The 72,089-nt window shown below is 39.4% G+C and overlaps 1 protein-coding gene across 1 annotated transcript; it reads right to left on the bottom strand.

Moving 5' to 3' along the window:
• Positions 1-26,042: 26,042 nt before the first annotated feature.
• Acbd3 (acyl-CoA binding domain containing 3) lies at positions 26,043-62,331 on the bottom strand. Its single transcript, XM_015483583.2, has 8 exons — positions 61,975-62,331; positions 45,470-45,611; positions 44,735-44,875; positions 42,029-42,187; positions 40,026-40,200; positions 34,834-35,017; positions 32,300-32,584; positions 26,043-28,119 (listed from the first exon to the last, which is right to left on the bottom strand). Exons 1-8 carry the CDS (start codon positions 62,258-62,260, stop codon positions 27,908-27,910), a joined length of 1,584 nt encoding a protein of 527 aa, XP_015339069.1. The 5' UTR covers positions 62,261-62,331; the 3' UTR covers positions 26,043-27,907.
• Between the last annotated feature and the right edge of the window lie 9,758 nt (positions 62,332-72,089).

Here is a 72,089-nt window from a genome sequence, read left to right as displayed (position 1 = left end):
CAGAGGGAGGATTCGCGCAGGCGCACAGCTAGGGCCTTGCTCAGCAGTCCAAACAGCAACTCTAGCGGGCAGCCGCAGGAGGTAGCTATAAAGGGTGCTGAGCAAATGCTCCTGGGAGACCTCACAGGTAGGGGAGCTGGCCCTGGCACTGGGGAGCCCTTAGCAGGGCCTGCACTCTCCAGAAGCTGGCACACGTAGGTACTCAGAAAATATCTTAAGTATCTTCTTGCGTGATGGAGTGGGACTTGACTGTGTAGGTGCTGGTGGGGCAGAGAGAATGAAAAACATCCGACGGGATGGTTTGAGCCTGCAGGAGCTCAGGGGGTTACAGGGCAAGAGAACCTGCTGCAGGATCAGGGGCTCTGGATTTTCTGGTTGGAAAGCAAGTTGGCCGAATGGAGATGAAATTGAGGAGGACTTAAGGGCTGGCAGAGGGGCTGTCTTTGTTTGTGCTGTTGTAACAAAATGGGTAATTTATAAACAACAGAAATTTATTTTCACGGTTTTGGAGGCTGGTAAATCCAACATTTAGATACTGCGGGTTTAGTGTCTGGGAGGACCCATTTCCCACTTCCAAGATGGCACTTTGTTGCTGCATGCAGAAGGGAGGAGTGCTGTGTCCTCGGGCTGGGGGTGTGGCCCAGGAGTAGAGCACTTGGGCCCTGGGTTTCATCCCCAGCAATGCAAATAAATAAATAAATAAATAAACAATTGTATCCTACAATATTGAAAGAAAAGAAGGAAAGAAACTTCCCCTTTCAACCTAGAGCTCTTTTTATGAAGTTGCTAATCCGTTCATTAGGACTCTCAAAAGCCTCACCTCTTAACCATTGCATTGGGGATTAAGTTTCCACATGAATTTTGGAGGAGACACCATCATTCAAAGCATAGCAGGGTCCCAGAAAGTGTAAGGGCACCTGTAAAGTGGACCCTCTGAGGGTGAAGTAAAGAGAGGCTGGATGAAATAAGCACTGGTACTTACAGCTAAAAGTGACAGTGAACTAGGGGCCCATGGTTCACACCTGTAATCCCAGCAGCTCAGGAGGGTGAGGCAGGAGGATCAAGAGCTCAAAGTCTCAGCAAAAGCAAGCCACTAAGCAACTCAGTGAGACCCTGTCTCTAAATAAAATATAAAACAGGGCTGAGGATGTGACTTGGTGGTCCAGTGCCCCTGAGTCCAATCCCTGGTATCCCCCTGCCAAATAAATAAAAAATGAAAGGCCCACCTGGCTGGGATGATGATGTGGGGGAGAGGCTGCAGAGAGCTGAGAAGGACACCCAAGGATGAGAGGAGAGACAGCTTGGTGGGTGTGGGAGAAGACCAGGGTTGCTCATCCTTGAAGCATCTTTGAGAGCAACAGGGACTCAGATCTCAGATACTGGCAACAGAACTTGTTTATTTACCTTTGTCTTGATTAAAAAAGATATCATAAGGGCATGTGAAATGATAGGCCTCCTTCACCCCTCCCCAGTTCACCCCCTAAGGAGTAACCATTATTAATTTGCCATGTGTTCTGGCCAGTCCTATTTCCACTCAACCCCTGTGGTTCTGGGGATTGAACCCAGGGATTCATGCATGCGAGAGACAAGCACTCTAACCCTGAGGTGCACCCCCTACTCTACACTTTTTTTTTTTTTGTATCAAGGATTGAACACAGGGTGCTTTACCACTGAGTCACATCCCCAACCCTTTTTTAATTTTTTATTTTGAGACAGGCTCTCACTAAATTGCTTAGGATCTTGCTAAATTGCTGAGGCTGGCTTTAAACTTGCAATCCTCATGCCTTGGCCTCTGGAGTCGCTGGGATTACAGGTGTGCACCACCCTCAGCTGCACTGTTCTTTTTTTTTTTTTGGTATGAGGAATTGAACTCAGAGGCAGTGGACCACTGAGCCATATCCCTAGCCCTATTGTGTATTTTATTTAGAGACAGGGTCTCACTAAGTCACTTAGTGTCTCGCTGTTGCTTAGGCTGGCTTTGAACTCTCGATCCTCCTGCCTTAGCCTCCCTAGCCGCTGGAATTACAGCGCCATGGCACCCGGCTGCACTGTTCTTTAATGGATGTGTTGCAGGTCTCCAGTCTAGCACCTCCTTTCACCCGTAGCACAATATTCCACAGAATAGGTGCTCCCCATCTCCGTGGACTTCTGCTTTGTTTCTCTCTGCTCCATTATGACTGTCCACCTTTGCACATATATTTGAGTCCAGTGCTAGAATCTGAGGGGAAGTCTCAGTTTGAGGCCCTGTTGGCGTGAGCTTTAAGCTTGGTGACTTGGATGGGCAGGGAGCTGGCAGTGCACACTGAACAGGCGGGAAATGTGGGCTGGGGATTTGGGACTCAAAGTTCTAAAGGCACAAAGTGTTAAGTCCCTGGTTTTGTTTCTGAGCTATAGAAAAGGCTGAGATCATGTAGGCCCAGATGAGTCCACTAGATGGCGCCAAAACCAGTAATATGAGGCTCTGGCTACCCAGGCTCAGACTCACTGCCGAAAGGAATCCTGGGTGTGACCCTTGGCTCCTAGAAGGCTGGTAAAGCTTCTCTCCTAAGCCACCACTGATCGCCTGACCTGAATACTTGGGAGGTTGGGAGCGGAGAGTGGGTTAAACAGGTTATGCCCTGGGGCTGGAATTGAGGCTCTGGGATAGGCTGTGACAGCTCAGACAAGCTGCTTCTAATTTGCACAAGTTCATAAAGTTCTCCCAGTACAGATGGAGGTTAAAACATGGGGCCTGTACTGTGTATTGCTGGTACCTGCACAGGAGCCAGCAGCTGCAAATGGGGAGGGAGCTCCCTTTGCTGGAAGGTTTAATGATGATGCTAGGAGAGCCCGGGGCCCCCAGAGATGCTCCCTGTCACGGGGAGGAAACAGACACTGGACAACCACCCTTTGTGTTGTGGGGATTGCTCTAAACTCAATTTGGAATCAAATAGGGCGATGAGAGGGAAACAACTAAATCCCTCACCCAGGTAAGGAGAGTTGTGGTACTTGTCACCATTTATCCAGGAAAGCTTCAAAGTAGCAGCAGCAGAAACTCTCCCTTCTTCCCTCCTGTCACTTTCCTACCTGGTCCTTGAGTTCAGACACTCATAACAGCCACCAGACCTTTCTTCCAGAGCTGCAAGCTGCTTAGGCTCCCAGTGCTAGAGCTCAGACTTTTATTTATTTTTAACTGGGGATTGAACCCAGGAAATTTCCACTGAGATACACCCCATTCCTATCCCCCCACTTTTAAGTTTGAGATAGGGTCTCACTAAGTTGCTGAGGCTGGCCTCAAACTTGTGATCCTCCTGCCTCAGCCTCCCCAAGTTACTGGAATTATAAGTATGAACCACCACACCTGGCTTCAGATCTAAAAAATGGATGATTTAGAGGAGTATATTAACCCCTAGCCCCAGGTCTAGCACAATAACTCCATGGAATAAGAAGAAGAAAGGGAGGAGAAAGAATCATTTCTCATTGTGCTGGGGCAATAGCTAAGGTGTGGTTGAATGGATTTCCCAAAAATGGCACCACCATCTTGTAGTAAGCATCTCCCAACCACACATCCTTTTTGCAATGTGAGGTTAACAGTTGATCATGGACAGTGGGATCTGTTTCTTCTTTTGGGATCAGGATGCTGGTGACTGCTTTGGTAGTGATGTTCCATGATGGTAGAGCTTCCACCACCTGCCATTCTCTGTCTTGCAAATCCACCCAGCACCCATATTGGAGGTATTCCATAGAGCTTGAGATGCCAGAGACCAGTTTTTCTGTCTCCAGATGGTTGAGTCATCTTAGAACAGAAGCCAGATGTGAAACTAAGCAAACCTTCCAATGATTCCACACCCAGACTTGGAGCCACATGCAGTGGAGTAGAGATGAGCTAGTCCTGTCCAAATAACAGATTCAGGGGCAAAACAATATTTAGTTGCTACATTTTGACAGGTGGTGTTTTTTTTTCTCACAGTATTGAATAATGAAACACAAGACCTGAAGCTAGGGGTGGCCAGTCTCATCCCAGTTTGCTTTCAGGACACAAGACTGAACAAGTCTGGGGATGTGACTCCGTTGTGGAGTGCTTGCCTATCATGTATGATGACTCCTGCATCCCATCTCCAGCATCAGGAAAAAAACAACAACCACACAACTTTTGGTGCTAAAACTGACAGAGAGCTGGGTGCAGTGGCACCACCTATGATCCCAGCAACTTGGGACGCTGAGATAGGAGGATTGCAAGTTTAAGGCCAGCCTCAGCAATTTAGCAAGGCCCTAAGCAACTTACCCAGACTCTGTCTCAAAATAAAAATAAAAATGATTGGGGATGCTGGGATGTAACTCAGTGGTAAAGCACTTGCCTAGCCTGTGTGAGGTCCTGGACTCAATCCCAGTCCTGCACCAGAAACACCTGGGAACTTATTAAAATACAGATGGCTGGGCCCCACCCTGTTTCCAAGTTAGTTGGTCAAGGGTGGAGTCCAGTACTTTGCATTTCTAACTAGCTTCCTAATACTTCTGCTGTTGCTGCTAGTTAGAGCCCAAACTTCCAGAAGTATGGGTCTGAATGAAGAGTCAGGGCTGGGACCTGCAAATCTCAGTTTATTGCATGTCTCAGTATCTTCTTCTCCTGTGTCTGGTCTAGCCATATGGCAGGAAATAGAGGGGTCAAGGTCTTCTTGCTGTCAAGCAGAAGAAACCCTGGGCCTTCCTGGCAGAGTGGTGCTATGGCAACAAGGCTCAGCCCAGAAGTTTCCCAGAAGGAACCTGAGCCCCAGGGAGCAATGAAGTGAACAAACAAACCCAGAGGGTAGAGCTCAGCCTCTGGGGGTGGGGACAGACCCCACCCCTCAGAGGACAGCCCTGAACACCCTGAGGACCCAGCCTTCTGGGAAAGGAAATCAGTCATCTCCCAGGTCTTCAATTTTGTTTGTTTGCGATGCTAGGGATGAAGAAACCCAGGGCCTTCTGCCTGCTAGGCCAGGGCTCTACCCCTGAGCCACGCCCCCAGCCCCAACCTGCCTTCCTGCTGGGGAGGCAGCTGGCTGTGACAGGACTTGTCAACTTTACCTGTTGATAATGAGGTGCCCCCAAGGTTCCCTCTCCCAACCACCTTCCCCATACTCCTCCTTTCCATCTCAAACTCTGCTCCCCACCTCAGCCTGGGCTGCACACAGTGCTTTTCTCCCCATTCTTAACTCCACGTGGTTCCCTAAAGCTGTGAGCCCATGCTCCCCTCCCTCAGCCATTTAGCATGTTCCCCTCATGAGCCCCTGTCATTTTGGATTTCTTGACCTACACCCACACTAGCCAACATGACCCACAGACCTTGACAGGAAAAAGGTGCTGTGGCTGTCACCTGACATCCTCACCAAGCACAGTCATACCCATAGTCAGGGCTAAAGTAGCTGATTCCTGGAACCCACAGCCAGAGAGTCTTCAGACTTGGAGGGTGGCACATTTTCAACAAAAGCCCAATGTGGCATTGCCTTCATGCTGAGAAAAGTCTCTCTAACATCATCTTGCACAGAAGGCCACCCAGGAAGAGGTGATGAGTGACAGAAACCCAAGTCAAGTGGGCATGGGAGGAAGGGGAAACGCATTGGTTTTAAACCTTAGACAATGGACAAGGAGAGCAAAGCTTCACTGGCCTTATGTACAATGGCAGCAGAGACAGGGAATGCCTTCTCCTGCATCTCCTGGCTGATCTCCCCATCCAGCTGGAAAAAAATCACCCACAGGCTACAACTGCCAACAGAGGAACATCTAAGATCCCAAATTTTAAAATCCCGGGGAAGGGATGACTTACGTCAGGGGCTTCTCCCAGGACCAATGAACTATGATCTGCAGAGTGGGGACAGGCCCTGGGTTAGTGCCACTCAGGGTCTATGGGAAAGAAAGTGTGATAGAGAAGGGGAAAGCCCTGGATGATTTTTTCTTTTTAACTGAAAAATAAAAATTGTTCATATTTATAGTGTACAAGGATGTTTTGACACGTGTACATTGTGGAATGGCTAAATCCAGCTAATTAACAAATCCATTTTATATCTCCATAATTTCTTTTTTTTATTAATTCTGTCAGTTTTTAAAAAAATATTTTTAGTTATTGATAGATTTTTATTTTATTTATTTATATGTGGTCCTGAGAATCGAACCCAGTGCCTCACACATGCCAGGCAAGTGCTCTACCGCTGAGCCCCAGCCCCAGTCCCTCCAGAATTTATTTCTAACTCAAGTTTTATATCTAACATCTCCCCAGTTCCCCCTATACCTTTACTGGATTCTTGATTCCAATGTGTGGCGGCTGCTCCCAGTCACTGAGTCTCTGGGCTAGAGTCTTGATGTGTAGTGGGCCTTCAAGATGGCCCCATGATGACTCCTGTTATGTGTACCCCTTCCACACTGGGCAGGGTTGAACTGTGTAACTAGTAGGACATTGCAGAAGTGACAGTGTATCTTCCAAGGCCACAAAACATATTCCAGCTTCTTCCTTGCTTTCTCTCAGATCAACTAGCTCTAGGGGATACCAACTGCCATATTGTGGGGACACCTAAGCAGCCTTTGAGGAGGGCTAGGATGACGCTGAGCAAAGCACTTACCTCACACCCAAATTTTTAGGGAAGCCAAGAAAATCAGTAATTGAACTAGATATTTTAAAAATAAAAAATGCAAATAAAATATCAAATTTTTAAATAAAGAATAACTCAGTCACAGTACCAGCCTGAGGCATATTGGAGCTTGAAGCAATAGGAAAAATCAGTAACATTGATTCTGAAATTGGATAGTTTCTGTTTGGGAGGTCACAATCCTAGGACTGAGGTGACTCTTGCTCACTCCCCTAACATGTGACCAAACAAGAAGAATCATTACCTGGCTCCAGTAAGGCAAATCCAGTCATGCTTTTGACTGAGGGCTCAGCCAATCAGGACAAGAAGAGTGTTGAACTGGGTGTCCACTAAGCCCAGCTTCCTTCCAGAAGAAACTCAGGAGGCCAGTTCCAGTCTACAGTCCATCATGATCATAAATAATAGCCTCAGTTCCAGAATGCTGATCACATGCCAGGCCCTCTGCCAAGCACCTGCTGGGTATTAACTCCTCACTCCTTAGAACAACTTTTAGAGTCCATTTTTTATTTTATTTAGTTGTAGTTGGACACAATACCTTTATTTTATTTATTATTATTATTATTTTTTATGTGGTGCTGAGGATCGAACCCAGTGTCTCGCACATGCCAGACAAGTGCTCTACTGCTGAGCCTCAGCCCCAGCCCACTCTTAGAACAACTTTTGAGATAGGTCCTGTTAGTATCACCATTTTACAAATACAGAGCCTCAAGTAACTTGTCCAGGTTTCCTCAGTGATTGACTGAGGCTGAATAAAGATGAAGGAACAAAGGCTGCTGATGGGATACTGGCTGGTAGGGTGAGGGAACCACCTCTGCCCCTTCCTTCCCCAGCATCCTGCCCAGATTCATATTAAGATAGCAGCTTTGTGGGCACAGGCTGAGGGCACTGACCCTGCATCACTGGAGGGCAGGCCATGGTGAGCGGGGAAGCTATTCCAGGTGGCTCATGCTCCTGACCCATTGTAGTCAGCCCCTTCAACCACTGCTACCTAACACACCTTCTCAAGAGTCTGTCAAGGATCAGATTTGTTGCTCTTCTCTCCTTGGCCGTTTGCCTCCTTTCTTGAGAAGGGAATGGTGTTCACTTCATTATGTATCCCCATCACTGCGGCAGCAACTGTATGAGATACAGATGAAGGCGGCATCCCTGCCCTCCGGGTCCTCTCTGTTCTTGGTGGAGGAGGGGCAGATAAGAATGACTGTGGTTCCAAAGTCAGGGTGACGGTGTGAGGCAGAGTGAGGACAGGGGCAGAAGAGGGGGTCCTGAAGCCGTTATGGAGGGAGGACAGAGTTCTGAAGGTCAAGAGGAGTTAGCCAGGGGAGAGAGGCATTCCCTTAAGGGAAGGCCCAGAGGGTTACTGATGAACTCTGGGGGTACATCCTGGAGGCCAGTGGGGAGCAGTAAGAGAGGAGGCAGGAAGGAGGTGGAGCTGGATGTCGCTGAACTTTGGAATTAGCTCTGTTTGCCTTTGTCTAAAAATCTCTGGGGACCCAAAAGCCTTTAAACTGAGAAGGGACATGATTAGGCCAACATATCGGGAAGTCTCTGGCTGTGCTGCAGCATGGATAGGGGCCCAGGCAGCACCACAGCAGAGACACAGTACCCGGTAACCAGTGGTGCTCTGCAGAGGGAGGGGCTCGTTTGAAGTCCCACAGGGCTGGCTTCAGACATCAGCACCAAGATGTGGGCGCAGATAAGGGAGAATCTAAAGAGGACAGAGGTCACCAACATGGGGGTTCAAGCTATTGTGGGGTAGTTCTGGACACACCAAATTGAGATGTCAGTGGAGCCTCCTCAACCACCAGCTCCACAGTGGAATCCAGGAGGAACCTGGACCTCTGAGTGTAACTGGAGCATCTGCCTTTACCTCTGTGAGCAAGAGTGGCAGTCCCCACCCCATTATTTTTAAGGACCTCACTTAACCTCCTTCCCACTAGTGTCAGCAGTCTTCTTCCATATGACCATGACTCCCAAACCTAGTCAGTGTAAACAGTGGGTGTTGTAAAGGGTGCAGTCATCACAGTCTCAAGCCCCAAAGGCCTTGCTAGCACAGCTCAGGCTCCCACATCAGTATGAATCGTGGCCCTGTAGTCCTGTTCATATTAGGACATCATGTCACCTGCCAGCTCTGTCTCCAGAATGTATCCTACATCAACTCCCTTGTCTTACCACACCACCCTGTCCAAGCTACCATTGAGCCTCCTCAACCACCAGCTCAGCCTCCTAACAGGGCTCCTTGCTCTACTCTTACGCCCCCACTACCAGTATGGCAACCAGAAAAATCTCTTCAAGATATAAACCAGATCACTTCTCTCCCCTGTGAGCCTCCACCGCACCTGCAGTGGAATGGCGACCCCTTTCCCTTGTCAACAGAGTACCCTGCCTTCCCTGATCTCATCCTTTCCATTCTCCCAATGCCTACCTCTGCCTGTGGCCTTTCTTTACTCACCCAATTGCTTTCCTATCGTATGGCCTTTGCACCAGCTGTTCTCTTCCTCAAAGGCTCTGACCTCCATCTGCTGACCTGGCACTCAACCTGACAAAATAGCCCCTTCTCAGAGAACCTGTCCTGAACTCCCAAGCTAAGGTGGGGACCCCTGTCTCAGTATTGCTTCACCTTTTACTCTCAACACTCATCATCTGACATCACTTTGACTTGATGGTCTCTGCGCAACAGGTATCAGTTATCTAACAGCAGGGGCCATGCTGGGCTCCCCCACATCCTGGTGTCTGGCACTGGGACAGCAGGTGCTCAAGTGGTATGTGTTCAGCAAACTGTTATTGAATGCAGCAGAGAACTTGGTCCACAATGCTTCTAAACCCTGGCATTTGGACAGCTTGGTGACATCCTTGTCCCTGAGGCAGCACTTAGTGGGTGAGGAGGGAGTTGGTTTCTGTTACACAGGCTGACTAGGATGCTGCAGCTCTGAGCACCCAGCTGACCTCCTCCCATGCAGCCCAATGCTAGGCCAGGCTACACTGTCACTGCCACCTCTGTGCCAGGCTTGGCCTTTTGCCACTGCCTTTCTCCTTACCCAGTGCCAAAGTCCATCCCACTTCCTGCTTTGGGGAAATGATTCTCTTTATAGGAGAACCACCCTCTCCTTACTCCTGTTTGAAGTTGGGCCTAGGAGCTGGTGGGAGTGGAGGAGGGGAGAAACCACAGAGAGTGTGCAGGCCAGCAACCTCTTTGTCTATAGTCCTTTGGGAACAGGTTGATCACTGAGAAAAAGCCCACATGTACACCCTGCATACAGGTTTCTAAGGGGGTCATGTACCCCACAACCCATCTATGGGGTCCAAAGGCCAAATGAGGTGCCCTCCTTCCCCCAGTCTCTAAACTGTTCCGACTGTTTATTGCTCCCTGGTGTTTTACGCACAAGACCTTAATCCTGTAAGGCTTTGTAGGATGAGCTCTTATTTCCTGAGCACAAAAGAGGAAGCCCATAGACCAGAGAACCACGAGACATAGTGGAGGGAGAAGAGGGCTGTGGCCAGAATCCCAGGACACTGGCCTTTCTAGAGACAGATGGAGAAGTCAGAACCAGGAAGAAGGTGGCTGAGAGCCCAGAGAAGCAGCAGGAAACCAAAAAGTTACTGGAAGCTAGTAGAGCAAAGACTTTCAAGGAGGAAGGAACAGCACCCAGAGTCAAATACTGCACAGGCCCAGGATGTGAAAGTATTCTTCCACAGAAACTGTTGGTGGTATTCGGGGAGCAGAAGCCAGCTTGAAGGACAGGCGAGAAGTCCAAGATTCCTTCCTGAGTAGCCTGCATTCTGTGATGGAAAGATGGGGCAAACGCTGGTGGGCACCAGGCTCCAGAAACATTAGCATTTTTTCCAAGATGAAATTGGAACATGCTTTTATGCTGAAGTCTGAAGGCAGCCATACTAGGAGCAGGACTTAGGGCAGGGAGGACTCTGAGGGGGCAGGGGATGGGACGTAGGGAAGCAAGGTAGGCCAAAAAAGCAAGAAGGCGTGGGGCAGGGTGGAGAGGAAGGCCTTCTCCCCTGTAGGTAGAGGCCAGCTTACTTGCTGGAGGGGCTGAAGGAGGTTACCAGGGAACCAGGGAGTGCAAGGCTGGTGAAGGGGACTGCAGAGCTCAACACAGCCCAGACCAACACCCCCTCACGCCCAAGAGAAAGTAGGAGACTTCCTCTAGAGCAGCCCTTGATAACCCAAGTGTCCAAAATGACTGCAGGGGTTTTCTCCTCCTAAAAATCCTCCTTTCTCAGAGGTAACAGCTGTTCTAACCTTACTTTTTTGTTAATGGGACAGCTCTAAGATCAACAAAACACACCGATGGTGGGCATGTGTTATAGACAGGAAAACTGTATCACAGAGCTAGCAAACAAAAAGGGGGGGGGTCACAGGCTATTATCTATAGAAAAAATAGTTTAATCCCATCAAGGCACCTATTAAGGTCCCACAAAATGACTGGGAAAAATAATTTAAAAAAAAGAAAAGTTTCTATGCAAGATGGCTTAAAATCTAGTAGTGCTGCAAATGATTACATGCTACCTATTAGGTAAATGTGGTAATTCATTTAAAAAAAATTTATTAAAGAGGATGAAAACAAATAACTGCAGACTTCCTGGGTGTGAGGCTTTGAGCTTGAGAAGTTTCTGTAAGTCAGCAACCACTGGAATGGCCATAGAGGCTCAGCCTGAAGAGTCTGACCTTGACCCCAATGGTGGAAGTGAGTGTTCCTGGGTATGGCTGCCAAATTCCGGGGATTGTGATTGTTGCTACAGTTGGCTTTAGCAAGACACTCTTACTTCAAATTTAACCTTGTCTCTGGAATTTGGGTCTGTTTTTGGCAAAGGTGGAGAATCTTCTTAGTAGGGGTACCAGAAGGAATGATGTCTTGCCCACCATGTGAGAATGGCCTAGAGGAACATACTGTCATAGACGCCTGAGAGATCAGTGCATCTGGTCACAGCAAAGAAACCCAAGTCTGGCCCAGAGGAGTGGCTTATCAGCCTCACAGTTGGTGTCAGTATGCGCCCTACACATTGAGGGTTGGGGCAGGGGGCTGTCTGTCCTAGGGGAATCTGAGAACAGAAGGAGGCAGCCTGTTCAGACACTAGCAATTGGTAGGTGATGCCTGAAAGTATTACAGGGACTCTGTGGCACAACCTTTTGGGGCCAGAAGAAACAAAAATCTCCACTTTCATTTCACATAATCTTTCAGGATTGGCTGTCAGTATGTATACTCAATGCTTCCTTATGAAATATAAAGATTTTCCCAAGACTCCAGATAGAGGTGCACAATCCCTTAGGCCATAAAGGGATATTAACAGATGGAATATAGAGACAGCATTTGCCACAGGACTTTTATTATTTTTAAAGGATTTAATTATACCAAAGAGCTAAATAATTCTCCTGCAGAAAAGATTCTATACTCCTCTCCCAGCCAGCTTACTGTGAAAGGTCTATGGAGATGGGAATCTGCCTCCAAAGACAACTAAGGCTTCCAGCTATTGCTGGCTGTCTTATATAGCACAGTATGAACCCAGAGGAGTTCCTGGCAATCACTGTTAGGGACAATGCAGAACTATATCCCCTATATTCCAAACAATTCCTTGGTCTCCTCATAGGTTTTAAGAAAAGGAGCGTTAAAGAAGAAAAGTATATGTGGGGGAGCATATAGAACCCCAGAAGAGTTAGGTAAATGGGGTCTCTGAGACCACCATGGAGACACTTCTGTGAATGCACACTTCAAGGTATAATAACCAACTGAATATGACAACACTTTGTCCTCACCAGACCCTGACTGTGAAGCAGATTCTCAGCATAATCCTGAAGCCCCAAGGGGTAAATATACAGAATATTATCCACCTTATTCTCTCTACCTCTAGCTCCTCCACATTTATTGTTTAACAAGCTCAGCAATCCTGCTCATGTTGCTAGGTAGAAAAGCAGCAGGCTTAAGAGGAAACAAAAACAGGGGCTGGGGATATAGCTCAGTTGGTACAGTGCTTGCCTTGCGTGCACAAGGCCCTGGGTTCAATCCCCAGCACCATATGCAAAAATAAAAGAAGAAACAAAAACAGGGCTGGGGATGTAGCTCAGGGATACAGCACTTGCCTAGCATGGTTCCATCTCCAGAACCGCAAAACAAAAACAACAATCTATTCAACCTGTAAGAATGGGAGAAAAGATTTGCAAGTCATATTTCTGTTCAGGAAGTAATATTCAACATATACTAAAAATGAATAGATGCTCAACATCATTAAGGAAATGGAAACCCAAACCACTGGAAACCCAAACCACAATACCACATCACACCCATTAGGATGGGACGCATGCACAGGGACACGCACAGAAGTGGAGGGATGTAGGGAGGTCTGAACACTTGTATACTCTTGAAGGAATGTAAAACCACAACACTGTGGAAAACAGTATGGGAGTTCCTTGAAAAATTAAAAATAGTACTATCGTATGATCCAGTAATCCCACTTCTAGGTATATCCAAAAAAACTTGGCTAGGGGTGAAGCTCAGTGGTAAAGTGCTTGCTTAGCTTATGCCAGGCCCTGGGTTCAATCCCCAGCAAAGTAAACATAGAAGACAAAAACAAACCCCTGCAGGGTATGCCTCTAATGTCAGTGACAAAAACAGAAAAACAAAACAAAACAAAAAACAACTGCAGGACACACCTGTAATCTCAGTAACTCAGAAAGCTGAGGCAAGAGGATCTCAAGTTCAAAGCCAGCCTCAGTAATTTGGTGAGGCCCTTGAGCAACTTATCGAGGGTCTATCTCAAAATAAAAAAATTTTAAAAAGAGCTGAGGATGTGGCTCAGTGGTTAAGCACCTCTGGGTTCAATATCTGATTTAAAAAAAAAAAATTGAAAAGCAACTTGTCATCAGATTGGTACAATTGATTTCACCATCATCATCACTAAATATTGCCAGGTCTCAATGCTAGTGTCAAAAGGTAAAATCCTTCCAGGATGGAATAATTTATTCTAAAATACCTAGGGGTAGAAGATCAACATGAAAAACAATTATCAACAAACTACAAGATAAGGTATTTCATCTAGATCACACTTCTGCTTAAGTTGTAGAAAAGTGCAAGAGAATGTTGCTTCTCGATTAATGAAGAAAAAAAAAGTACACTATTCAAAGTTATAACATTTCTTTGGCCCATCTGTGAGCTGTAGCAAAGCAACCAAACTTAATTCCAAAGGGTGAAAATTCCATCTGAACAGGGAAGGGATGCACTGAGCATACCTTGTTATGTTGGGCAAGGATGAAGAAGGATTGTGTTACTAGAGATATGGAAAAAAGGAGTGAAACTTTAATAAGTTCTTAAAGGCCAACTGTGTATTAGTGTGTCAGCTGAGAGGCCAGACAAGGTAAACTCATTCTCCCAAATTCTTTTCTAAAATGAACCTCCATAGGGAACAGGACAGGAGGCTGAAGAGATCCATACTTGGCAGCACAGGACTGTAGGAATCCCTGGGCACAGGCATAAAAACCCAACTATTGGGCTGGGGATGTGGCTCAAGCGGTGGCACGCTCGCCTGGCATGCGTGCGGCCAGGGTTCGATCCTCAGCACCACATACAAACAGGGATGTTGTGTCTGCCGATAACTAGAAAATAAATATTAAAAATTCTCTCTCTCTCTCTCTCTCTCTCTCTCTCTCTCTCTTTAAAAAAAAAAAAAAACCCTCTGGAATGCTTCTCTCCTATAAAACAGAAACCTAAGTTGCTGGAGAGGAGAAGCAAAACTTCTCACTTCCAAAGACTAGGTAAAAATATCTTTAGCCACTAGAGAGACAATGGAAAATATAGTGTTGTAATGTTTTCAAACTGTACATCAAATGGCATAATATATTTGAAAGTAGTCTACACTGATAGGACTGTACATTGTGAATCCCAACACAACCACTAAACAAACAAAACCCTGAAAATAAATAATAAGTCAATGGTAGAGATAAAACGGAATAAAAAATATTCAATTAAAAGAAAGGAGTAGGGCTGGGATTGTGGTCAGTGGTAGAGTACTTGCCTAGCACATGTGGTGAGGCACTGGGTTCGATTCTCAGCACCACATATAAATATATGAATAAAATAAAGGTCGATCAATGTCTAAAAAGTAAAGAAAATTTTTTAAAAAGGAGTAAAGGTGGGGCGGATATCCCAAAGAACAGATGGGTCAGAGAAAATAGGAAGCTGTATACTGAATCCAACCCTACTAAAAAGTCCAATAAATAAATGCAAACTGTGTAAACACACCAATAAAGAAAGAAATCCACTAATACATAGACATAAACGAGTCCTGAGCAGGGTGGCACATGCCTGTAAGCCTGCCATCATGGGAGGCTGAGGCAGGAGGTTTGCAGGAGAATCACAGGTTTGAAGCCAGCCTCAGCAATTTAATGAGGCCTCAAGAAACTTAAGCAAGAAAGTGTCTCAAATTTTTTAAAATTAAAAGGGATGGAGATGTAGCTCAGTGGTAAAGTATCCCTGGATTCAATCCCTGGTACCAAAGGAGGGGAGTAAGAGGGAGAAAGACACAAATGGGCTAAAGTAAAAAGAATGTGATATACCATGTAAACTTTAATAAAAAGAAAGCTGGGGGCTGAGGATACAGCTCAGTGGTAGAGCACTTGACTAGCAGGCACATGGCCCTGGGTTCCATCCCCAGTTTACCTCCCCTGACAAAAAAAGCTGAAGTGGTGATATTAATAACAAATGAAATAAGTCAGGCATGGTGGTACGTGCCTCTAAATGAATCCCAGCAATTCCAGTGGATTTCCTTTTTTTTTTTTTTTTCTTTTAAACAAAGGTTTGATTTATGAGAAAGCAGAGGCACATTCAAGAAAGAATGTGGGCTATCTTAAGAGTGAGAAGCTTTTGGTGGGTAAAACAAGAAATAAACAAGGGGCAGTAGAGGCCATCTCCAGAAAAAGAGAGCCAGAAGAGAGTAAACTTCTGATAGCAAAACCGAACTAAGGTATTACAGGAAAACAAAACTACATACTGATCTCTCTTATGAATGAACACGTAAAAATCCTTAATAAGATATTAACAAGCAAAATCTAGCATATGTAAAAAGGATCATTGTCAGGGATTTATCTGTGAAATGTGAAGCCAGTTCAACATCTGAAAACCAACTTATGTCATTCACCATATCACAAGCCAGAGCAGGGTGTGCTGGTGTTCCCAGCTTCTGAGGAGGTTGAGGCAGGACCACTGGAGTCCAGGAATTTAAGGTTAGCCTGGGCAACACAGTGAGACCCTGTTTCAAAAACTCAGCAAATTTAGAAGAGAATTTCCTCAAGCTGACAAAGGGCATTTATAAAAAACCTATACCTATTATTATCACTCTTAATAGATAATGTCTTTACATTCTTTTTAAGAAATAAAATACAAATGTCCTCTCTCTCCCTCTCTCTTTTGCATTGCTCAGGATCAAATTCAGACACACCCCCAGGCCTTGCTGATGTCCACTCTTACCACTCCTTTTAATACTGCACTAAAGGACCTACCCAGTGTGATAAGGCAACAAAGAGAAATGAAAAGCATACAAATTGGAAAAGAAAAAATTAATAGGGGTCTGGGGATGTGGCTCAAGCAGTAGCGCGCTCCCCTGGCATGCGCAGGGTGCTGGGTTCGATCCTCAGCATCACATAAAAAAAAAAAAGATGTTGTGTCCACCGAAAACTAAAAAATAAATATTAAAAAATTAAAAAAAAATTAACAGGACATGAGCTTCTACATAGATAGTCTTAAAGACTACAAAAAAGCCATTCCAAGTAACAAAAGTTTAGCACATTTTCAAGTACAAATTCCATATTTAAAAAAGTCAACCCAGCAACTGGAAATTGGGAGTTTTTAAAAAGTACCATTTATAATACAAAAAAACCCATAGTGCCTATGAATAAATCTAAAAAAAAATATGGATAAGATTTTACAGTGCAAACTATAAAACATGGCTGAGAAGAATTAGAGTTAAAAAATGGAAGTATATACTTTGTTCACACATTGGAAGACCCATTATTGTTAGTCAACTTTCCACAAATTCATCCATACATTCAATGCAATCCACATACTGGGATTATGGGTGCACACCCACAGCACTTGGCAATTTTATCTGTTTCTGCAGATAACAAGTAGTTTGCTGAGGAATGTAACGTCTTGTCAACTTAAGCCAGGGAGGGCTGCAGGAAAGATTTTTTTTTTTTTTTTTTTTTAAGAAAACACATAAGCGTCAGCACAGTAAACGGGTTTATAGAATTATTCCCTTAACCTCATGTTCCCACCATTCACATTTGTCTGCTCCCTATCATGGACTCCAATGGGACAAGAAAAAAGTTTCTTGCATGATGACATCTAGCAATACATCTAAAAAGGGTGCATTCACTGTATATAATTTATACCTCAATAAACCTGACACTTGAAAAGTAAAAATGGAGACAAGTGTGGTGGTGCACACCTGTAAACCCACTGACTCAGAAGGCTGAGGCAGGAGGATTGTTAACTACAAGGCCAGCCTCAGAAACCTAGTGAGACCCTGTCTTAAAATAAAAAGAACTGAGGATGGATGCAGCTCAGTAGTAAAGCACTCCTGGGTTTAATTCCCAGTGCCAAAAAAACAGGAGAAAAAAAAATTACATGGTGGCACACACATGTAATCTCAGCAATTTGGAGGTTGGGGAAGGATTGTAAGTTTGAAGCCAGCCTGGGCAACTCAGTAAGACCCTATCTCAAAAAAGTTTAAAATAAATACATACAAAATGTCTTAAAAAAAATCTTTAAAGCATAAAAATATCAGACTTAAAAGATATCCAATGTTATGAACCTACACTGAGATGTATATGCAAAATGATATAGGTACATAATCATTTGTCACAAATTCTAGCAGCAAAATATTGGAAACACCTATGTATTGTAAGCAGTAAAATCCACTGGTCCAAGAAAATGAGATTGAGGTAAAGAATAAACATCTATGATATATATATATATATATATATATGTTTTGTACCAAAAATTGAACCCAGGGGCATTTAACATTTAACCACTGAGCCACATCCCCAGTCCCTTTCTTATTTTGTGGCAGGATCTTGCTAAGTTACTGATGGTCTTGCTATACTGCTGAGGCTGGCATCAAACTTGATATCCTCCTACCTCAGCCTCTTGAGTTGCTGGGATTCCAGGCATGCACTATCATGTCCACCCTATTGGCTTGGCAAGGATGCCAAGACCATTCAATGCAGAACAGTCTCTTCAACAGTGTTGGGACAAATGGCTAACTATATACAAAAGAATGAAGTTGGATCCTTAGGAGGCTAGCCTGGGAGGAAGGAGATAGGGGAAAAAAAGAAGAAGAAAAAACTGGGAAGAATCTCATGAAAATAGGGAGACCAATGGAAGAAGGGATCAAGGGTGGGGGGAGGGCATGGGGAAGTACTGGGGAATGAAATTACCTGAAGTACCTTGTACAAATTTGCCACAATGAGTTCTATATGTATCTAATTATAACTAATTAAAATAACAATAGAAGAGATCAGAAGAACAGAGCAAGCAGAACTGGGAAGGAAAATAGGGAAAGGGAAAATACTGAGGAATGAGATTGTTCAAACTGTTATGTGCATGCACAAATATGACATAAGGAATCCCATTATTATGTGTAATTACAATGCACCAATAAAAAAGGAAAAAAAATTGAATACACTTAAAAATAAGGGAGACATTTGCACTAAAAAAAAAAAACAAGAAATGAAGTTGGATCCCTACCTCACTCCAAATACAATGTGAACTCAAAATGGATCAATTATATAAATACAAATGCTAAAATGGTAATACTATTAAAAATGAACATAACACCTTAGATTTGGCAGTGGATTCTGAGATTTAATAACAAAAGCACAAGGAACAAAAGTAAAGTGGACTTCGTACAAATAGGAAACCTGTGCAGCAACAGACATTAACAAGAATGTGAAAAGACTGCCTACCAAATAAAAGAAATAGATGCAAATCACATATCTAACAAGGATTTCATGTCCAGAATATAAAAAGAACTCTTAACAACTCAATAAAAAAGACAAACCAACTTAATTTAAAAATGAGCAATGAACTTGAATACATAATTCTCCAAAGAAAATACAAAAATGACCAATACATGGAAAGGTGTTCAAGATCACTGGGTATTAAGGAAATACAAATCAAAATCACAACAGTAAGGTGTGTATGTGAGGGTAGGGGAAGCATATGACTGTAATTCCAGCTACTTAGGAAGCTGAGGAAGGATTTCAAGTTGAAGGCTAGCCTGGGCAACTTAGTGAGAACTTCTCTCAAAATAAAAATTTAAAAAAAATTTAAAAAGGGCTGTGGCTGTGGCTCAGTGGTAGAACGCTCGCCTAGTGCATGTGAGGTGCTGGGTTTGATCATCAGCACCACATAAAAATAAATAAACAAAATAAAGGTATTGTGTCCAACTACAGCTAAAAATTAAAAAAAAAAAAATTAAAAGGACTGGGGATAGTGCTTGCCTAGCATGCACTAGGCTCTGAGTTCAATACCCTGCCCCCCCCCCATAAAATAAAACACAGAAATACTACCTCGCACTACTACAGTGGCCATTAAAAATAGGAACCTTCACACAATGCTGGTGAAAATGTAAATTGTATGAATGTAAAAATGTTCACAGGCACTGTGAACAAGTTTGATTTCCTCAAAAAGCTAAATGTATGATTACCATATCACCCAGCAATTCTATTCCCATTTATAGACCCAAAAGAATTGAAAAATGGGGATTCATGAACAGCCCTCAGCAGCACTTCTTACAACAGCCAGAGGGGGAACAATCTGAATGTGTATCAACAGATGAATAAATTGTGGTAGATACATACATTGGATTATGACACAGCCATAAAAAGCAATTCAGTACTGATTATACACTACAACTTGAATGAACCTTGAAAACATTAAGTGAAAGAAAGATGACACAAAATATTTTTGTATATGAAGTGTCTGGAATGGAAAAATCCAGAGACAGAAATCGGATTAGTAGTTGCCAAGGGAAAGTAAGAATGGGGAATGATCCCTACTCCCATGGATTGGTGTGTTCTGCTAGAGCTATGAAGTTTTTGAAAACTAGAGAGGTGGTGACTACACAGCTTTGTGAAAACACCAAATGCCACTGAATCGTACACTTTTAAAAGACTTGCCTGGGGCTGGGGCTGGGGCTCAGTGGCAGGGCACTCGCTTAGCACATAAGAGGCACTGGGTTCGATCCTCAGCACCACATAAAAAAATAAAGGTTTCGTGTCCATCTACAACTTAAAAAGTAATAATCCCAGCAACTCAGGAGGTGGCAGCAGGATTGATTAAGAGTTCAAAGCCAGACTCAGCAATTTAGCTAGACTCCCTCTCAAAATAAAACATAAAAAAGGGACTGGGGATATGGCTCAGTGGTTAAGTGAGGTTGAATTCCTGGTACCCCTCCCCACAAAAAAAAAGGAAAGAAAGAAAGGGAAAAATTCCATGGGCTGGAGGTATAGCTCAGTGGTAGAGTGCTTCCTTACCACTGGTGAGGCCCTGGGTTCCATTCCCAGCACCTCAAAAAAACAAACCAAAAATAAATAAATAAATAAATAGAATAAAGAAAGATAAAACTCATGATATTCTCAGGGTTGGGCAAAACACTTCAGAATCAAATAAAGATTCAGAAAGCACAAACTATGAAGACTTAATATATTTAAAATTTAGAAAACCAATAAGACATATCAGAGTAAAAAGACAATCTGAAGTGTGGAACCAGTTATTTATAATGCATATTGCCCCCTCCCCCACCAATAATTATAGTACTCAGAATAAAGTACAAATTTTAAAAATGCCCAATAGAACAATGAACAAAGGATATAAAACATGCAACAAAGGCAGTGACATATGAAAAGATGCTTATCCTTGCTGGTTAAGAAAATGCAAATTAAACCACAGATGCACTTGTTTTATAACCATCAAACTGGCAAAATTCCCAAATCTGACAACTGTTGACAAAGATGTAGTTCACAGGGATTCTTTGTTGTTTTCTGTAGTGCTAGAGATTGAACCCAGGGTGTTGTGCATGCTGAGCAGGTGCTCTACCACTGAGCTATGCCCCCAGCCCACACAGGGGCTCTTGTATACTGCTGTTGGGAATTTAAATTGGCACAATCTTCGAAGTGCCATTTTGCATTGATGTTCCATGTAGATTATGACTTAACACTTCTACTTCTTTAAAATTCTTGTACAGGAGTGTAAGTAGGCTCAAGTAAGTCGTTTATAAAGGTAGAAACTTGGAAAAAGACCCTAACTGTCTAACAGCAGAATGATTACACTGTGATATATGTATCCATATGGTAGCGAGTACCATTTTAAATGCAAAGCTATATGAATCTAATCATTAAAAACAATGTAGATAAGAACAAAAATCATACAACTGCATAAAACTTTATCTAAAATTTTAAAACATTCTGTAAAACCACACTGTCTACCTTTTCTGGCAACTTACATTTGTGATAAACACCATATAGGATGATAAGCATCAAAATCAGAAAAGTGATTATCTTTGGAAGAAATGGGACTAGTAATAGGAGAAAGTACACAGAGCTCAAACTCTTTCATTAATGTTTTACTTAGATAAGACCAGAAGCAAAATGGGCAAACTGCAAATGTGACCAATGTGGCTGGTACCTAAGCACTTACGTTATGCTCTATTCTTTTCTACATGCTCAAATTATGAGATATTTGAAAGTTAGGGGGGAAAAAACACCAGAAAGATTTCCAAAATAATAACTATTTCTTCTTACTTACAGGCTTATAATTTTATTTATTCTTATCACCTATGTGCATCGCATTTTTCTTTCTTTTGTCACCAGGGTGTAAACCCAGGGGCACTTAACCACTGCACCACATCCCCAGTCCTTTTTTATTTTTTTGTAACAGGGTCTCACTAAGTTGCTTAGGGCCTCACTAAATCGCTGAGGCTGGCCTCGAACTTGTGATCCTGCTGCCTCAGCCTCCTAACTTGCGAGGATTACAGGCATACACCACTATACCCAGCTCGTATACTGCTTTTATAGTGAGGGGGAAAAAAAAATCAATGTAAGTTATATATTTTAAAACTCACCTGATAAAGGCAGTCTGTCTGCTAACTGCACATTAGAGTCCACTTTTTCATATTTGACGCTTGCCTCTGAGTCAGTTGGAGTTGGACAAGGGACTAATTGCTTATTAAGAAGTACTGGAACTAATGCCATGTGATTAAATACTTGCTAATGGAAATGTGAACAGAAGTTAAGTTTTCGTTTTAAAACTGGGCAGGTACACCTGCACTCTTCATTCCCTGAAAGGTTTGAAATAGGAAATGTGATACTAGCAAGGCAGCTTCTAACCATGCATATGGAAACAACACTGTCCCTTAGGATGGAGAGCAACAATAGAAAAGCAATTTGAGGCTGTAAACCACTTCCTGAACCACCGGAGCCCACCAGTCCAGCAGCATTTGCTTCATCTGTCCTGTGTATGAAAGCAAACAATCTTATACAAGCTCCTTTTAGTCTCTATTGCCCCAAATTGTCTAATGTCTTAACTAAAAGAAAGACCTCTTAAGGGCAGTACCTTCCATCTCTTTCTGCTGAAGAAAACTAAAAGGCAATCTAAACTCACATTAAAAATCAGCTACTGAAGCCAGGCGTGGTGGCACACACCTGTAATCCCAGCGACTCAGGAGGCTAAAGGGAAAGGATTCCAAGTTCAAAGCCAGTCTCAGCAATTTAGCAAGGCCCTAATCAACTCAGTGACACCCTGTCTCTAAATAAAATACAAAACAGGGCTGGGGTTGTGGCTCAGTGGTAGAGTGCTTGCATGTGTGACATACTGGGTTCAATTCTCAGCATCACATAAAAAAATAAATAAAAAACAAATACACACAAATAAGACTAGCAGTAAACTGGGAGAAAATACAGAAATAGAATACAAACTATATATTCACACATCCCCACCTCTTTTATATAACGGTCTCAATGAGTTGCTTAGGGCCTTACAAAATTACTGAGGGTGGCTTTAAACTCGAGATTCTCCTGCCTCAGCCTCCCAAGTTGCTGGGATTACAGGCATATACCACTGCACCAAGCCCAAACTATATATTTTTTAAAGCCAATAAATCATATCAAAATTTACAAAGTTGGAAAATGGATAAAGGATTCAAACAGGCAATTTTTAGGAAAGGGAATCCAAATCCAAAAGTGATAACTAGTGGTCTTGTTACTTTTTATCAGGGAAAAACAGATTACAGTGAAACTTCATTTTCATCTAACAAGCTGACCGAAACTTGTCTTGATAACATCAAGTGCTAATATTTTATTTAGGGAACAGAAGTATTTTTACATACTACGGTGGGAGTGATTTTCAGCCATCCTGAGAGACAATTTAATGTTGTCTATTAAAATTAAAAATGAATAGAACTTATGATTTGGCCATCTACTTATCAGTATCTGCTTTTGAAAAACTCATGCAGATTTGTAGAGACATATAATTGAAATATCACTTGTAATAACACCAATCCCAGAGGTTACCTAAATGTTCAAAAAAAAAAAAAGACAAAGAATAACAGAATAACACACAGATTAACAGAATACAACAGACCAATACAGATTGAGCATTGTTAATCCAAAAAGACAAATGCTTTTTGAAAACAATATGAAACCAAAAGTGGAAAATTCTATGCCTGACCACATGTTGGACAGGTGTAATAAAATACTCAGACACACTAAAGATATTTTATACACATTTAGCCTATGTGTATAAAACAAATTTCATGCTTAGAGTCCCAATCCCAATATATTTTAATAAGTCTATGCAAATAATTTAAAATCCAAAAGAAAATCCTTAAAACTGGAAATGCTTTTGAGTCAAGCATTTAGGATATTGATACTCAACGTGTACTTATTAAGAAAAGTCCTCCAAAACAACCTAGAATACAAAAAGTTGCCAAATATAGACCTTATAAAAAAATATGTTCACATTTCTGCCAAAAAAAAATATCTCCAACTGGAGATATTTAAGTTAATGATTTGGGGAAAGGATAAAAATGAGTTTTATAGGGGCTGGGGACGTGGCTCAAGCGGTAGCGCGCTCGCCTGGCATGCGAGTGGCCCAGGTTCGATCCTCAGCACCACATACAAACAAAGATGTTGTGTCTGCCGAAAACTAAAAAATAAATATAAAAAAAAAAATTCTCTCTCTCTCTCTCTCTTTAAAAAAAATTTAAAAATGAGTATTATATAGATATATACTATTAAAGTTAAAAAAAAAATCAGCATTTGCAATCCAATGTGTCCTTGGCTCTTTCCAGAAATAAACTTGTGAATTATCAGTTCATCACACATTTAACTGAGCAATCACACAAATTTTTATTGTAGCTGAAAGAAATGAATTAACTGCTTCAATTTATATTTCTAACTCATCACCAATGTCAATTATAGAAAAATCAGCCACTAAGTTTCCTGGTACGAATTAAGTACCCAATATTACAAACCACAACTTGGAAATGACATGTTAACTAGTAAAATGGAGGTAGTGTGTCTGCCTTTCATTATAAAAGAAACCAAGTGCTGGGAGCCATTAGCCAAGTAGGTATGACAATTTCCTTGCCAGCGTACCCCATGTTGCTTAGTAGAAGGACTCGTGGAAATAGGACATTTTGCAGTGACATTGCATGTAGGTGACCTTGCTCAAGGACCAAGGCGGATCCAAGTTTAGGGCGTTCCCGGTTTAGGACTATCCGGGTTTAGGGTGGTTCCAGGTTTAAGATTATTCCTGCTGGGAATAGGGCGTATCCTGCTGCCTGAGTTCCCCTTGAGTTCTCACGGGATTCAGACAGTATTTTTTGGGAGACAGAAGCCCAGTGGGAGTGGATTTGGGCAGAGAACTTGGATTTCCCCAGAACGTGATTGTAGAGTACTGGTGTGAGTTCGGGAATAAAGAGTTGCTGTTTGAATCTACAAGCTGTGTGGTGGCTCGTGATTTTGTGCCCAGCCAGACTGCAGCAACCAAGTAAAAAAATAAGCATTTGAAATAATGAACTGAAAGTAATCCACTATATTTTTTTGGTACCAGGGATTGAACCCAGTGGAGTTCAATCAAGCCACATCCCCAGCCCTTTTTAATATTTTATTTAGAGACAAAGAGTCTCACTGAATTGCTTTAGGGCCTCACTAAGTTGCTAAAGGCTGGCTTTGAACTCACAATCCTCCTTCATCAGCCTCCTGAGCCACTGAGGTTATAGGCATGCACCACCCACACCTGGCTCCACTCAGTCTTTTTTTTCTTTTGGCCGTGCTGGGAATTGAACCCAGGGCCAGGCAAGCACTCTACCAACTGAGCTATATCCCCAGCCCTCCAGTCTTAAAAAAATGTCCAAAGAAAGTTGAATCCTAGGTAAATATATGAGATAAAAATTCAATACTTGATTCAAACCCATTTTGAAAAGTTAGTGAATGATAATGAAGATATACCCCAAGTAGATATACAGGCACACATATTTTAGGTTGCTGACATAGCTGATGAACTGAGAAAAAGCTTGGGAATGAAGCAACAATGCTTTAGATTGTTGTAGGCTGTTATGCTCTAAGCCCAGTGAATCATTAACATTTATTATTTTGAACTGATTGCTTCTCCTTTTCCATATGAAAGTTGGTGAAAACGCCACAGCATGATTCACAAGGGGTATTGACATCAACAGCTCTCCTTTAAAAAAAGTTTAAAACCAAAAATGTTGACATGAATATGTGACAGAAGAACTGCTATGTAAAGTAACATACACTGCTCCCAAGAACAAATAATACCTAGTTTCAGGCATTCCTTTGAACTAATAATGTTCTGTAATCATGCACCCTGAGCAAGGGCTATTCCTCAGTAGACAATTTAAAACAGACTGTCTCCATATATATCACAGAACACAGTCTGTTACTATAGGGAAACACTTTATAGCCTTACTTACTTACTTTCTTTTTGGTACTGGGGACTGAACCCAGTTGTGCTTAACCACTGAGCCACATCCCCAGCGCTTTTTATTTTTAGACATGGTCTAAGTTGCTTAGGGCAGTGCTAAGTTACCAAGGCTAGCTTTGAACTTGTGATCCTCCTGCCTCAGCCTCCTGAGCTGCTGGGATTATAGGCATGTGCCACCCACTCAGCTTAGTCCAGTTACTTTCACTAAGAAAAGTCGGTACTTCCCCTCTTTGCATCAAGTCTAGAAAATTTTAAATCTATTTTAACTCAGCAAGGTAACTCACAGCAAAAACTAATCAGCCAGAAAGTCTTTTTTTCCTCAACTTGATAAAGTGAAAAGATCATTTAAAACATTTATTCTTGTTCTACCCCAATGATGATATTGTACTAATGCTTCAAAGAGTAACTGTATTAATGAAACATCAACAAGTTACAGATAAACATTTTAATTGATTAAATATATTACTTTCAAGATCTTTTTGAAATCGCACTTGTACTGTACTAATCAACAGCCAAAGGCAATAAAAAAGTTTAAAACCAAAAATGTTGACATGAATATGTGACAGAAAAACTGCTATGTAAAGTAACATACACTGCTCCCAAGAACAAAATTTTTAGAAGATACTTCATCTTAATATGTGCAAGGACAAATCTGTAATCAAAGGCTGGAAGAAATATATATTAGTGCCTGCTTTTTAAAAGTTTATTTTACATTTTAAATACAGTATTTTTCTCATTTAAAAAAAAAAAAAAAAAAGCCAGGAAGTGCCTAACTCCATGGTTTTTATACCTATGTACATGAGAACTGTGGGACAGCCTAATAAATGCTCTGGATGTAACAGTATGGACACTGGGACTCTTGAATCAAACCTGGAAAACAAATTAAGCACTGCTTATGAGAAAATAATCCAGTTTCTGAACAAACAAAAGAGAACGAAGTTAGATACGTACAAAACTGGGTATTAAAAAACAAAGAAATGCAGTACAGAAAAACTCAAACAGCCTGTATGTAGTGAACTGTATTACTGCAGCTAATCAATGGAATCCCTCCTGTAAGAAGTGATTTATGACCTGAAACTTTAAAAATCTAACTCTTTCAGTAACAACATATAATAACAACATTAAGTGTCTATTGCCATCTTTGTCAGTTTTTGTCTATTCCACCATTCCTTATGAAAACAAGAATCTCTACATTTATCACTTACACAAATTTGAAGCAATTAATTCATATTTGTTTTCAGTAAGAAAAACAAAGATGTGTCTCTTCTCATCAATAAAGACATAATACAGATTAAAGTTAAAAAATTTAAGCATGGGCATTTCCAATTCCAATAAGTAATTTCAAATGGGAATCGTCTAGGATTTGTGCCTTAGTAACAAATGAAAAGAAAATGGACTGTATCTGGCAGTGACTTCCATATTAGTGCAATGGTACTCCCCAAATGCTGAATATTATTTAAATGACTTTACAGATTTTAATTCAGTAGGTTGCCAATTTGAGTTTACAAAATCCCTAACTGTATGTTTTGTGCAGAAAAGTTTTGAGATGCTCTATAAAGCCAAATCAAGAGAAAAACAAGTTTTGGCTTTGCTACTGATGTATGAATACCAAATGAAAAGAAAAAGCCTGAGAGTTTGCGGAGACTCACTAAGAAAGATGTTCTATCTATGTATCCTGATACTTCAATTATCTATTGGGTTTGAATATTCTAAATTTATGATTATCTCAGAAAATAATTCTCTGTAATATAACTCTGGAACTAAACAATCTGGGTAATTCAGAATAAGATCTAATGGACACAATTTCTTTTTTTACTAAAATCTGTGAGGTCTTGAGTTTTTAAATTTTAAAAAAAGCGACCTTCAATCAAAACCAGCTGCATTTGATGCAGACTATTAACATAAGCATTTCAAATCAGAGGGTACTGTTAAGTATGGGCTCCAAAAAAACACATGGAGTAGGCAGCAATGGACTAACCATCAGCCAGGTGGGGTCAACGGTGGGATGTTTTATTTTGAAGACTTTGAATATTTAACACGTAGCTCATGTAACTTCAGCATCCACTAGTGACTCTGCTGGTCAGCACCCAAGGGCTAGATGAGTCTGAGGAATCCCTTTTAACCCCAAAGTATTAAAGCTAAAGAGTCTCAAGGAAATCCCTTATTCCCAGCAAGAGTTCACAAATCATCAGACCAAAATCAACAGGGTAAACAATGACTCCAAAGCTCCACAAATGTCAAAAGAAATTCAATGCCATCTTCTGCCAACCCTAGATTCCAGACACTGTAACATTTTTATCTAGTATAATAGACTCTGTAGTAGACTGATTTTGACCTCCACAAAGAATAGGAGTTATCAAACTTGAGGAGATAGACTCCTCTCCCTGGATACTGGTGGCTGCCAGCATACACTTCCTCATGACAGTCCCGCCGGTACACAGGCACAATTTCATCCAGTAGAGGCTTATTGGAATTCTTTTTGGCTTTCTCTTCACAAGTGATGTTTTCTGTGAGAAAGAACAGGTAGGAACAAGTCAAAGAACAGATCCAGGAAAATCGTTTTTGCATCAAGCAATTAAATTCTATCCTTTCTTTGAGATATTGCTCGTTAGGAATACTCTTGCACGATTCTACAACTTATGTGCATGTGAGCATGTATTATTCATTCATTCATTCGTTCAAATACATGAGTAACCTGCTATGTACCAAGTACTGTTCTGGAACTTGGGAGCCCAGTGGTTGAACTTCGAGTAGCAATAACAACCTGCATACTATCCTTCTGTCTTACCACTGCTCCCATTTCTGGGCCCCATTTTTACCCTTCCATATCCATTCAATTCCAAATTCCTCCCCAATAGAAGGAACCCTGATCTTCTGAGTAAGACCAAAGAAATGTTGCTCTGATTTAATCCTTCCCCACAATATACGAGTCCTCCCCACTTTAAGGAGAAAGTAATTTATGAGGACTATTACTTTCTGTAAGTCCTAAATAGGAAGGGTAAAATTTCTAAAAACCATAATAAAGTGGTAGGCATTCTGAGATGCTCTACAAATTATTATTTTCAGTAGGCTTACTTAACCCAGAGATGATTCAAGTGGCAAAAAATGAGTTTTGATCATTGGTTTCTCCAGTGAAGTTCTCTGAACTGTAATGACATGAGGTTAGGAACCCACAGGAATGAGAAAATTATGCCAGCTCAAGTCTCAGTTGAGTATATTAAAATAAATGGCCTGAAGGAAAAGAGATGAAGGGAATATTCCTAATACAAGATTTTTATTTTTTTTAATGTAAATATATTCTATATTTATTTATTTATTTATTTATTTTTATAGAAGATTTTTAAAAAGTCTTTCAGGGTTATAACATGGCAGAGTGAGTTCTGGTGACATGAGTTAACTGGGTGATACTTGTCAATGTCCACCATCAGGAATTTAAAACAAGGAAAGTCTGAGAAACTTTCAGTCTAGAGAAATTTAAGGAAATAAAACTATAATGTGGCATCCTGGATTGGATCCTGGAACATTTAGGAAAGAACTAAAGATATCTGAATAAATATAGGCTTTAGATAATGGTAATATATCAATACTGAAATATAAAATAAATATACCATGGTCCAAGGTAAGATGTTAACAACGGGGGAAACTGGAAGCAGAATATACAGATGATATACAGCTGCTCTTTGTGCTACCTTTGCAAATTTTCTGTAAATGTAAAACTATTCTAAAATAAAAAGTTTTATTTAAAAAAACTAGATGGAACTCATATAAAAGTAGGTGCAAATCAAATTTGCTTTACCATAAAATACCTACAATCAAACATCTTTCAAGAGCAAAGGCGAAATACAAAATTCCTCAAAAAGGTGTTATACTATTGGCTATAAGGAGATTAAGGCAACAGATTGGTCCATTAATTCAAAATCCAATTTTGTTCAAATTCTGCAAAACTAAAGATTACTGGGATAGATGAACAATGTACCTTTCACCAAAACCTTGGGACCTAGAAACAGTATAAGAAAAAGGAGAATTGCCCAAAGGATGGGTAACTATCCATGCTTCCTCACAGAAAATAAATTATCTACCTTTAAGACCTAACCAAACCAACCAATCACCAAATAAAAACTGGGCTCATTTTCTACTGAAATCAAGCCAAAAGAACTCTAAATGAATGTTATGAACATGACACAGTGCAGCCTACAAACGCAGTTCATGAGCTGAATCTTCAAATGGGGTAGTTATGCCCATTCCTAGTGAACAATTCTTGGGAGCAATAAACTCTCAATGTTGTTCTTGTTAATATAGAGGTTCTGATGGGTGATATTAACTGTAAATTATTTTATGATTAAGAATGGCACAAGGGGGCTGGGGATGTGGCTCAAGCGGTAGCGTGCTTGCCTGGCATGCGTGTGGCCCGGGTTCGATCCTCAGCACCACATACAAACAAAGATGTTGTGTCTGCCGAAAACTAAAAAATAAACATTAAAAAAAATTCTCTCTCTCCCCCTCCCTCTCCTCTCTCTCTTAAAAAAAAAAAATTAAAAAAAAAGAATGGCACAAGGGTAGGTAATACCATCTCCCCTGGGAGGGACATATATTAAAGCTAGAGCTGAAGATATCAAAGTCCTCACCTTTGGAAGTGATCTCTTTTTAGAAGCTCCCTACAGGCAGGACAGGAGAAATGCATTACCTTAACCTTAAAACTTCTAAATAGAACTTTTTTTTTTTTTTCCCCCAGTGCTGGGAATTGAACCCATGTCCTCCCACATACAAAGCATGAGTTCTACTACTGAGCCACACCCTCCTCACCTCTTTTTTTTTTTTTTCACCTTTGTATATTTGTTCTTTTTGGCCAGTTGGCAGTATTTATAGGCAACATTTTACCTTGCTAGTGGTACTTAGGAATAAAGGCTGGTGAGAACAAAATGCCATGTAAGACAAAGCAGCACACGAGTCCACACTTATCAGCCCAAATATGGACCTGTGATGTAATAAAGGATTTCAAATCTGTTTCTAGGAAGAGAATCAATTTGGAAGATATACCCTAATTCTGGGGACACTAATGGTACATACAGACAATGGTACGAAATAAAAATTCTTTGGAGCTAAAATACTGATTACTATTAAATATTAACTGTGAAACTGAATGTTAAACCTAATTTCAAGAAATGCTATGGCATACATGCTGTGTGTTTCATGACCGTTACATGACTTCAGGGGCTCCAGAGTGCAGCATGGTGTGGCTATATGATTAAATAATCATCTACCGGGGCTGGGGACATGGCTCAAGCGGTAGCACACTCGCCTGGCATGCATGCGGCCCGGGTTCGATCCTCAGCACCACATACAAAAAAAAACAAAGATGTTGTGTCCGCCGAAAACTAAAAAATAAATATTAAAAAAAAAATTCTCTCTCTCTCTCTCTAAAAAATAAATAAATAAATAAATCATTATCATCATCTACCGCTAAAGCTGACTGAACTTCATGGTCACTCCATGTACTTCCAGGAATCTCTTTAAATTTATCCCAATATAATTCCTGTCAAACATTACCAACTCTCTTCAAGAACAAGCACTCTGTTTACAAGTCACCTAAGGTCATTTACTCCTAGAGAACTGAGACATGATGCTTTTCCATCCTGACAGTTTGAATACCCTTCTCGATCACTCCCAATCAAATCAATAAACAAATAAGCCTTTACTAGGTATATATAAAAGCCTCAAGCTCAAACTTTATTTTTTATTTTTTGTGGTACCTGGGATTGAACCCAGGGGTGCATAACCATTGAGCCACCTCCAGCCCTTTTCATGTTTTATTTTGAGACGGGTTCACTGAGTTGCTTAGAGCATTGCTAAACTGCTGAAGCTAGCTTTGAACTCATGATCCTCCTGCCTCAGCCTCCCAAACCACCAGGATTAGAAGTGTGAGCCTCTGTACCCAGCTCAAGCTCAAACTTTTCTAGGTAACAAAATTAAGAAGACCACCTTCTCAAAATACAATACACTGTATAATCTGCTTCCTACAGCAAGGTAGGTTAGATAGCCCTTAAAAACACCTGATTTTGTCTATATACTCAGTTATGCTCTAGTAAATTAGTGGTTTCCAAAGGGAAGAACAATTGAAAAAATTTTTTAGATAGGATGTTCTAGAGAATTTCTGAATTCTCATTAAAAAAATTTAGAATAATGACCTAAAAACCTATTAACAAAAATATAAATTTTTACTTGCCCCTTTAAAATTTTTCAAACTGGAGGTCAGTGGTGTATACTTGTAGCCCCAGCTAAATAGGAGGCTGAAGCAGGTAGATCACCTGAGCCCAGGAGTTTAAGATCAGCCTGGGCAACACAGCAACACATTGTTAAATAATTTTTAACAATGTTCAAAGTTATCTCACATCTTTAGCTTTTCAACACACAAGGCTAGAAATAAAACAGTATCTAAAAAGCAGTAAAACAGTTAACTGCCAAACAGACATTCCTGGTATTTAGAAAAACTTACGTTCAGACCCTGATCTCCTATAAGAGGATGGCATCTCTCATAGCCTCTTAGTCAAGGTACCACTAATAAAGAGATTGTTTCCTGAGCATGAAGTATTAATCATGAAGCATAAGGCTGACAGATATAGGAATATGTATCATTTTTGCCAACAAACAAACGGCAGCTACTGAATATGGACCAATGGCTCCACCAACCTTCTTCCTCCTCATCATCATCACTGGACTCGCTGACATGCACGCTGACAGCAGTGTTTGGAGAGTCTGTCCATTCAAAATACACCCCAAACCCAATGTCATAATTGTCTGTAGCAAATTCCCAAAAGAGATATGATCCTTCTTCATGGGTGGGGACTCGAACAGTGACAACTTCTCCTCGGCCCACTGTAATCACAGAATCCGCATCCTGCCGAATCTTCTCTTTAAAGTCTTTGATCTGGGGTCGGGTCCACATGGATGGAGCTGCTATTACTGGAAGAGATTCTAAAGGCAACAGGAATTACAAAAGCTAAAGAGAAAAAGGCTTCACCCTCCAGGTAGCAATATTTGCATAGAGCCACCTGCCTAAGGCACTCAGGCACCTAGTACAGTATGGTATAGGGGGAGGGGAATATAAAAGCCTCTTCATGGAAGTTTCTCGGCAAGTTAATTATTACATTCATTTAACAAGGTCACAAATACTCAGAGGTCAACATACTACTTCAAATAACAAATGGAATCCACATCTTGGAAGTGATTTTTTTTTTAACCCTCTAATTACATAGGAGGACTTAAGAAAACTTTTGGAAACTCCTTAACTGGACCTACGGGAAAAATCTAGCAAGGAAGAAAGATCTGGAACTTGGAATAAATTATGACTTCAGTCATCTCTCGAAAAAAGCACTGATCTGACCCAAAATTGGAGGGGCTTTTCTGAAGGCGTTCAAAGGAATAAAAAATGTGGACAAAAATACAACCACTGGATGGGGCTGGGGATGTGGCTCAAGCGGTAGCGCGCTTGCCTGGCATGCGTGGGGAACTGGGTTCGATCCTTAGCACCACATAAAAAATAAAATAAAATAAAGATGTTGTGTTCACCAAAAACTAAAAAAATAAATATTAAAAAATTCTCTCTCTCTCTCTCTCTTAAATAGAACCACTAGGGATTGAGAAAAGTCTTATTACTGAGAAGTATGTATGTGCACTAGACCACTCAGCAGGTTTTCCAGAATTAGTCACTGGCATAAACTCTTGATAAGAAAAAAAGTGGGGGGAGGGTAAACCAAACACCTCAAGGTACTTTCTTTTAAAAAAATATTCATTTTTTAGTTTTAAGTGGACACAATATGTTTATTTTACATTTCTGTGGTGCTAAGGATCGAACTTAGTGCTTCAAGCGTGCTAGGTGAGCACTCTATCACTGAGCCACAACCCCAGCCCCTCAAGGTACTTTCTAAAGCTTCTTAGGAACCACACCATCACCCCCAACCCACTGAAACACTCTTCCCTCTTACTTAACTCCTATCCTTGCTTCAGATCTGTCAGCCCAATTGTCCCTTCCTCAGGAAAGCCTCTAGTGAGGTCAAAAAGAACACTAAAATGCACCTTTTTCTCCTTCGTATCACTTATTATAATGTTACAATTTACGTTTTATGTATGTTGTCACGCCACCTTTCTCCTAGCACTCAGAGAACCTTCAACCAATTGCTGAATGAATGAACAAGCTGCCCGTGGAAAGCTAGTATAGTTTAGAAAATGCTGTTAAAAATGTTGTAATATACAGTAGCCAGCCTCCAAATGGCCCTTAGTGATCCTCATCTGATTTTTCATGCACTTTCAAGGTCTCCACCTCTACACACATTAGGGGTGGCAAGTGTGGCCAACAAAATATGGTTATAGTACTGATACATCACTTCCAAAGTCAGAGCATAAAAGACCCTGCCACTTCTGTCTTGTTTTCTTTTAAATAATGTACTTTGGGAGAAGTCAGTCACTGTGCTGAGGACACTGAAGAGGCTTCCTGGGACCAGGAACTGAGACCTCCTGCCAATAGCTAGCAACAACTTGCCAGCCATGTGTGAAAAGCATTTCTGAAACAGATTCTCTGGTCTGAGGCAAGTCTTCGCACGACAGACCTAGCCAACATCTTGACTACATACAACCTCTTGACAGACAGAGGGCCAGAACCATTCAGATGAACTGCTCCTGAATTTCTGACCCCCAGAAACTGTGCCACATAAGAACTATTTACTGTTACTTTTCTTTCTTTTAGTACTGAGGTACTTCTGAACCCAGGAGTGCTTTTCCACAAAGCCACATCTTCAGTCCTTTTTATTTTTTTGAGACAGGGTCTCTCTCTCACTTATTTGCTTAGGGTCTCACTAAATTGCCTCAAACTTGTGATCCTCTTGCCTCAGCCTCCTGAGTTGTCGGGACTGCAGACATGTGCCACACAGGCTGGCTGTTTATTGTTATTTTAAGCTGCTAAATTTGGGTGCAATGTGTTACATAGCATTAAATACTTGACATTAACTGTCCAAAACACATTTGATTTGCTCTTCTACACTACTCTAAGGATCACCAGAAGCATCAATTCAAACTCACAAGAGTGAAAAAGCGCTCCACTCTCAAAATATTTAATTGCTCTCAAAAGCTTGTTAGCATGTCTTCCTCATTTTTCCTTTTCATGGGATCTGAATTAGGACACCTGAATTAGAACACATGGGTGGAGGAATGCACATGGTGAACCATACCTTTTGGTCCATTCTCCAAGGCTTCTTCTGCAGCTTCTGGCTCAAGTTCTTTTTCAGAGTTGTCAGTGTGAGTTTTAGCCTGTCCATTAACTGACATCATATCACTTGGAACAGATGCATTCACTTTTGATGATGTAGATAATGAAGCTCCAGCTACTACTTCCTGTTGTTTCTGTAATGCTGCCTATGAATTAAGAGAAAGTAAAGATACACTGACCAGGAAGGCTAATAAATGGAATATCTGCCCTGGAGTATATTTTCCATGCTTGTGCCCTACCAAAGCATTCTACCCCAAGAAATTACCAATAAACTTTTATCAGTTTTTATCCTATCTGTAAAGAATATTAGTTGTATAATACCAACTGATAGCTAAAAATGATAAAAATGATCATGGACGACAAAACATTATAACTGAGGATCACATTTCCTGATCTGAGCATCATTAGAAAAATTAACAAGGAAAAATTGAAATAGGTAGAAACAATCAACCCCAAATAAAACTATTCCAGCTAAAAATTGAAAAGAATAACTTTTTTGTGTTTGTGTGTGGTATCAGGGATTGAATACAGGGATGCTCTACCACTAAGCTATACCCCTATCCCTTATTATTTTTCTTGAGACAGAGTCTTGCTAAGGTGCCCAGGCTGGCCTCAAACTTCAATCCTCCTGCCTCAGTCTCCAGAGTTGATGGGATTACAAGTGTGTGCTACTACTTACTACAGTGGCCTGGCTCAGTAACATGTCTTCTTAAAATTGATTTTAAAAAATCTTTTCGTAAAATTCAATTACATAAAATTTGAATTAGGAAAATTATACCATGTAGAAACTAGTGGTCACAGGAGAAAATTCACAAAAAAATTCTAACTGGTAAAATCTGATGCAAGCCCCTAATGTAACCAATAATCTATAAGGACTATTTTGACATGGATAAAACATCAGTAAATTGTATCTTCATGGAAAAACTGACATCCTTAAATTTAAAACTGTCATGTTGTAAAAATTATATTGATCTAAGAATTAAATAGGTTTATAAATGGAAGTTTGAAGTAAAAATATTTTCAATGAAAACTTGGCAGTTTTCATAATTAGGATAAAAAATGTATAAAATACAAAATCGAAATGTTCTCTGAATGAAAATGGGAGAATAAGAAGTAACTTTTGCCCAGATGACAATTAAGGGACATTTCTCTTCTAAATCAAGATGGAGTAATATTACTTGGGAGATGGAGACAGGAGGATGACAAGTCTGAGGCCAGTCTGCGAAACACCACAAGACCTTATTTCAAAATGAAAAATAAAAAGGGCTGGGGATATAACTAAGTAGTAGAACATTTGCCTAACACATGTGAGACCCTGGGGTTCAATCCCCAGTACTACAAAAAAATAAATTAACAGCAACAATAGTGCTATTGAAATATCTATGTAATTATCTAACAACTTTGGGGAACTTTAAACTGAATTTACATAGAAAAGTGCACAGATAATAAATTATACAGCTCGATCAATCTTCATAAATCAAACATATTCATGCAACCAACACCCAGATCAAGACATTATTTGCATCTTAGAATCCTTCCGGGTTCCCTTTTTACAGATACCTATTCCAAAGACCAACAACTATTTTGACTTACAATACTTAATTTGCTTTGTCTATTTTTAAACTTTATATAATTATATCTGTTTTTCACTCAACATTACTTCTGTTAAGGTTCATCTATAAAGTCATAAATACTTGTAAATTGTTGTTTGCATTGCTCTAGGATAGTTCACTGTGAAAATATACAATTTATTTACCCTTCCTACTGCTGATGAGCACTTGGGCATGTAAGTACTTTGCAAACTAAAAAACTAAGTCACAAGTAAGCATATTGTGTTCACTGCAATTAAAAATATATAAGTATACACAAACATATATACACACAGGTGTGTGTATGTATGTATATTTATATATGAGAGAACTTTATAATGCCATGGTTTAGGGATAACATTTATTTTATACACATTTCAAATAATGTATCATTTACAAGCCAATTATTTAAAGGGACAGCAACATCTTTCTCTGTTTCTAGCACTGGTAGGCTAGTAATACACTGAGGGTTTTAATTTAAAACACCCCTTCCTAAGACCTGGATTCTCGATAATCTCCATGTTAGTCTTTCAGAAAGAGTACCAGCATCCAGAAAAAGTATATACAACCAAAACAAGTCAGTATGCTCAGAACATTGACTGCATGACAGGAAAGAAAAAAAAAAAAAAAATATATATATATATATATATATATATTTTTTTTTTTAAGGTCCTGTGCAAATATCCCCTTTTTATGACTCTCTTATACACTCAGAAGTTTAAAAAAGCATAGAAAGATAAAGGAAAAGGGCTGGGGTTGTGGCTCCATGGTAGAGCACTTGCCTACAAGTGTGAGGCACTGGGTTCGGTCCTCAGCACCACATAAATAAATAAATAAATAAATAAATAAATAAGAAAGAAAGAAAGAAAGACGTAGCAAGACACCCATTTATGTAACCATACCTGAAGGTTAACAAGTGTTCCCATCCTGTCATTTTGCTTGATGTTATATAAGGATTAATACTTTACATGGGCAAAGTTCCCTTTGTTTCTTCCCCTCATGCAAAATTTATTGGCAGGCTGGATAAAGTGATGCACAGCTCTAATCCAGCAACTTGGGAGGCTGAGGCAGAAGGATCTCAAGTTCAAGGCCAGCCTGGACAACTTACCAAGAGTTACATCTTGTCTCAAAATAAAAAATATAAAGGGTTGGGGATGTGGTGGCTCAGTGGTAGAATACCCCAGGGTTCTCAGGGGGTGGGTGGGGTGGGTGTTTTAACTGACAACTCTTAAAAAAGAACTTGGGTAGCAATGAAACTGAAAACCTCCTTTAAGGCTCAATTCTGGCCCTATTTATCATAACTGTTCCCAGAGGCAACCAATTTATTAGATAAACTGAGTGTGATCATTCTAATCCCAATTGTGACTTTCTGTTTCCAAGACTGCCCTTGGATTTGCCTAGACTGCATTTCTCCTAATTGACAGCAACCCATAAAGAGTATAGTGTATATGAGTTATCCTACTAAAAACTATCTCAACATCTATCCAAGAAGCAGAAAAAGGAAAGCAATATGCTAAAGCAGAAACGGGCTACAGAGGACAGAAAAACATTCCTCAAAAACATTGTTTATTATCTTAAGCTCTGGTTTACTATCTTTTTCCTCCTCTATGGATTATTCAAAACAGGGGTGGGGGTGCAGTTTTTTAGATAACATACATCTTCAAGGAATTTAAAAACAGCCTGTCAAAAACAACAAAAATGGGCTGGGATTGTGGCTCAGCGGTAGAGCACTCGCCTAGCTCAGGTGAGACCAGGGTTCGATCTTCAGCACCACATAAAAATAGAGGCATTGTGTGGTGTCCATCTACACCTAAAAAATAAATATTAAAATTTTTTTTTAAATTACCTCATGTAATAAGAAATGCCACGTACCTATAATCTAAAGCTTTTCTTCATTCAGTTTTTTTGACAGGTGGTAAGTACTTTATAAATGAAAATTAAATACACTAACACAGTTAAGTTTAAGGAAGTTTAAGTTTAAGGAAGCATTTTATGCCTCTGCAAAGGTAAAAAATCACCATCTTCCATACACACAAAATAACTATTTTCTTACTTTATTTCTCTTATAGCCCTGAGAGGTTGGTAGGATAGGAAACTTGATTCTGTATTCTATTTTTATAGAATAGGATAAAAGGCAGAAAATCAGAGCAGTAATAACATGTCTGATAACAAGATGAAGACAAAGCCAGGATAAGAATCCAAGTGTTACCAGACACCCCCTAGGCCCACGTTCTTTTACCTAAACCACTTTCCTCCGAGGTAAAACAAAATACTTAACATTAAACAGGGATGAGAGGTGGGAGGGAAAGGGAGAGAGAAGGGAAATTGCATGGAAATGGAAGGAGACCCTCAGGGTTATACAAAATTACATACAAGAGGAAGTGAGGGGAAAGGGAAAAATAATACAAGGGGGAGAAATGAATGACAGTAGAGGGGGTAGAGAGAGAAGAGGGGAGGGGAGGGGGGATAGTAGAGGATAGGAAAGGCAGGAGAATACAACAGACACTAGTATGGCAATATGTAAATCAATGGATGTGTAACTGACGTGATTCTGCAATATGTATACGGGGTAAAAATGGGAGTTCATAACCCACATGAATCAAAGTGTGAAATATGATATATCAAGAACTATGTAATGTTTTGAACAACCAACAATAAAAATTTAAAAAAAAAAATCAAGGCATTTGCAGGTAAATGGATGGCTTTAGAGAAGATAATGCTAAGTGAAGTTAGCCAATCCCAACAAAACAAATGCCAAATGTTTTCTCTGATATAAGGAGGCTGAATCATTGTTGGGTAGGGAGGGGAAGCATGGGAGGAATAGATGAATTCTAGATAGGGCAGAGGGGTGGGAGGGAAATGGAGGGGGCAGAGGATTAGCAAGGATGGTGGAATATGATGGACATCATTATCCAAAGTACATGTATGAAGATACGAATTGGTGTGAACATACTTTATATACAACCAGAGATATGAAAAGTTGTACTGAATATGTGTAATAAGAATTGTAATGCATTCTGCTGTCATTTGTTTTTTAAAAATCAATAAAAAAAGAAAATGTGAAAAAAAAAAAATACTTAGGGGTAGGGAGTTGGAGGAAGTACACAAATGTGTTGTCATGAGCACTACCATGGATTTAATATAGCTATACAGATCCCGCCTATGGCCCTAAGGGAATCCTCTTTCTGGAAATTTCTGGCCTCTGGCAGTGCTCTTCCTGAAGGATGTCCTTGAATTAAGGCTAGCTACCAGGTCCTTATGGTTTCAGGACAACTATTAGGGTCTACACCAGATTCATTTTAATAACACTTGGCCCATACAACTCCCAAATACCCTTATGACATTATAATAGTGGTCTCATCATTTGTTGCTTCAAAATAATTTATTTTCTCTCATAACTGCCAGTGCAATGCTGAAGTCTGACTAAAAGATCACCTAAAAGTTATTTTATACCTTAGAGGCTAACTAATGCAAAAAATTCATTGGTATCTGTTAAAAAAGAAATTTGGTTCCAATGAAATTAAATATCTTCTCTAAGGCTGAATTCTGGGGTTGTCTATCGTACCTGTTGCTGTGCAAGCTGGACTTGATACAACTGCTGCATATACTGCTGATAGTGTTGCTCCTGCAACTGGCGGATGAGAATTTGCTGTTGTTCGTAGTTCCCTGGATACTGTTGGGCTGCATACTGCTGGAACTGCACGGCAGTCTGGGAGTTTAAAGCTGCCATTATCTGCTGCCTAAAAACATTAAAAAATATAGACTAGTCTGACTACAGGAGATTTTGTTCATGACAAAATAAAAATGTCATTATTATTTATTTTTTAGTTCATAACTCTTAAAAGTGACTAAGCTAGTAATGTATATCAATCACCAAATATCCCAGCCCCAGAAGAAATATTTAAGAAAATAAATCTGGCCTCTCATTTTTCACCTAAGATTTTTCATGGCAAATTTGGGATGGAGAAGTACATCATCACCATCACCATCACCATAATTATACTAACATTTACTGTGCCCTTACTATGTGCCACGTAGTGTTCGAGGAACTTAGATGTACTAATCCATTTAGTTCTCATAACAACCCTAGGAGAATGTTAGGTAACTTGACTGAGATTCTATTGCAGGTAGCTGCCAGAGCCAGGATTCAAATCCAGACAGTCTGGCTCCATAGACTATACTAATTCACCATTATGCTGTAATTTAATGGACTATCACTTGGGCAGAGATACTGGATATGACTTCTCTACCTAAAAACATGACAAATAATAGTACAAAGGCAGAAGAATAGTTGAAAGATGTTATTTACCCCTGACAAGGATAAATTTAAAAATCTAAGGGTCTGTAGCATTTAATTTAAAGCTGCCTTTATTAAAGGAAAAACACTAATAATAGTATCAGGGCATACTTGGTCTATAGATACCAATTTCTATAAACTCTTACAATTCTATTTTCTTTCATAGAGAAACCACATGCTTTATAACTAGGTTATGTGATCATTTAACAGAATACCTTAAAGCCATTCATTGAGAAACAGATAAACAGGGGATGGGGTTGTGGCTCAGTGGTATAGCGCTTGCCTAGCACTGGGTTCGATCTTCAGGTCACAAAAAAATAAATAAAGATATTGTGTCCATCTACAACTTAAAAAAAAAAAAAAAGAAGAAGAAGAAGAAGAAGAGAGAAAGAAAGAAAGAAACAGATAACAAAACAAAAATCTCATAGAATCCTAAATAGAGCATAACACTGGCCAACCTAGGGCACTCTACCCCATCCCCTAAAAGAGCAGCATTTAATCTCTCTCCAAAGTAGAATGAGGCCCTGGATCAGTTTGAGACTAGCACTGAAGTTTTTTCTGACAAACTACCTGGTAATAATAGGGAGAAAGTAATGGACCCTTATGTTATCTGGTTTGACCTATATACCATGCCAGCCCTGGAACCTCAGGCCTTCTCCCACAGTGTTTAATATGTACTAATCACTTCCTTCTTGTACTTACATCTCCCTTTTGAAGAATCGATTCCTTCTGAGATAATTGCCCTCACAGCTCTTACTGAATACGAAATAGTTTCAGCCTCCAAGTCCTGTAATAGTAACTAGGGATGGACCCCAGATACATACAGTGGATCAACTAGTGTCTGTCCTCAGAATTTTTACTGGGTATCACAGATTACAGTCAGTCTACTAGACACAGGGAAAAATTAATCACAAAAATCCAAGTCGGGATAACCTTGCATATGCCAGAGCAGAGTGACACTTTGCATGCATCAGGAAGAATGAAACAGAAACACAAGCTGAGAAGTAGACAAGAGGTCATGTGGATCCAGAGACGAACAGAGCAACCAGGCAACCTCAAGTTCCTACGTCTAGTCTCTGGGTTTTGCAAGCTAATAACAAATCCTTCCAATATATTCTCTGATAAAAGATCACTGGTAAAAATGAAAAATAGCTAGTATTAGTCACACAAATTGCAGAATTATTCTAAGACACACAATGGTAAAAACTCAGGTAACAACAGTATGGTAGCCCATTTTTCATTTTTAAATATAAGCTATACAACAAGCTTACTTTTGCTGCTCTAACCGAAGCCTTTCTTCTTCTATTCGCCTCCTTTCTTCTTCCTCCCGTCTAAGCCTTTCCTCTTCTTCTCGCCTACGTTTTTCTTCCTCTTTTTGTAGACGCTCCCTTTCTTCCTCTTCACGGCGCCTTCGCTCCTCCTCCTCCTTCCTAAAAGACCAGAGAGAATGAACCCCACATAATAAGTCTTGCTTAAAAATCAATGAAATTTAATCTCCCAGTAAAAATTGACAACCTACCTATCTATCTACCCATCCTTTCATCCATTTTTGGAGTAGGAATTGAGCCCAGATGTGCTCTCTCATTGAGTTACATCCCTAGCCCTTTTTATTCTGATATAGGTCCCATCTAACCTGGCCTCAAACTTGAGGATCCTCCTGCCTCAATCTCCCAAATCACTGGGATTACAGGCACATACCACCCAAGCCGAGTGAAACAATCTCTTTAGAGAATGATGCAACAATCCCCATCAAAATATAAATCACATACACTTCGCTAGTAGAATCTTACATTATGAAGTGAATCTAACAATATACAAGATCGAATCAAGAATAATTATTGCTGCCAGGTATGGTGGCGCATGCCTATAATCCCAGAGATTCAGGAGACACAAAAGGATCATAAATTCAAGGACAGCCTTAATAACTTAGTAAGACCCTGTATCAAAATTAAAACTTAGAACAGGATGGGGATATAACTCAGTGGTAAAACACCTTTGGGTTCAATCCCCAGTACTGTGGAGGGTGAGAGGGGAGATTAGAAAGAGAGGTGTCCATCAATAAGGTACTACTTAAATGATGACATATATCCTAAAGGATCCCCTTTGATATATACTATTAGTACTAAATGCTTTTCCTTCATAATTCTTGCTGTAGTTGTAATGAAACTTGTATGACAAAATTTAGCAATACTTCTGATTTACCCATTAAAATATATATTCCACAAGGATGAGGATGTAGCCCAGTGGTAGAGTTCTTGCCTAGCACATACAAAGCCCTGAATTTAGCTTCCAGTACAAAAATATACATGCTCCATAAGGACAAAGACTACCTATCTTACACCACTACATCCTTGGGGCTCAGCACAATGCTGGAAAGCACTCAACAAATTCATATATATCGTGTGTGAGGCCCTGGGTTCAATCCTCAGCACTACAAAAAACAAACGTATATCTCTGAAATCTACCCAAAATGTTAACATGAATAAATAACTTTTGACAATACTTAAGAGATATACAATAATTATTATTAAAATAAGAACTTAAAAAGCAATGAATAGGGGACTGGGGTTGTAGCTCAGTGGTAGAGTGCTTACCTAGCACGTTTGAGGCACTAGGTTCAATCCTCAGCACCACATAAAAATAAATAAATAAAATAAAGGTATTGTGTGCATCTACAACTGAACAAAAAAAAAATTTTAAAGCAAAGCATATATATTTTCAAGGACACTGTAGCTATACCTCACTGATCCAACATTACTACACAATGGACTTGTAGTACATAAATCAATTTTCTAGTTAAAGCAATCTTATTCCATTCTTGTAAGAATAAAAACTTTTCTTTTGGATTAAAAAATTATATCATACTTTGCATAAGTAGCTTTTGAAATTGTAATTAAGCTCTTAAACAGGAATAAAGTACATCTGATGCTCTGCCTCTTGATAACTCTGGGTTATGACTACAAACATGAAAGTAGTACTGTGTCACATTTTTTTTTTTTTTTTTAAATTTCGGCGGACACAACAACATCTTTGTTTGTATGTGGTGCTGAGGATCGAACCCGGGCCATACACGTCAGGCAAGCGCGCTACTGCTTGAGCCACATCCCCAGCCCCTGTGTCACAATTTTTGATAGAAAAATTCACCTTGATATTAAATATCCTCTGACTGGCAAGCTTTTGTAATTCTTTTGTCTATTTTCATTTTTTCCCCCTTACTTTTAGGCTATTTCCTCCTGCTATTTCTAGTCCAGGTTAAGGTAGGAAACCAGAGAATCAATTGTTTCTAAAGTATAATGTAATCTGGCTTCACCGAATAATCTTAATTATCTAGAATTTTAAAAAGTCAAAGTTGTTGTAAAAATAGAACTTCTAGGGGCTGGGACCCTGTGTTCCATCCTCAGCACCACATAAAAATAAATAAATAAATAAATAAACATTTTTAAAAAATAGAACTTCTAGATAAACAAGGTGCTAATTATAATTGTAATTTACAACAGAGAATCCCTAAAACATAAACAGCACATTCTGCAACTCCTTCTCCAAACCCTGGAAATAATGAATAAGCCATCTTGGAGACAAAGCCAATATATATGATTACATAAAGTCTAGCATGTAGCAGTTGAAGAACATGAAATGGAATATGAATATTCTAAAAGCTCATGGAAGACAGTAGCAAAGGGTATATAGACCTAAGGTTAAGGAGAAAGTCGTGGTTGAGTTTATGACGGAGTTTATAGTTTAAAAAGACAAAAGAAATGTTGCCGTGATGGATGGGAAGTAACTTAAAAGATATAGCCAGAAGGAAGCAGCACCCTTCAAAACTCAGGCATAAATACATGTTCACATAAAGAAATTTGAACAACTGCCATTAAAATTGGGACTGACGGGAAGACACTTGGAAAGATACTCCATAAAACAAAAGTATCAGCATATTGGCTATACAAGGGTAAAATACGTTCCATGCTCTCAAATGTCACCTTTTTTTTTCTTGCTCTTCCTTCTCTATTTTGTGGGATGCAACATACGTTGAAAAGAGATGGCAACACCTATTTAAGAGCTTGACAAACTCTATCATGGCATCTTCTTTAGACATGTTTCCCAGGGCCGCCCATTCTCTCCTATAAAGAATAATAAGAAAAGTTACCTCCCCTTAACAGAATAAGAGCTTGATTTAATTTAAACCGCAATGTGAAAATTTTTCAATTATAACTAAAAGAATGATTCTAACGTAAGCAAAAGGTTCAAAACTCCCAAGTTTCAACTCATGTATTGACTTAATAAATTATGCCACAATCTAAAATTTAACTTCATTGCTGTTAATTTCCATATGATGAAAAGTTGTCTATATTTTGTTTTCCTTATATCGTATTTTAGCCTTAACTGAACAAAATACTTTGTGTATTCTTTTCTGGCACAACTCAATAAAGGAATCAATTACTATGTATTATAAAGAACTGTTTTTAATATTTAGGAAGAGGCAAATGAAATTGTACTTGTCTTATGTTCATAATCAGATAAGAAAACATTAATATTTAGCCATAAACATCTCTAAGCCAAAAAGTAGAATTAATATCTGAGGACTCCAGAAGCTGCAAGCAAAAATGCTTCAGGTCTTAAACTAAAGACCAATTATTTACATCTTAAACAATTTACATTGTATTCTTTCCCAGCTTTGTTCTTATTACATTTATTGTACAACAAAACACTGTTACCTCCTGTCATTCCCCAACACATCAAAGAATCCAACTTCAGGACAAGTGTCTGGATTATATGGGCCCATAAGAACCTGTTTATGTAGTGCCACAAGCTTCAGTTTTTCTTCATAAGTTGGATGAAAGGCCTTGCCATCCTTTTCTATAACAAAAAAGAAATACAATGGAAACAATTAGCACTGACAAAATACATAATTCCCAGTATTATATGCTGAAGCTTTGCTATAAGGTATGTCACGAATTGCCTTTAATAGATGTAAAAACTATTAAATCCTTCATAAAATGTGAATTATTTCTTTAAAGGCAACTGGCAATATTTACTATAGAGTAATGCATCTGTCAAACTGCAGTGGGGTATACATAAATAAATGTACCACTTAACACTTTTTTTACACATATTAAAAACAATGTGCACTGGGTGAGGTGGTGTACATCTGTAATCCCAGGGGCCCATGAGGCTGAGAGCGGAGGATGGTAAGTTCAGTCAGCCTCAGCAAAGGCGAGGCAATAAGCAACTCAGTGAAGACCCTGTCTCTAAATAAAACACAAAATAGGGTTGGGGATGTGGCACAGTGGTCAAGTGCCCCTGAGTTCAATACCTAGCACCCCCACCCCACAAAAAAAACAGTGTGCAAGCCACGCATGGTGGCACAGCCTATAATTCCAGCAACTCAGGAAGCTGAGGCCCTAAGTAATTTACTGAGACCCTATCTCAAAATAAAAAAGGCTTGGAAAGTGGCTCAGTGGTTAAGCACCCCTGGGGTTTAATCCCTGGTACCAAAAAACAAACAAACAAACAAAAAAACAATGTGCAACAATCTTTTTTGTCAGTTTTGGAACTGAGGATTGAAACCAGGGGCACTCTACCACTGATCTGCATCCCCAACCCCTTTTTTAATTTTTAATTTTGAGCAGGGATCATGCTAAGATACTGAGCCTAGACTCAAACTTGTGATTCTCCTACCTCAGCCTTCTGACTTGTTGGGATTATAGGAATGTGCCACCACACCTACCTGCAACAATCACTTTTTTTTCTTTTTTAACAGATACCAATGAATTTTTTGCATTAGTTAGCCTCTAAGGTATAAAATAACTTTTAGGTGATCTTTTAGTCAGACTTCAGCATTGCACTGGCANTTGCTTTTTTTTTTTTTTTTGAGAGAGAATTATTTATCTATCTATTTATTTATTTATTTTTAAGTTTTTCGGCGGACACAACATATTTGTTTGTATGTGGTGCTGAGGATCGAACCCGGGCCGCACGCATGCCAGGCGAGCGCGCTACCACTTGAGCCATATCCCCAGCCCAACAATCATTTTTTAAGAGTTTTTTTAGTTGTAGTTCGTACAATATCTTTATTTATTTATTTTTATGTGGTGCTGAGGATTGAACCCAGTACCTCACATGTACTCACAAGTGCTCTACCACTGAGCTACAGCCCCAGCTCCTAAAACGGTTTTTAAAAAATAAGTTTACATCAACTACTTTTAATATTATTAAGCAACCAGCATACATACAGTTTAAAAGGCTATATTCAAAACATATCCAACTACTGAGACAGACATAATATGATACAAGGAACTCTAAAATCAGATAGCTTAGATAATTTTAAATCTCATTTCACACGTCCAAGAGATTTCAGTTAACCTCTCAGTTTGTTCATCAAGAAAGTGAGGGTCATACTGCTGCTTTCAAGATACTAGGACATTATTATTAATAATAACTATTACATATTTTGCCTTCCTTCAATATTATTGTTATCTATGGCAGACTTCCAAGAGAATCAAGATTGAAGCCAGCACTGGGTACAGTAGCACACACCTGTAATCCCAAGACTTGGAAGGCTGAAGGCAGAGGACTACCTACAAGTTTTAAGTTCAGCCTCTGCAACTTAGTTGAGAACCTGTCTCAAAATAAAAAATGAAAAAGATGTAGCTCAGTGGAAGAGCATCCCTGGGTTCAATCCCCAGCACCAATCAATCAATCAATCAATAAGAAAAAGAGTGAAGCCAGTTTGACTTGGGAAGATTTAACCTCCACTAACATTCAAAAGCTGTACAAAACTGGGGCTGGAAAAATTAGAAATCTTTTTTTTGGAGGGCGGGGGGTGGGGTGGGGTACCAGGGATTGAACTCCTGGGCACTTGACCACTAAGCCAGCCCTATTTTGTATTTTATGTAGAGACAGGGTCTCACTGAGTTGCTTAGTGCCTTGCTTTTCCTGAGGTTGGCTTTGAGATCCTCCTGCCTCAGTCTCCTGAGCTGCTGGAATTAGTGTACACAACCAAGCCTGGCTAAAATGGGAAGTCTTTGAAGAATACTGCTTCTTTGATAAATGGAAACATTAATTATTAGTTGATTCCAATAAGAACAGACTACCAAATTTCAATAAAGGTAAAGTAGTATATACGAACTACACATTTAATTCATTTATATAGGTATGACCATAATAAAACCACTAATTAGTAAGAAAAATAAGAGTGCTAAGATATGAACAGGGAACTTGAAGAAAAATACAAAAGTTGATAATAAATATGCAAAAGGATATTCAATTTCACTAGTTCAGGAAATGGAACTTTAAATTATGAGATACCAAGACTCCCTCCTCTCATTAGATAAAAAAAGTTAGGTAACATCCAGAGTTGGTAAGAAGGGGACAAATAAGGACCCACTCTCTCGTATACTAATGCTGAAAATATAAACGGTTTTTAAGTTATCTAGATCAACAATTTGGTAATACATTTCAAAATTGTAAACATGTATGCTTTCCACATAAAAGTAAATAAATAAAGGCATGTTGTCCATCTACAACTACAAAAAAAAAAATTTTTTTTTAAATGTACATGCCCCCGGGCTGGGGATGTGGCTCAAGCAGTAGCGTGCTCGCCTGGCATGCTTGCGGCCCGGGTTCGATCCTCAGCACCACATACAAAGATGTTGTGTCCACTGATAACTAAAAAATAAATATTAAAAATTCTCTCTCTCTTTAAAAAAAGTATACACACTAATGTTTGAAATAGAATACATCATTCACATGTAATTTTAAAAAAATGTACATGCCCTATGATATGGTAATTTCAATTTTTATTACATAGCCTTAATAAGACTCCCAAATATACAGAAGGAAACAGATATCAGAACTCACTGCAGCACTGTTACTAGAAACAAATTAAAAGTTCATCAATAAAAGCCCAGTGAAATAATGTGGTTTATTCAGACTGTGGTATAAGTGAAGCAGTTTCGATTATTAAGTGAAGAAAGGCAAGCAGCAGAAAACTAATCATAGCAAAATGCATTTGATCAATTCTAAGCAACCCGACCCATCCCTTAACATCTCTAAAGTGAGATTAGATTTTTTTTTTTAAGTTGTAGATGGATAAATACCTTTATTTTGTTTATTTTTTTTATGTGGTGCTGAGGATCGAACCCAGGGCCCTGCACATGCTAGGCAAGCGCTCTACCGCTGAGCCACAACCTCAGCCCCCAAGATTAGATTTTACAATATATATTTTACAGTTCTGGCAGTTTTCTTTTCTTTTCTCCTTCCTGTCCCCTGCTCCCCATGGCAGTGCTGGGGCTCAAACTGAGAGAATTCAGGACCTAGCATGTGCTAGGCAAGTGCTCTACTGCTAAGCAACAGGCCCAGCCAGTTTTTCTTTTGTAATGGCCCCTAAAGTAAGTCTTAGAACTGATGAACCTGTTACACAAACCTAACATTAGTGTAAATGCAAAGAAAAAGATCTAGAAGGAGGCACACTAAGGAGATGAGAACAAAGTGGGAGAAAGCAAGAATTAGAAGTGGTCAGAGAGAATTTAAGTCTTCCTTACAATATTTAATCTTTCAAAGAAAAATATCTAGAAGGACAAACTAAACAGTTAAGAAGAACTGTCTCATGGGGCTGGGGATGTGGCTCAAGCGGTAGCGCGCTCGCCTGGCATGCGTGCGGCCCGAGTTCGATCCTCAGCACCACATACAAACAAATATGTTGTGTCCGCCGAAAACTAAAAACTAAATATTAAAAATTCTTTCTCTCTCTCTCCCCCTCTCTCTCTCTCTTTAAAAAAAAAAAAAAAAAGAAGAAGAAGAACTGTCTCTGGAAAGTGACTGGCAACATTGAAGGGTGGGAACTGAACAAGTTTCCCCATTAAATAATACATGAAGGGCTGGGGCTGGGGCTCAGCGGTAACGCACTTGCCTGTCATGTGTGAGGCACTGGGTTCAATTCTCAGCACCACATATAAGTAAATAAAATAAAGGTCTATCAACAACTAAAAAAATATTTTTAAAAATACTACATGAAAAAAATTCTTAAGCAAAAACTCATTTGATACGTGGGGGAAATTTTCTTTCTTTTTTGGTACCAGGAACTGATCCCAGGGGCCCTGAGCTACATCCCTAGTATCTTCTTTTTTTTTTTTTCCCCCATACAGGGTCTTGCTAAGTTGCTGAGGCTGGCCTTGAACTTGTAATCTCCTGCCTCAGCTTCCCAAGCCATGGGGTTACAGGTATGCACCACACCTGACAACCTGACAGTTTGGTCATTTTAAAAATATTTTTTTAGGGCTGGGATTGTAGTTCAGATGTAGAACACTCGCCTAGCATGTGTGAGGCACTGGGTTCAATCCTCAGCACCACATAAAATAAAGATGATGTGTCCACCTATAAGTAAAAAATTAATATTTAAAAAAAACACATACATGTATATAAATATCTCCCAGAGCTGGGCGTGATGGCACATGCCTGTAATCCCAGCTGCTCGGGAGGTGAGTCAGGAGATCTTGAGTTCAAAGCCAGTCTCAGCAAAGGTGAGGCACTTAGCAACTCAGTGAGACCCTGTCTCTATATAAAAAACAAAAATAGGAAATAGGGCTGGGGATGTGACTCAATGGTTGAGTGCCCCTGAGTTCAATCCCCAGTAACCCCCACCCCCCAATTTTTTTTTTTCAAGCTAGGGGTATTGTCTATCCATCTATACACACAATATTTTTTGCCATACTAAGGACTAAGCCCAAGGGCAGTCTGTGACTGAGCAACATCCCTAGCCTTATTTATTATTTATTTTTTTAAGTTTGAGATAGGGTCTCACTAAATTGCCCAGGCTGGTCTCAAACTTGTAATCCTCCTGCATCAGCCTTCTGATATGCTGGGATTACAGATGTGTATCACCACACCTAGCTCTGTGTGTGTGTGTGTGTGTGTGTGTGTGTGTATCTGACAAAATTATAGTGACATAAAGGAAAGATTTTAAGAGTTTACTTCTGACCTAAAAAAAAAAAAAAGGGGGGGTTATACGTAATAAAGTACACTTATTATAACTCATTAGGTTAGGACAGTAATTCTGTTAAATTCCACACAGTACAGGGTACTTGATGTTATCTTTCATGCTAAAACCAACAAGCCTAAAAAACTGTTCTTTATTTCTCTTCCCAATGAAATCTTTCTGAAATACAGCCTTCAATTTTATATCAAGAAAAATGGTGTTATCACTGTTCGATACATTCATTAATTACAAAAAAAGAAAAAAGACCTATTCAACAATAATGCAATGCTTGAATTATATTAATCCACTGAACAGACTATAAAGCTATTAAAATGATTATTAAAATAGGCAATTTAGTGAGACCCTATTAAAATCTTATAATTGGCCTTTTATAAGGCCAATTATAAGATGAAGAACACGTTGATGACGTAATAATTAAGTAGAATGGAAAATTATGTGCTACACTTTCAACAATGTAAAATGCCTACAATGTGACCATATACCCAGAGAGAATATAGAAAGATAAAATTGGGAAGCTATACTTATAGATCACTTTTTAAAAACTGCAATATTTTTCTTACAAAATTAGCTATAGAGAATTCTATTCTAAGATGTTGTTGGGTTGTTAAAATACGTAAAGCAATAGTGGTTACTAATTATATTATTTACCAAAAGCCTATCTTCAATTTCAAAAACATTCATCCATTCATCTTAATTTTAGACATATTAATGACCAAAAGTTTTCTTTTTTCTTTTTTGGGGGGAGTGGGGGGGTAGTGGGGCAGGAGTACTCAACCACTGAGCTACATCCCCAGCCCTATTCTGTATTTTATTTAGAGATAGGATCTCACTGAATTGCTTAGCACCTCATTTTTGCTGAGGCTGACTTTGAACTCCTGATTCTTCCTGCCTTAGCTTCCTGAGCCACAGGGATTATAGGCATGTGCCACCATGCAGAGCTTCTTTCTTTTTTTTTTTTTTTTTAAATATTTATTTATTTATTTTTCGGTGGACACAACATCTTTGTATGTGGTGCTGAGGATCGAACCCGGGCCGCACGCATGCCAGGCGAGCGCGCTACCACTTGAGCCACATCCCCAGCCCCCAGAGCTTCTTTCTGTCTGTCTTTCTTTCTTTAAAGTTCTGGGGATTGAACTCCAAGGTGCTCTGCCACTGAGCTACATCTCTAGCCCTTTTTATTTTGAGACAGGCTCTAAATTGCCCAGGCTGGCCCTGAACTTGCCATCCTTTGATTTAGTCTCCAGAGTGGCTGGGATTATAGGCATGTGCCATTGGTGCCTGCCTTAGGTTTTTGTTTTTTTTAAAATAAAAAAGGCCTCAGTTTATATCATTTTATCTTGAGCTTTATATAAGAAAAAAGTGCTTGCTAGTGATTCAAAAAAAAAAATGTAGTGAGCCTGAAAATGACGAGAGTACAGTATTTTCACCTTTTCTTAAAAAAAAAAAAAAGATATAAATTTGATGAAAATGGTTGTATTAACCTAAATTATTGTCAATAAATACAAAATCAGAACTGTGAATGTGGCTCAGTGGTAGAGTGCTTGGCCCAGGTTCAATCCCCAAGCACTGCAAAAAGAAAAAATAAAGAACATATAAATAAGATAAAATCAGATGGAATCTTCTCTGGAAGGCTAATCACTTTTCAAACTGGTCAAGTAATGGCAATTTTCAAACATACACACATTCTTTTTGTGGTAGGGAGATGATCTGAGATGGACTAGTGGGTGTGAAAAGTTTTTCTTAATCTACAACCATCATAAAAGTTATTTGTAAAATAGCTTTTTTTAGTATTATACAATAACTTATAATATTCATAGGTTAGAGTCATATTTTTTGATAAGTAGTACAAATATAAATGGTAGTCAGGGCTGTAGGAGAGAGAGTATCCTTTTCCCACTAGAAGATAAATATACTTCATTTTAAGCATCTGGTAGTTCCAACTATATGCAGTGGATTATGGGAAATGGAACATTAAACAAGGAAACTACCCATCATTTAGCAAAGTGTCAGTTTAACCCCGAGTACCAATAGGAGGGTAAGAGCTAGGTCTTGGGAATGTTATATTAACATAAGCCCATTTTTATGACTGTCAGAATTAAGGACATGTTACAAATTAGAAAAAAATTTTAAAATGCATTTTCAGTGTTAGCCCTGGTCAAGTATTCTCCTGAGGATTACACAAAACAGATTTGTCTACCATGATACCCCCCCTACCCCCGTGCTCAGCTACATGTTTTGCTCACATGCATTAACCACCAAACCAAGCCCAACAAATCTCACTAAAGAAATCAACTTCAGCAGGGCATGGTGGCACACACCAATCCTAGTGAAAGACTGAGACAGGAGGCCAGTCTCAGCAACTTAGCAGGGCCCTAAGCAACTTAGCAAGACTTTGTCTCAAAATACAAAATAAAAAGATCTGTGGAGGGCTGGGGATGTGGCTCAAATGGTAGCACGCTGGCCTGGCATGCGCGGGGCGCTGGGTTCGATCCTTAGCACCACATACAAATAAAATAAAGATGTTGTGTCCATCGAAAACTAAAAAATAAATATTAAAAAATTCTCTCTTTAAAAAAAAAAAATGATCTGTGGATATGGCTCAGTGGGTAAGGACCCCAGGGTTCAAATCCCTGATACAATTAAGAAAAAAAAAAAAGAAAGAAAGAAAGAAAAGGAGGAGGAAGAGAAGAGGCAGAAGAAGAAAAATCAACTTTATGGGTCAATTTTTGTGACAACAAGCAAAACTGTACCTCCACTCTTGTGAATTTCATTGGCATTTTCACTCAATCTTTTATATACACTTACTATTTTTAAGAATCGATCTATAATCATTCCTTTATACCTTGTTATTGAATCTTCAAATTAATCATTATTTTCTTTTTCTTTTTTTTAACATACACACCCTTATATTTTTTAATATTTATTTATTTATTTTTAGTTTTTGGCGGACACAACATCTTTGTTTGTATGTGGTGCTGAGGATCGAACCCGGGCCGCACGCATGCCAGGCGAGTGCGCTACCGCTTGAGCCACATCCCCAGCCCCAAATTAATCATTATTTTCTATTAGGAAAAAAATTTGTCTCAAAAAAAATTAAGGAAAAGAAAACATGACAGATGTTAATACCAATAATTATTTTGGAAAGACTGGATTATAGATTAATTGTATTTTCTCTATTCATTTTTCATTTTCCCAAATTTTCTTCAATAAGCATATATATCCCCCGCCCCTTTTAAACAAAAGCTTTTTTCCTTTTTCAATGCACTTTTAAAAAGTCAAAGCATGGCTCATTGGAAGAGTGTATACTTAGCATGTACAAGGACCTGGGTCCAATTCCCAGGAACAAAAAAAAATAAAAAGTCAAATCAATGTTATCTTCAACCTTTGGGGCAAAGTGAAAAGATTAATTATTCTCCTGTGGAATACACAAAACCCAGGAGGCTACGCTAATCCTAACTACCTTTAATATAGCATATGCTACCGATGTTCTAAACTTCAAAGAAACAGAAAAATAAAAATGCTTTTTACCATTTTGGACTGGGTTGTGGCTCAGTAGTAGAGCACTTGCCTAGCTCTACCACTGAAGCACCGGGTTCTATTCTCAGCATCATATAAAAAAACGAATAAATAAAATAATTGTAATCTGTTCACCAACAACTAAAAAAACAAAATAAGAAAAAGAAAATACTTTACCATCTAAATTGCCTGGCAAATTATTAGTATTACAAAAAGAAAAAAGGCTTCTCTCTTTTCAGATGACTCCAGTTCACATATCACAAGGGTTTATTTAGTCTTTTTTAATTAGGTAAGATAGTTAATCACTGCAAAGCTATTTAGTTCTATAGCAACCAAAACTAAACACAAAAATATGTTCGTAAAGAAGTTACAGAGCTAATTTTCAGATGCAAGCGTGAAAAGATCCTTATTCTGATCAATGAGAAAGAAGTACTTCTGTTACCTTAAGAAGCATGACTGCTAAGCTAGCCCTTCTCAACTGAACTAAGATCACTAGCTGACATTTATCTAGCAACAACCATAAAAAAGTTCCTTTCCATTTCTATAAAACTGAAAAGCAATAGGTTAAAAATCTATTTTACCTAAAGGAGACTGACTAAAGTCCCTAGGGGCTGGTGAACTAGACCAACTCCTCCCACAGCTCCTGTTCCCCATGCTGGGGATCAAACCCAGAATCACACATTAGGCAAATGCTCTATCACTGAGCTGCATCCCCAGTCCCCCACAGCTAATTTTTTATGAAGCCTACAAGTTAAAAACAATTTTTTACCTTTTTAAAAGGGTTACAAATAATGAAAAGCAAAAACATAAAACAAAGCATATGCAACACTCACTATATATGATCCTTAAACCCTAAAGTATTTACTATCTAGCCTGTTATAGGAAAAGCTTGTTAACCCTAGACTAGAGGAAGAAGTAAATTCAAAGGGCCAAAATGATTTCCAGGAAGTTTTAAAAACGCAAATATAAATAAAAAGTTAGAAAACATACAAATAAACCATCCAGTTAACATAATAGCCTGAACACACACATTTATCTCCAATCATCAATGAAATCCCACTAAAAGAAATAAGCCAATTTACAGAACTCTGAAGAAGTTCAGAAACCAAAGGCATCAGATTCTTAATAAACAGGAATTTGTTTTAAAGTCTATATAAGAAGTATACGGCCACTTTCTATCCCATTTTGTATAATAACCCCAAACAGGCAGATGGTTACCTTGCTCCTATTTCAGCAGAGGGCTTTATCTTTGCTATAGAAAATAAATCGTTCCCAGTCTAAACTTTGGTGCCCAAACAAATGTGATAGCAAAATACAAATTTTTAGAAAGGCATGGTTTCAAAAACTGTAATCCTCATGCACTATCTTCTCAAGAAGCTACTGTGGGCATGCATTTCCAGTGTATGTGTAGTAAATAGTAAAACAAAGGAAAACAAATGATTCAGGTAAAAAGGAATATGACAGAACAGAAGGTTAAAAGTAATCAACTTCCAGGATGACACATGGGCAGAAGAAAACTAAGACTGAATCAATAATTTAAGGGCAAAAAACACATGACTTTTCTTTTTCTAAAAGATCTTAATTGCTTTTTTGGGGGTACTGGGATTGAACTCAGGGGCACTTAACCACTGAGCCACATCCCCAGCACTATTTTGTATTTTATTTAGAGACAGGGTCTCACTGAGTTGCTTAGCAAGTGCTTTTGCTGAGGCTAGCTTTGAACTTGCGATCCTCTAGCCTCAGCCTCCAGAGCAAACTGGGATTATTATTATTTGTGTGTGGGGGGCTGGGGATCGTGTGTGTGAGGCAAGCACTCCACCAACTGAGCTATATTCCCCAGCCTGGCTGGCTTTATTTTTGATTGTAGAGTTGGAAGTATGTCCTGATGTTAAAAAAAAAAAAAAAAGGGTAAGTTAACCTGAGGATGAAGAAAACAAATAACTGCCTCTACATGAAAGACAAAAATTTGTTCAAGAACCAAAATGCAACCAAAATACATGTTCTGTCCCAATTATAAATAATATAAACAGCCAACACTAATTCGATCGATCATGATTAATTACAGTCCAATAAAATTGCTGAGGATGACCTCAAATTTTTGATCCTCCTGCCTCAGCCTCCTAAGTTGCTAGGATTACAGGTTTGCACAACCATACCCGGTATAAAACCCATCCCTTATTAAAATAAATCCCTATTAAAATTAAAAACATGGGGCTGGGGTTGTGGCTCAGTGACAGAGTGCTTGCTTTACATGTGTGAGGCACTGGGTACAATTCTCAGCATTACACAGAAATAAATATAGGTCCATCAACTAAAAAAATATTTAAAAAAAATTAAAAACACATCTTCACATTTTTTAATTAAGAAAAAGCGTAATTCACAAATTCTTATACTATTTAAAAGAAAAGACTAATATAGTACAGAATGCCTGACTCAAGGAATATGAAACACTTTGAAAATTACTTAGCAAATACTAAATAATAAAAGTTTTAAGACTTCCTCCCCATTAATTCAACACACCCACCATCAATTTTTGGCAATTCCTCCTTTTTAACAACAAATGCAGCTGCCAGTTGTCAGGTACTGTTTAGAGAATGTGTTGTGTATATATGTGCCTGTGTATATATGTGTAATTTTTGTAATTCTTACAACAACCATTTGAGAAATGAAAGCACAAAATGTTTAAACAATTAAACAGCGGAGGGAGAAAAAACAACCCAGAAATATTGACTCCAGCGCTCACCTTCTAAATACTGAGTCACTGTGGCTCTCAACTTAGTTAAGTGATAAAAGTAAACATCTTTCTGGGTTTTGGCTACATGATTGTGTTCACTTTATGAAAACTCAGGAAGCTATACACTTGGAATCTATGCATTCTTCTGTGTGACACAGGAGAGGCCTCAAGCAAATTTTAAAATCATTTACATTAAAAAATACACGGGGGTGGGAGGGTGCTGGGGTTGTGGCTCAGCGGTAGAGCTCGCCTAGTGAGTTCGGGGCCCTGGGTTCGATTCTCAGCACCACATAAAAATAAACAAAATAAAGGTGTTGTGTCCAACCACAACTAAAAAATAAATATTTTTTAAAAAATACACACAGGGGCTGGGAATGTGGTTCAAGCGGTAGCGCACTTGCCTGGCATGTATGGGGCACTGGGTTCGATCCTCAGCACCACATAAAAATAAAATAAAGATGTTGTGTCCACCGAAAACTAAAAAATAAATATTAAAAAATTCTCTCTCTCTCTCTCTCTCTCTCTCTCTAAAAAAAAAATACACACAGGGCTGAGGTTGCAGCTCAGTGATAGAGTGCTTGCCTTGCAAGCATGAGGCACTGGGTTTGATCCTCAGCACCACATAAAAATAAAATAAAGGTACTGTGTCCACTTACAACTGAAAAATAAATATTAAAAAAAAAAAATCTTAAAATGGTACTACACTGCTGGGTATGGTGGTGCATGCCTGTAATCCCAGTGGCTTGGGAGGTTGAGACAAAAGGACTATAAATTCGAGGCCAGCCTCAGCAACTTAGCAAGACCCTTTCTCAAAATAAAATCTAAAAAGGTTTGAGTGTGTGGCTCAGTGGTTAAGCGCCCCTGAGTTAAATCCCTGGGACAACAAAAAAAAGGCACAACATATACACCTGTAATCCCAGCTACCTGGGAAATTGAGGCAGGAAGATTCCAAGTTCTAGGACAGCCTCAGCAACTTGGCAAGACCCTGTCTCAAAATAAAAATGAAAAAGGGTTGGGGATGTAGCTCAAAGAAAGGGCACTTGCCTACCACGCATGAGGCATGGGTTCAATCTCCAGTACTGCAAATAAAAAATAAGGTACAATTTACCCCTTGCCCAAAACAGTACAATTTGAGCATCAATAAGAATTATCAATAAGAAAAAAATGAATAAAAATCACATGTGTAAAGGCATGAGTACTTCATGACATTAAAAAAAAAGTGTAACTTTTTTTGACTGCAAGGGGGAAATTTCACTATTTTGAAAACTAGCAAATAACAAGAAACAAATATTTGTCTTTCCTATTTGAACTCCACCCTAAACCAACGAGTACAAGAGGAAAAGTATTTCAGCAAACCAACGAGTACAAGAGGAAAAGTATTTCAGTAAAGGACAAAGAAAATATCACCATTTAAAAATCCTTAATAAATTAACAGATCCAGACATTATCAATGGCCTTAACATCACAAAAGGAGATACAACTTAATATTATCTGCCTCATGAAGAATGCACACAATACAAAGTAGTCTTGCCAGAAAACCAGAACTTGAATCTAAACTATCCAACTTTAGGAAATACACAGATGTGTGTGTGGGGGGGGGGGACGGGACATTTTAAGCTGCCTGGATGCAATCAACAAAATCTAATGAACCACCCAATTTCTTTTTCTTTCTGTTTTTGGGGACTATGGACTGAACCCAGTGGTACTTTACCACTGAGCTACATCCCCAATCCTACATTTTTAAAAAAAATTTTGGTAGTTGTAGATGAACAGAATGCTTTTATTTTATTTGTTTTATTTTTATGTGGTGCTGAGGATCAAACCCAGTGCCTCACACATGCAAGGCAAGCGCTCTGCCACTTAACTATAGCCCCAGCCCTCCCAGCCCTATATTATGAGACAGGATCTCGCTAAGTTGCTGAGGGTCTTGCTAAATTGCTGAGGCTGGCCTCAAATTTGTGACCCTCCTGCCTCAGCCTCCCAAATCCCTGGATGACAGGCATGCACCATGAACACCCAATTTCTTCAACAAACAAAATGTAAAGGAACTAAGGGATGGATGTGTAGATCTTAACTGAATCATCATTTAAATAAACTATTTAACAAATTGTTATGAAATTGGAAATTTTATCCCTTGGCTAGACATTTGATACGAAAGAATTATAAATTTAAAATTTTCCTATGTGTGATAATGGAATTGTAGTCAGTTTTTTAAAAGGAGTCTTTTCCAGGCATTGAGGTAAGAGGATTTCAAGTTCAAGGCCAGCCTCAGCAACTTAGCAAGACCTTGTTTCAAAATAAAAAGGAATCTTCATCTTTTAAAGATAATTAAATATTTAGATAGCTTGAGAAGTCTGGAGCAGGTCTGGCTGGGTAATGGGTACAAGGGGAATCAATGCACTATTCTACCTCTTTTTGTGTATGTTTGAAATTCTCCATAGTAAAAAGTTAAAATTTAAAAAATTAAAAATGTTACATCTATTTTTAGTTTACAACAGTAAAATCATCATCATCATTACATTAGCTAAATGTAGGCCTCCCAAAAGGTCTAATATATTAGTAGAAATGGAATTTAGCAATAAAAGAACTCACTTTTTGGTTTTTTTTTTTTTTGGTGAGGGGAGGGAAATGCCAGGGATTGAACCCAGGCCCTTCCTTGCTCAAGCTAAGTGTATGCTCTACCACTAAGCTACAATTTGTTAAACAGTTTATTTAAATAAGGTTTCAAATAAGATCTACACATCTTTCCCACCCCTTTTTTCCTATACATGTTGCAGTGGAAAACTAATTTAAAATATTAACCATAATTAAGGATGCAATAATGCCTAAAATTTAGGTGGTAAAACATTAACTTACATTTACCTGTACTTCCACCTATTATTTCACTTTTTTATTTATTTCTGTGCAGTGCTGGGGATGGAACCCAGGTCCTTACACATGCTAGGCAAATGCACTGAGTTACACACCCCAGACTATATTATTTAACTTTTACCTTCACAAAATTAAGAGGGTAGTTGACATACAGGCTCAATCATTGGCCTATGACTACTGTGACAAGATTACTTTTACATTCTTCCTTTTTCTTTTTTAAACAGTTATTGTATATGTCTCATATGCTGCCAGTATCTTCATTGATATCTCATGTAATGTTCCATGCAGAAAGGTAGCTTTTAATTGCTAAACAGTTACTTCTCTTGTTTAAGTATTTGGATATCGCTTTGAAAAATTAAGAAATGAATGAACCATACCAACCAAAGAAGCTTTTGTTATTAAGGTGACTATAACTAGGCTCCCCAAATTATGGATTTCCCCTAGGATTTCTCCCACTCAATAAAATAATGTTAGGTTTAGATCACTAAAGCTTAAATCTGAGATATCAAAGAACTAGAATCCAGAGGTTCCTGACTTTCAAGGCAATGCTATACTCCACCTTATACAGTACTTTAATCTTTCAAAGTAGATGTTACTACTATTTTCAAATAAGACAAACTAAAAAGATGAAATTACCCATTTTGCTTTTAGTCATGTGGCAAAATCAAGAATTAAAAGTTGATTCCTTTCTACTCTTAGTATCTATTACAATATACTTGATTGGAAAAATAAATTCCAAGAATAAAATTTTAAGGTAGAACATAGTTTCCCGAAGTGTACAGAAACTACTAGATTTGCGTGTGTGTTAATATATCATACCACAGCAAACTCTAAATTCAAGCCAGTGACCTCAGAGGTCAAGTGATCCAAAATCCATTAGCCATTATTAATTCCCCAAGCTAGCAAGTATACAAGGGCTGAATTCATTGTGTAATGACAAAGAATATTTCAAGCGTAAGCTTTTTAATAAAAAACGCAATGAATGCGCAATGCTCAAATGTTCTGTATGATTTACAAAAGAGAAAGCTTCACTAGTTAGCACAATTAAAGTTATTTTGAGAGAAAACATGTCATTAACATGTATCACTAAGCTGAACTACTCAACTTCAGCCAGTAAAAATGTGTGCTTTAAAAGGTACTCCTTCTGGGAAAACTGTCATAAATATGCTGTTCTGGAATGTACGTGGAACCTAGCAACCACTTTTAAAAAGTTTCATTTGTGGATGTCTCTCCTTGCCCTCCGCCCAAGAAAGACATAAATATCTTTAAGAATCAAACTAACGGTCATTAGTCTTTCCTATTTACAAAACCATGTGACTGGTCTCTCCATCACTTGACTAAGTGAATCACCCACTTTAAAGAAAATAAATAAATAAAACACTTAGAACAATATTGTTCTAAGAGAAGAGACATTTCAGTTAATTATGCGAGGGCACAGAGGGTACTTTTAGGCTTTACTCTGAGAATTAATTCTTCCACATTAGTTACTAGATACAATTTTAACCATTCAGAAGCTACTAGAACATTGTGGACATCTCTTCAGAATTTGACAAGGTGGAAAGCATAAATGAGTTTAACACTTTACTTTTTTCTCTTCCACATCAATACTGCCAGGGGACCATGTCCTATAGTTGCCCAGAATGGCTGGAATGGGTATGTATGTGGAACCTATTGAAAAATTTCTTCCACTTTAGGAAAAGGGTAAAAATCGGTGGAATCCTAGGTGGCAAACCATGGGAAACAGGAAAAGGAAAACATCGGTAAAGAAAAAAAGCAATCCCAGAATAGGATCCTCTGGGAGAGAGGTTTCATTCTTCCATCCTGGCTCACGGAAAAAGGAGAAGCTAAATCAGGTAAAATGCCCCGGTAACCTAGGGGAGGCGGGACTCGACTGCTAAAGCAAGGTTCCAGGCCCCTCAGGGGTGTGACCTAGTCCAAGCTAATAGTGACAAACTTCGGGTACCCCCAAGGAGGGAGCCCTGCTCTGGTCACCGGGCCTACCCTGGGCGGTAGGAATGAGATTCGTCCGGTCACCCTAGGGACCACAGCCCTGGCTCCCGGTGCCGAGCAGAGGCGGCGGGAGTGGGGGCGGCGCGGCTCACCTCGGAAGAAGCGCAGAGCCAGGCCGTACAGCTCTTCCAGGCCAAAGCCCCAGCGCTGCTCCAGCCGCCGCGCCTCCTCCGCCGCGCCCCCAGCCGCCGCCTCCCCGGACTCCGGCTGCTCCCCTGCGGCGCCCGGGCTCCGGCCGGACCCAGGAGGCGAGGGCGGCGGCAGTGGCGGCGGCAGCAGCGGGGCGCCCTCTGCGCTAGGCCGCTCCTCCGGATCCGGACTTAGCGTGAGGCCGTCGACCGATACCTCAAGGCGCTCGGCGTTCAGCACCGCCGCCATCTCCGGGTGCTGCGCCTCCTCGGCGGGGACAGGCGGCGGCCACGTATCGACTTCCTGCTGACCTCTGACCTCCGCTTGCCGACACCGGAACTTCCGCTGCTAAGGAGGATCCTGGGCCCCCCAGAAGGGCTGAGGCCTGGTGCCCCGCCTCCTCCGGAACCGTCGATTACGCCCCCTCCGCGACCACCCGCCGTCGCCTCATCTAAAGCTGGTCTCCACCGCCTCTCCCAGCCATCACCCGGCACTCTGTGATGCCAGTTCTTGCTATAAGCGGCTGCTACGCCCCCAAACCCCCCGCCCACGTCCCCCAGTTGGGTTCAGCGGCTATTCAGAGATCGTCAGGGGCGGGGTCAGAGGAGACCCGCGCGAGGGTTAGTGCCGGGAGCGTGGCTGTGTAGACGGGCAGGCGCCCCCACCCACCTACCCGCCAGGACAGAGACCCTTCACTTTTTGTAGAGGATTATGTGGTTGGAGGAGCTCTTTTTGCCCACCAGTTTTGTTGGTATTTACAGAAACTTTGAGGAAATGAAAGGCAAAATACTTTTTTTTTTTTAAGAGGAAACTGAGGACTGCTGAGAAATTAAGTGGCTTCTCTGTGTTGTTTGTAGATTGTTAGAACTTCTGGTTTTGCAGGAACTGAACCTCACGTAATTTAGGGGACTCTTACTGGGGGAAAAAAGTACAAAACAATAGAAGCAGGAGAGTAGGAAAGTGAATATATTTAGAACGAGAAAGAATTCACAAATGACCTTTTTAAATAACAAGACTTGAATCAAAGTGTGGAATATGATATGTCAAGAAATTTGTAATGTTTTGAACAACCAACAATAAAAAATTAAAATTAAAAAAAAAAAAGACCCACAGATCTCACACACATAACCATAATATTTTTACTGCTTCATAGAAGGTGTCCAAGAACCCCCAAATAATCATTGTTTTTAAAGATCAAAGATGTTCTTGATGCATCACTTGTGTTCTAGACTTTTGGGGCACCATTTATGATCATTTTTCTTACATTTTGGGGGGGTTGCATACTTTTGATCACCTTTTTCTATGATTATTGTTTTGTAATATTTTCTATGAAGAAAGGAGAAAGATCAGTCTTTGGCATGGTTGACTAATTTTTTATTAATAAGTGTAAGTTTGAGCTTCACAATTCCTATGTACTTCTTTAGCGTTATTGTCAAATTTGGGGAAATCTATTAACTTTCCCCATATGTAAACTAAGATATGAAGGTCGTTTGGCAGCTTCAATGGCAATTTTGTGTGGGAGTGTTTTTTTTTTGTTTTGGTACCGAGGATTGAACACAAGTAGTTAGTCACTGAGCCACATCCCCCATTCCCACCCCTTTATATTTTATTTTGAGACAGAGTCTAAGTTACTTGGGGCCTCTAATTGGTTGACACTGGCTTTGAACTTTCATCCTCCTGCCTCAGCCTCCCAAGCCCCTGGGATTACAGGCATGTTCCATGGAGTCCAGTTTGTGTGTGTGTATTTTACTGGAGCTCAAGAGTTTTTTCAGGACAATATTTATCTGCTGTGTTCAGACAATTTGATCCATTAGCATGAATAAAACATATAACTTCACATAAAGACAGAACAAGAATTCTAATACATTCTCTTTTGCATGATTCACATAAAACCAAAATAAGTATGTTATAGTTTAAAATTGTATATATGACATTATTTAGTTGATTACTGATCAGTGAGAACTTGCATTTTGATGAAGTACTGAGAGAATTGATCTCTCTACTTAAAATTTTTCACTTCTGGCAATTGGAAGACATTTCTATAGAATAGATTCTCCTTTTCTTTCAATCTTTGTTTCTCCTCCACTACCTGTGCCGGGCACTACAGAGTTCTGCCCTCTGGCCCTGGACTTTTGTGGCATGGCACTAACTGAATTGTCAGAATGGGTAGTAGATGTATTCCAGAAAGCCATTCCTACGCCCACAGTGAGCAATCATTTAACAACTTGTGCAAAACACTTAAATGCATGCTACTAAAACCCAAGATATATATCCCTTATTCAATCATTGTTCCCTTAGCCAAATCCCTAAAAGATGTTGATCATTCCAGGACCTCCTAACTCAGACCAAAAGTGTAATGAAGGGAAGTCAGAAACAAAAAGACAGCAATCAGATATGTCTTCTTCTCAAAGGTTTTAAAGGCATTTTGTACTACATGTATGTACTACTAGGGCCCCTCTGGGGTCTTAGAAGGAGTCTATGCAAATAAGGAAGCATGAAGCTTGAGTTTCATTAACTTTATGATAAGCCCACTTGTAAAAGACTCAAGATTAATTTTAACTCCAGTACCTGGATTCTTTCTATTTAGCTTGGATGTTTAGATCTAGCTTAAAAATAGATAGATATAAGACCCAACCTCCAAAAAGTCATAAATATATTCTCTGTTGTATCTAACCCAGTGTCTTACCTTTAGTATTCAGTAATTGTTGCAGGAGATAATGAAATGGGTGAATATAACCTGCTTTTTGGAATTATAGGTTGTTTTCTACAATTAGCATTTATTTTTTTATTTAAAAAATTTTAGGGCTGGGGTTGTAGCTCAGTAGTAGAGCACTTGCCTAGCATGTATGAGGCACTGGATTCAATCCTCAGTACCACATAAAAATAAATAAATGAAATAAACGTATTGTGTCCATCTACAACTAGAAATATGTTTTTTAAAAATTAGCATTTTGGGCTGGGGTTGTGGCTCAGTGACACAGCACTTGCCTCGCACATATAAGGCACTGGGTTCAATCCTCAGCACCACATAAAAATACATAAACAAAAAAGTAAAGATATTGTGTCCATGTATAAATAAAAAAATATTTTTAAAAAATTAGCATTTCTTTTGTAATCAGAAAAAAGGTTTTTTTTTTTTTTGGTTTTTTTTTTTTTTTTTTTTTTTCGTATCAGGGATTGATCTCAGGGGCACTTTACCACTGAGCCACATCCACAGCCGTTTTTCTATTTCTTGAGACAAGGTCTTGCTAAGTTGCTTAGGGCCTAGTGAAGTTGCTGAGGCTGATTTTGAACTTGTGATCCTCCTCCCTCAGCTTCCCCAGCCACTGAGACTTTAAGTGTGTACCACCAAACCCAGCAAAAAAAGTTAATTTAAAAAACAAATATTAAGGGGCTGGGATTGTGGCTCAGCGGTAGAGCTCTCTCTAAAAAAACACAAATATTAAAACTTGTAGAATATACCTAGAGAGCTAAAATATGATAGGAAATTAATCATCATTGATATTTTTGACTATTTTGGAACTTAACATATTAAATATTACTGAAAACTCCAAACATCCTCCATACTTAACATCTAAACCTCTTCCTAATAGTACCACCAAGGTCCATCCTGAAGGTGGTTGTTCTTAAGAGTGACCAGAAAAGGCCTAGACAATACAACTTCCTTTTAACAACTCATTATGAAAGATGAGTTCCAGACATTCACTATAAGAAGAGGTGCATGAGAATCACCTGAAAGTTGTTAACCTGCAGATTCTGATCCAGCAAGTGTGCAGGGAGGCCCAGGAATCAGCATTTATTTCTTTCTCAGTGCTGGGGATGGAATCCAGAGCCTTGTGCATGCTATACAAGCACTCTAACACTGAGCCACACTCCTAACTCTAGAGAACCTAATATTTCTAATAAGCTTTCTGGCAATGCTGATGCTGCTGTCTACAGACTACACTTTGAATAGCAAAAGTCTGGCAAACTTTTTTCCTCACAACTTTAGAGTGATATAATTCGTATGTAATAAACTACAAATACTAATGTTTGTAACTTAGATTTTGACATATGCATATGCTTATAAAACTATCACTACAATCAAGGTAGCATAGGGGCTGGGGTTGTGGCTCACCGGTAGAGTGCTCGTGTCGCACGTGCGAGACCCTGGGTTCAATCCTCAGCACCACATAAAAATAAATAAATAAATAAATAAATAAATAAAGTGAAATAAAGGTGTTGTGTCCAACTACAACTAAAAAATAAATATTAAAAAAAAAGATAGCATACATATCCGTCACCTCATTTGGTGTCCTTCCCTCCCCAAAGACTTTTCCAATAGGCATTTGTTACAATTTGTCACAATAGAATCTGACTTCTATAAACAGTCCTGCTTTTCCATATCTCTGTTTTTCATATGTAAGGATGCACAGAGAATTTCCAAAAGGCATATTTTCTTTTCTTTTTTGTAATACTTTTATATATTGTTTTCACTATATATATATATATATATATTCAACTACTATGTATCTATGTGTGTGTATATATATATATATATATATATACAACTGATATATATCAGTTGTAGTTGGACATTTATTTATTTTTATGCAGTGCTGAGGATTGAACCCAGTGCCTTGTGCATGCTAGACAAGCGCTCCATCGCTGAGCCATAATCCCAGCCCCTTCACCTTTTAAGTGGGGTTAGTCCATTTTTTTATTTGTTAAAAAGGCATATTTTCTGAAACCTTTCAAATATCTTCTCAAAGCCAGGCATAGTGGCACATCCCTGTAATCCCAGCAATCGTGGAGCCTGGGGCAGGATGATGGCAAGTTATAGGCCAGCCACGACAATTTAGCAAGATCCCATATCAAAAAATAAAAAGGACTGGGGATACAGCACAGTGGTAGAGTGCCCACTGGGTTCAACCCCAAAAATTCCCCCAAAAAACAAACATCTTCTCCAAATTTGTTCTTATATAAAGGGTATTTTTTTCAATATTTATTTTTTGGTTGAACACAATATCTTTATTTATATATTTTTATGTGGTGCTGAGGATTGAACCCAGGGCCTTGCATGTGCTAGATGAGCGCTCTACCACTGAGCCACAACCCCAACCCTAAAGAGGGTATTTTAAACCAGCCAACTTCACTGTGTAATTTCAGTTGTATCCTGTTATGGCTTGAATCTTAAATGTTCCCCAAAGGCAAATATGTTAAAGGTTTGGTCCCCAGCTCATGGCACTATTGTGAGGTGATAGAATTTTTAAGAGGTGGGGTCTAGTGGAAGGAAGTTAAGCTAATTGGGGATGTGTCTTGAAAGGGATATTGGAATTCTGGTCCCTTCCTGTCCTTCTCTTTGCTGCCTGGCCACCATGAGCTAAGGCAACTTTACTCCACCATGCACTCCCCTTATGATCCTGTGCTTTGCCATATACCCATAACAACAGAGCCAACCAATGATAGACGGAAACCATGAGCCAAAATCAGCTGTTCCTCTATTTAATGTGATTTATTTCAGGTATTTTGTCACAGTAATAGAAGCCAACACATAACCCGTTCTTCAATGATTTTCCGCTGAACTGTTATCATTTCTGAAATGTTTCCTAATGTGTCTTCCCTAAGCCATTTTTCCCTTTTTCTCGCCACATATTTTCATCTCTCTGCTAAATATTGTTAGGTCATCAGATAGGAAGCAAGTTCAATTTTTGGTTTCTTGCTTTATCTCATGAATTAATAATTAGTACTCAGTAAAATTTTGCAGTTAGTCTTATTTAGTAATTCAGAACACTTTAGTGGTAATAATTAGGTTATGTTCCTTGACCATAAGCACCTGGAGTACATAGGCAGTTTCTCTGTACTCACCATAGTCCTGAGCCCAGTATGGGAAATGTGGTAGGCACTCAGAGTATTTTGTTAAATGAATAAATGAAGATATAATTACATCAATTACATAAAACATCAATTCAGCTCAACTTACATTTAAGGACTGGCTTGTATACCAGGTACTGAAGGAAATACAAAGGTGAGTGATTGTGCTGTCCAACTTCAAGCCATCATGGTCCAATAAGTAAAACCATGTCAGAGCACTAGATAGGGCAGTGACAGACACTGTTCATGCTATTTGTTGTGGACCTGTACGTGGCCCATGTCAAATGATAAGTAGATTTGAATCTATCAATTTATATTGTTATCTGGCCACTTCTCTTACTGTGTGGCTTATAAATAACAGAAATTTATTTTTCACAGTTCTGAAGGCTAAAAGTCAATTTGATGACTGGTGAAGGCCCATTTCTTGGTCCATAGGAGGCCATTAACATAGAAAAATATAAAGAAAAAGAATCTTGTAGAATACTACCACCAGTTTTTATTAACACAGGTCATATGAACATATGAATGCCATTATTTCCTAATGGGATGCTTTTCTGTCCCAGCCCAGAGGAGGTCGCTGTTTGAGAAACAAAACCCCCATCCCCCCACCCCTCTATGCCTGGAGCTGGCCAAAGCAGGACAAGATTTACATCCAGTCTCTTGGCAAGGGATACAGAGAGCTCCCCAAAATGTGCCAATGTGTAGGCACACAGGCCTGTAATCCCAGTGACTCAGGAGACAGAGAAAGGAGGATCACAATTTCGAGGATAGCCTCAGCAACTTAGCAAGGCCCTGAGCAACTTAGTCACAAAATAAGAATAAAAAGCGTTGGGAACATAACTCCATGGTAGAGTACCCCTGGGTTCAATTTCCAGTACAAAAAAAAAAAAAAAGATAAACGCAAAATAGAAACACTGTTGCCTGCCTATTAGTAAGAGAAAAGTGACATACATTATGGCACATCCGTCAGTGCAATTCTAATGGCTGTTAATAATAATGCTCCAATATGGAAAGATCTCAAAAATATATTAGTGTTACAAAAGCAAGGCACAAGACTGTGTTTATAGTATGATTCTTATGGATTAAAACATTAATATAGATATTTTTAAATAGAAATATATGAGATAGATGAGGGCAGTTTAACCTTTCATTTTTTTATGTTTCTGTATTGTTTGAATTTTCTGATCTTATACATTATTCCCCCTAATCCAGAATTTCACTCTTTGTGGTTTCAGTTGCCCATGGTCAATAACAGTTTGAAAATATTAAGTGGAAGAGTCTAAAAATAAACAATTCAAGAGTTTTAAATTGCTTGCCATCCCACTTCATCCTGCCTAGGATATGAATCACTCACTGTTGATCACTTAGTAGCCGTCTCATCAAATCGATTATCACCATATATCAGTGCTTAGGTCCAAGCAACACTTACATAGTAGCTTAAAGTGACCTCATGATGCTACCTATGTCATTCATCTCACTTCATCTTGTCACATAGGCATTGTATCATCTCACATCATCACAAGAAGAGTGACTATACCTTAATAAGATTTTTTTAAAATACCAGTGCACATTTTTAAAAATATTTTTAGTTGCAAATGGACACAATACCTTTATTTTGTTTAATTTTTTTTTTTTAATGCGGTTCTGGGGATCAAACTCAGTGCCTCACTTGTGCTAGGCAAGTGCTCTACCACTGAATTATATCCCCAGCCCTTTTATTTTTTGAGACAGGATTTCATTAAATTGTTTAGGGCCTCCCTTAGTTGCTGAGGCTGGCCTTGAACTTACAATCTTCCTGCCTCAGCCTCAAGAGTCACTGGGATCAATGGTGTGGCCCACTGTGCTCAGTATTACATGCATTATATTTTAAATGTCACTGAGGATAGTCTGGGATTGATGGGATAATGGCTGATTTTTAAAATATTTCTATTATGTACTTTACTGTGTTTTTCTAAATCATATTTTTTCCAAGTCTTTTACTACCACGGCAGCTCTGTTTCCTAGAGCCTGACACATGGTAGATACTGAACAAATATTTGTTCAGTGGATGAACAAATAAGAAAATACAGAAGCATTTCTTCCTTGCCTTCATTTCCCTCTCAAGACTATTTCTTTTTTTTTTTAATATCTTTATTTTATTTATTTATTTTTATGGTGCTAAGGATTGAACCCAGGGCCTCACACATGCTAGGCAAGTGTTCAACCGCTGAGCTATAACCCCAGCCCCCAAGACTATTTCTTGAATTGAATTAACTGCACCAACCCCTCAAATGCTCTTCCAATTTCCAAAGAGCAGCTTTATCTTAAGCATAATTTTTTGCAGCTGACTTTTCCTGTCCAAAGCACAACCATTTTCAAATATTCTTTTTTTTTTTTTGATTTTTTTATAGTTGTAGATGAACAGAATGCCTTTATTTTATTTGTTTATTTTTATGTGGTGCTAAGGATTGAACCCAGTGCCTTACACATACGAGGCAAGTGCTCTGCCACTGAGCTACAACCCCAGCCCTCAAATATTCTTTTAAGAAATATTTATTGGTCACTTACTATATGCACAGGACAGAGCAAGGGGCTGGTGTTAATGTCCCCAAAAGATTGTCCTCATGAAGTTATTCATTTCACAAATATTTGGGTGCCTTCTACATATTCCAGGTACTGGGGCTGTGGAGTGGTTTCTGCTCAGTGTACTTTGAGATCTGGGTGCCATGGATCTTAGCCCTTTTAGACATAAAGTCTCTTTGTCTATTATTTTTAGTTTCATTTTTACTATGTGGAGGAAATTCATAGGTCAAACAACATATCTACATAGTGAATTTGGAAATGTCTTAATTGAAATATAAAGGGTAAATACAGAGAATGTGATAAGCATGACTCCTACCACAATAATGAAGATGCTTGAGCCTCTTTCTATGGGACCACCCTGAAAACATTGCTACGATGAAGACAGTGGTGAGCAGTGTCTCTGTAGGTGAGGTGATCTTTGCTTCTTGCTTTTGGATTTATTATTATTATTATTATTATCATTTACTTAATTTGGTGCTGAGAATCAAATTTGGACTTCATGCATGCTAGGCCAGTCTTCTACCACTGAACTACATTCCCAGTCTAGTGACATGATCTTGTGAATTTTGAACAACCCTTACAAAAAAAAAAAAAATCAGTTTATAATAGTAGACACTTTCCTGGAATAATAATAATGATGATGATGATAATTATTATTATTATTTGTATTGGGGATTTAACGCAGGGACAAAGGTCCTGTGTTAATGTTAATGTAAGCTCCATCCCTAGCCCCTTTTTCTTTATTTTAAGATAGGGTTTCATTAAATTGCCAAGGGCCTCACTAAGTTGCTGAGGTGGTCTCGAACTTATAAGCCTCCTGTTTCAGATTCCTGAGCCACTGGGATTACAGGCATATGCCACTGCTCCTGGCTTAGAGAGGGAGAGAGAATTTTAACATTTATTTTTTAGTTCTTGGTGGACACAACGTCTTGTCTTTGTTTGTATGCAGTGCTGAGGATCGAACCAGGGCCGCACGCATGCCAGGCAAGCGCGCTACCGCTTGAGCCACATCCCCAGCCCCAGTTCTGGACGTTTTAATGTAAGTTAAAACCATGTACAAATGCATTGTGCTTATTTGTAAAATTCATGTTCTCAGCTCAGATCATTACAGACTATGTTTTTGTCTCCATGACTGCCAGCCAGACCTGGGATGGTGGATGATGGATCCATGCATTGCCAGACATCTAGGGTTCCTGCCCCATCCATCAGCGACCAAATTCTTCTGTCTCCAGGGCTGAGCAAAACAGGAATGCCTCTGCCCCTTGGGAATGCTGGGGTCAGGGCAGCCAGGTGAGGCAGTGACTAAAGTCAGAAGCTTTCCTCTCTCACTGCATATCTTCAAACAGCAGGAAGTTCTGACACCCAGGAAAATGTGGTGTGCAAGCCCCAGAGCTGGGCCAAGGGTGTTGGTTTCCCAGGTGTCAGACTGCAGGATTCCAGCTGAGGAAGATATGAAGGTGATAATCAAATAAAGCCTCAATTATAAAGGACTTTATATTAAGCACCAAAAGTGCAGACCTGCCATGCCCTCCCCCAAGGTACAGGCCTGTGTGCCAGGCTACATCTATTCACTTTTTTTAAAGACAACATTTTTCTTCTTCTTTTTCAATAACATAGAGTCTCTCTCTGTTGCCCAAGCTGGCCTCAAACTTCTGGCTCAAGG

The sequence above is a fragment of the Marmota marmota genome, unplaced genomic scaffold, assembly GCF_001458135.2.
Source record: "Marmota marmota marmota unplaced genomic scaffold, marMar, whole genome shotgun sequence".
Lineage (NCBI taxonomy): Eukaryota > Metazoa > Chordata > Mammalia > Rodentia > Sciuridae > Marmota > Marmota marmota.
This window is presented reverse-complemented; position numbering and strand designations above follow the sequence as displayed.

Excerpts from the sequence above, each read along its gene's own strand:
- Acbd3 (XM_015483583.2), bottom strand. The coding sequence starts at position 62,260 with ATGGCGGCGGTGCTGAACGCCGAGCGCCTTGAGGTATCGGTCGACGGC. Across the intron at positions 45,612-61,974 it reads GGCTCTGCGCTTCTTCCGAG|AAAAGGATGGCAAGGCCTTT; the intron begins GTGAGCCGCGCC and ends TTTTTGTTATAG. Across the intron at positions 44,876-45,469 it reads GTGTTGGGGAATGACAGGAG|GAGAGAATGGGCGGCCCTGG; the intron begins GTAACAGTGTTT and ends TATTCTTTATAG.